The 59159-nt window shown below is 34.2% G+C and overlaps 7 protein-coding genes across 14 annotated transcripts in view; 5 read left to right on the top strand and 2 right to left on the bottom strand.

Moving 5' to 3' along the window:
• The first annotated feature begins 1372 nt into the window (after positions 1-1372).
• Positions 1373-4040, top strand: LOC105117821 (L-ascorbate oxidase-like). The gene is made up of 5 exons (XM_011015593.1): positions 1373-1837; positions 1923-2015; positions 2198-2410; positions 2535-2723; positions 2829-4040. Exons 1-5 carry the CDS (start codon positions 1550-1552, stop codon positions 3783-3785), a joined length of 1740 nt encoding a protein of 579 aa, XP_011013895.1. The 5' UTR covers positions 1373-1549; the 3' UTR covers positions 3786-4040.
• A 440-nt stretch (positions 4041-4480) lies between these two features.
• Positions 4481-17554, top strand: LOC105117829 (protein CHROMATIN REMODELING 4-like). Of its 6 annotated transcripts, none has more exons than XM_011015604.1 (11): positions 4481-4636; positions 5413-6642; positions 10243-13996; positions 14286-14387; positions 14485-14700; positions 15079-15180; positions 15316-15567; positions 15945-16069; positions 16437-16482; positions 16567-16643; positions 16717-17554. In XM_011015604.1, exons 3-11 carry the CDS (start codon positions 13808-13810, stop codon positions 17234-17236), a joined length of 1629 nt encoding a protein of 542 aa, XP_011013906.1. In that variant the 5' UTR covers positions 4481-4636; positions 5413-6642; positions 10243-13807; the 3' UTR covers positions 17237-17554. The 6 variants fall into 6 exon arrangements, with proteins under 6 accessions (XP_011013906.1, XP_011013933.1, XP_011013914.1 ...); XM_011015631.1 differs by having other exon boundaries at positions 15316-15561; XM_011015612.1 differs by having other exon boundaries at positions 13716-13996.
• Positions 17555-19943: 2389 nt separating this feature from the next.
• On the bottom strand, positions 19944-28422 carry LOC105117867 (uncharacterized). Of its 3 annotated transcripts, none has more exons than XM_011015649.1 (13): positions 28201-28422; positions 26511-26714; positions 26121-26171; positions 25239-25372; positions 25019-25135; positions 24736-24855; positions 23656-23759; positions 22629-22798; positions 22250-22303; positions 21195-21304; positions 20672-20785; positions 20441-20566; positions 19944-20355 (listed from the first exon to the last, which is right to left on the bottom strand). In XM_011015649.1, exons 2-13 carry the CDS (start codon positions 26685-26687, stop codon positions 20328-20330), a joined length of 1305 nt encoding a protein of 434 aa, XP_011013951.1. In that variant the 5' UTR covers positions 26688-26714; positions 28201-28422; the 3' UTR covers positions 19944-20327. The 3 variants fall into 3 exon arrangements, with proteins under 3 accessions (XP_011013951.1, XP_011013960.1, XP_011013965.1); XM_011015658.1 differs by having other exon boundaries at positions 28128-28216; XM_011015663.1 differs by lacking the exon at positions 28201-28422 and adding an exon at positions 27054-27901.
• Positions 28423-35127: 6705 nt separating this feature from the next.
• On the top strand, positions 35128-41262 carry LOC105117879 (glyceraldehyde-3-phosphate dehydrogenase GAPCP2, chloroplastic). Its single transcript, XM_011015675.1, has 14 exons — positions 35128-35480; positions 36107-36180; positions 36290-36357; positions 36469-36507; positions 36663-36763; positions 38434-38546; positions 38716-38815; positions 38928-39074; positions 39298-39358; positions 39446-39543; positions 39632-39774; positions 39912-39995; positions 40713-40802; positions 40934-41262. The coding sequence occupies exons 1-14, from the start codon at positions 35385-35387 to the stop codon at positions 40986-40988; spliced, it is 1269 nt and encodes a 422-aa protein (XP_011013977.1). The 5' UTR covers positions 35128-35384; the 3' UTR covers positions 40989-41262.
• Positions 41263-43406: 2144 nt separating this feature from the next.
• On the bottom strand, positions 43407-52938 carry EMB3011 (RNA helicase family protein). The gene is made up of 16 exons (XM_011015686.1): positions 52668-52938; positions 52360-52584; positions 52179-52255; positions 51284-51539; positions 50582-50752; positions 50323-50468; positions 50017-50114; positions 49492-49600; positions 47633-47810; positions 47300-47529; positions 47033-47209; positions 46340-46411; positions 46049-46225; positions 45624-45685; positions 45375-45527; positions 43407-45195 (listed from the first exon to the last, which is right to left on the bottom strand). The coding sequence occupies exons 1-16, from the start codon at positions 52789-52791 to the stop codon at positions 43596-43598; spliced, it is 3855 nt and encodes a 1284-aa protein (XP_011013988.1). The 5' UTR covers positions 52792-52938; the 3' UTR covers positions 43407-43595.
• A 3518-nt stretch (positions 52939-56456) lies between these two features.
• On the top strand, positions 56457-58939 carry LOC105117917 (metal tolerance protein 9). The gene is made up of 6 exons (XM_011015733.1): positions 56457-56912; positions 57008-57120; positions 57374-57619; positions 58049-58129; positions 58214-58444; positions 58559-58939. The coding sequence occupies exons 1-6, from the start codon at positions 56717-56719 to the stop codon at positions 58913-58915; spliced, it is 1224 nt and encodes a 407-aa protein (XP_011014035.1). The 5' UTR covers positions 56457-56716; the 3' UTR covers positions 58916-58939.
• The window catches only part of LOC105117910 (metal tolerance protein 10-like), a 3626-nt gene continuing 3401 nt past the window's right edge, over positions 58935-59159 (top strand). The window contains exon 1 of the mRNA XM_011015720.1: positions 58935-59067. The gene's annotated coding sequence lies outside the window, so the exon portion shown is untranslated. The remainder of the gene's footprint in view (positions 59068-59159) is intronic.

A 59159-nucleotide genomic window follows, 5' to 3' on the forward strand; every position in this document is an offset into this window, starting at 1 on the left:
AAGCTATTTCAAAAGAAAAATCAACTAGAAATTATGAATCATAACATGCTATAAGTTGTACTAAATTAAATCTTTATATTATAACACAATAATATAAAATATCACACTTATTATATTTACAAATCTTCAATCATTTTAAATGCTATTGAGTGAACTATAGAGATTATAATTTTTAATTGTACAATTTACTATTTGAGAATAAATCTTATTGTAAACAAATTATAATTGTAAACATTTGGGAGTTTGGATAAACTCTTGATATTAGTGATGTATTGTCACAAAAACAAATCTTGAAAAAAGAACATCTTTAAATGATGTAATTGCTTGATGTGAATTCATAAGGACATTATATCTTTTACTTGGACTAGTAAAAGAGTACAATACTCATGTATAATTGATACTTGAAGTATGGATGTAGACTTGTCAAACTATATTAAAAATCGAGTTTATAATTTCTCTTTTCTTATTTCTTTACTTTAAATATTTTAATTATACTGTTAATTATTGTGTTATATGTGCTTAATGTGTTTATTTTCATTATTTAACATAATAAATGCAACACATAATTCACCCCTCTCAAGTGTTATTGTTGTCTTAATTATAAAACAACAAATTAATTTAATATTGAAAAAATCTTCAATTTAAAAAAAGATAAAAATACTTGAGTCAACCATGTTAACTAAAAAAACCCACAACTTAAATTATGAAAATAGAATAACTCCATAAAAAGTAAATTAAAATAAATTATAAAATTCAATTTTAAAATTTAATATTAAAGGATAAAATTAAATTAAAATAAAAAATTAAACTAAAAATATATTTAAAAAACAAACAAATCATTGCTTCAATTAACGGGAGAGAACCCCTCCTCTTTTAATTTATGTTAATTAATAATTAATTAATTAATTAATTAATAGTTAATAATTCTGTAGACAAACTTCAATTTTACTTGGCTTGCGAGCATCATGCAACCCCTCCTCTTTTAGTTTATGTTAATTAATAATTAATTAATTAATTAATAGTTAATAATTCTGTAGACAAACTTCAATTTTACTTGGCTTGCGAGCATCATGCAACCCCTCCTCTTTTAATTTATGTTAATTAAGAATTAATTAATTAATAGTTAATAATTCTGTAGACAAACTTCAATTTTACTTGGCTTGCGAGCATCATGCAACCCCTCCTCTTTTAATTTATGTTAATTAATAATTAATTAATTAATAGTTAATAATTCTGTAGACAAACTTCAATTTAACTTGGCTTGCGAGCATCATGCCTCATTTTTGACTTGTGCCTTGCTTGTTCATCGGAAAGTTCACCTCACGACTCAACTAAAAAATGATGACACCATAACAAAAATTATCTCTTTCCCAGACAAATAAAGAGAGATAAATCCAGCAACCGAACCATGTCTTTTTTAGGCGCACTGATTCCTAGAAACTCGAGGTAGATCTATTGATCAGATATTCAATTTAACAAATATTCTAGCACGGTGCATGCTTGGTTGCTGGCTAAGTGAGCGTTCTGTCAGTTTCTGAGCATCTTGAAAATGATTGGGCCTGTAGAAAGCAAAGGCTATTTTGTGAGGTTGCTGGCTTTGTTTCACTTAACTTGTCTGATCAATTTCTCGAGTGTCGAGGCTAGAACTCGTCACCACAAATGGGAGGTCAAGTATGAATACAGGTCCCCAGATTGCTATAAGAAGTTGATTATCACCATAAACGGGAGATCTCCAGGACCAACAATTTTTGCACGGCAAGGTGATACTGTTGTTGTTGAGCTAAAAAATAATTTGTGGACAGAAAATGTTGCTCTGCACTGGCATGGAATCAGACAGGTATCATGAGGTTTTCGTCTTCATATCTTCAATTATCCTACATATGTAAAACCCTTCTGTTGTGCATACTCCTTTATGACCACAGCTCGGAACGCCATGGAGTGATGGAACAGAAGGGGTTACCCAGTGTCCGATTTTACCTGGAGAAACCTTTATTTACAAATTTGTTGTCGACAGGGTAAGTTCTGTAATTCTAATCCAATTCTTTTCTTGTCAATATAATAACACATTCATTCTGTACTCTTATTACCAATGATAACTTTCGAGATATGATTTCAGGTCTCAGGTTATACGGTTTTCAACAGTTTTTTTTGCTATTTTTATAGAGCATAGTATAATTAGCTCAACATCCTTTTGCAGGCTGGGACATACCTGTATCATGGGCATTATGGAATGCAAAGAGCAGCTGGATTATACGGATCCATCATTGTATCGCTTCCTGAAGGAGTTTCTGAACCCTTTTCCTATGATTATGATCACAACATAATCTTAAATGATTGGTACCACGCAAGCACTAATGAACAAGCTGCTGGCCTATCTGCCATACCCTTTGTTTTTGTCGGAGAGCCACAGGTGAATTCTGTTAAACTCGTATCAACTTTAATTTGTCTTGAATTAGTTATCAAGTGTAGCAATGTTCCTTAGGTAGTTGATAGTGATTTTATGGTAACCATATCTCTTCATTTCTGCAATCCAGTCACTTCTTATAAATGGAAGAGGAAAATACAACTGCTCCCCTTCCACTGCTTCAGGCTCCGCAGCTGGAGTTTGCAATACAACAAATCCTGAATGCTCTCCTTATTCGCTGACTGTTGTTCCTGGAAAAACATATCGACTGAGGATTGGTAGTTTAACTTCCCTGTCAGCTCTTAGTTTTGAAATTGAGGTAATTTCACATCATCACTAACTTTCAATTGCTTCAGAAATAATCTGTTTGAATTTGCAATATTCGAGTTCAAAATGTTCGTGATTCTCTCTTATTCCTGTGCAGGGCCATGACATGACTGTTGTAGAAGCGGATGGGAACTATGTAGAACCATTTGCTATAAGAAACCTCTACATCTACTCTGGTGAGACGTACTCTGTGTTAGTAAAAGCTGATCAAGATTCTTCAAGAAACTACTGGGCAACTATTAATGTAGTTGCTCGCAAACCGGCAACACCAACTGGTTTGGCCATTTTCAACTACTATCCAAACCATGCACGGAAGCAGCCTCCAACAGTTCCAACCACAGGGCCTCTGTGGAATGATACAACATCAAGGTTGACTCAAAGTCTTGCATTTAAGGCTCGTCAAGGTTTCATTAACACCCCTCCTGTCACCTCAGATAGAGTGATCGTGCTTCTAAACACACAAAACAAGATTGATGGCCATTTTAAATGGTCCTTAAACAACCTTTCTCTCATACTTCCTCAGACCCCATACCTCATTGCACTTAAAGAAAATTTGACCGATGCATTTGTTCAAGACCCTCCTCCTGATGGATATGACTTCGCAAACTATGACATACGTAGTGTGGCAAAAAATGTTAATGCTGCTTCAAGCAACCGAATATATAGGCTACGGTTCAATTCAACAGTCGATGTCATCCTACAAAATGCTAATTCTATGACCGTGAACAACAGTGAGACGCATCCATGGCATCTTCATGGGCATGATTTTTGGGTCCTGGGGTACGGTACAGGCAAGTATAACTTGTCTTGTGACTGGAGAAAGTACAATGTGGTCAATCCCGTTATGAAGAACACAGCACCTCTGCATCCTTATGGATGGACTGCTCTGAGGTTTAGAGCTAATAATCCAGGTGTTTGGGCCTTTCATTGTCATGTCGAGTCTCATTTCTACATGGGCATGGGTGTGGTGTTCGAAGAAGGGATAGAGAAGGTGGGTGAGTTGCCTTCATCCATTAGGGGATGTGGTGAATCTGAAGGTCACCATCGACCATAGTGTCTTCAACTAAAAATACTACGCATTTTTTTTTCTTACAATACCAGCAGAGGAGGATCATAGCCCCAAGAACATTTGAATTTCATTGCGATATCGATTGGTTTTGATGTCAATTGCGAGTCGAATGTTTGAGGAGCCCAGATAAACTTCATGCAAAACTTTAATGAATGATTTGCATACGTTAGCCAAAGCCAACAACATGATCAAAAAAAGGGAAAAAAAAATTGGAACTTTATTCTTCTGAAAGACTGGGAAAAAAAATGTAACTGTGATTTATTATTATTATTTAATTGAAATTATAATGTTATTATTGAACATCTCTAACACCGAACATTGGCTTTCAAGGTGGGTTATTTATTACTTAATGCATTTATTTATTTTTTCTTTAAATTAAACTTAAAAAATAATTAATAGAATACTACTAATTATTTTCTATTCACCGGAACCTTTTCGGACTTGTTTTCATATCTCGCAATTCAAAATTAACCTAATAATTAATTCATTATAGGAAGTGAATGAATAAATAAGAGTCCCGGTGAGGGAGCGCTCAAACGAAACAACAACACAATCTTATGATTATCATAAAGAAAGGGATCTATGTAGGCTGCAGCCCAACTTATATATAAAGCACAGAGCCCAAAATATTAATTACAAAAAACCCAAACTCGAACGAACTATAAAATTACATTAAGATAAAAAAGCTCAAATAAGTCGGAAGCTTTGTAGTGAGAAAGAAAAGGAAAATAAAAGCCAGAGAGAGAGAGTTGATTTGAGGGCGTTCAGCACAGAATTTCGGGGCTAGCTATTCTTTATCATTAATTAATTTATGAATCAGGCTGTTGTTTTTGTGGGTACGTGATTTTCTATTTTGGTTTCTTCTCTGCTAATTTTTGTTTTTTAATTTTCTCAACAAATAAAGAAACTTTTTTACTACTATTTTTGCTCAACAAAACAGAAAGAAAGAAACAAAAATCAGAATTCCTCATAGTTAATAATGCCTTTTATTAGCATCTACATTCCTATTTAATTTACCGGTATCATTTTTTTTTTTGTATTACAGTCAAGATGACATTTTTTTACTGATTTTTGGAGAAGGTAAATTTGGGAGGCTGAATCTTTGATTTAGTTGCATCATAGAAATTCCGATTAATTACCATAAGATTCTAATTAGTTTTACAGCAGGGGGTTTCTCAAAAAAGTATTACAGATCAATAGGGAATACATGAGAGCAGTTAGGCAAAGTACAAGTGCATGAGTTTAGAAAGTTCCGTGGGAGTTTTGAAAGAAAAGATGTGCGAAATTCGCACTTCAATGTGGTTTCAACTGCACTTTTGTTGTGTAAGAATTACTGTTTTTTTTTTTTACAAGTGGGCACACAAATCTTCCAGCTGGTCTTGTAGTTGCCTGATTTGTTTTCACGTTCTTTCCTGTAAAACCCAACTTGAAAGATCACATGAGATTGGTACTCTGATGTTTCAATACATATTCCTTGCCAACATTTGCATTTCGACTCTTTCTGTAGCTGACGTAAAATATCGCAACCTCCTGGACTGGGAAATTCCATGTTCTGATTTTTTGTTTTATTCTCAATAAGCAGTGCTTAAATTGGAAAGTTATATCTTTGCAGAATACCTATTCTGTACCTTGAGGAAGACATACATGATTCTTCAATTCTTGAAAGACTTCTGCTTTACTCTTCTTGTCTATTCAATGTTGATAGCATTCCTGGTAGATGCTTCGTTAGAAGAGGAGCTTGATTCTCTCCAGATTGGAGTCCAAAGACATGGGCAGGGGAATCAGGAAGCGATACTTGGGGGCTGCACAAGACTTAGCGCAAAGGTGGAAGAAAGATAGGCTTTAACCCTGGAGAATTCGGGAACCATGGATCAACCTGCTCGCCTTCTGGTATGTCTAGGGATGCAATTGATCCAAGGGTCAACTGGGAGCCAGGACTGCCTTACCATCTTCCGGGTATCAGCTGCCTTCAGTTTAGAGGAAGATAGCTATATAAATTCTTCTTCAATGGAGAGAATAAATTATGTGAGTGAAGAATTCCAAATGATATGCAGGGAACAGAAAGTTTATTTGGCACTTTCTTGAATTTATGAAATGAAACTTTCAATGGCTTTATAGCAGAAGAAGTTTGGTAAATGGAGAAGCAAGATACTGTATATGGATGATCTTGACAAAGATACAGCAGATGGAGTAATTAAGATGCATTGAAATTGCTTCAAGGTACTTATAAGGCTAGAGAGACTACCATGTTAGACCCTATTCTTACAGATAGTTCAAGTCACCATTCTATGGGGTCCAACTGACTTTGGGTCAGAGAGAAAGGGTTCAGCACAACCCGCTTCAAATGGCTCGAGCTTCCAGTGATGAGAAAGGTCTGGTTGAATGTGATAACTAGCATGAGGTTGAATCAGACTTATCTTACAAGGAGTTGTGACGAGAAAGCATCACTAGAGAGAATTTTATTGAATGGCTCTGGAATGCTATAATCATCTTCGGACTTTAATGTTATGGAATGATAATAAGTTTGGCTGGGGTTACTGGAAAGGATTAACATGAGAAGCTCCTCAGAAACATTGTTAGATTGATGGAAAATTTTGGTGCAGATGCTCTGCACATTCATGGTTTTGGAGGTTTGAAGATCCTGTCAATGAGTAGCAACAGATGTGGATAGTTTAACAAAAGAGGCAAGAATGTTTGCTTCGGAGCAAGACTTCAAGGAAGATTTACAATGACTCTTAAATCAGGAAGTAATGGTTCTCATGGAATCTCAACCAATCTGGTCTTCGAAATTTTGGAGCTTGTGCTTTATTTTGGCTTTGATTTCTGGGGAAATTAATCATCGGTATGAGATTTCTGCTTCGCATTCAATGCTTTGGTTTAAATTTCTTTCAGTTGTTATTGTTTCTCCTTTTTGTTTTATCACATCATATCATTGTTTTTCTTTTCTTAAAAAAATTGAAATTCTCGATGATTTCCCACCAAAGCTGCATACTGGGTCTTTCTTTTTTTTTCATGTTAATGGGCATTACTACATGTAATGATGTTTCTAGCTGGTGATCATACAACCGTCATCATTTTCTATTATTCGTTTTGACCACTCATCTTTGATGATGAACATGCTATTGGTTCAAATTCTCATTCCTAAATATCTCTCACCCTATGGAAGTATGTAAAAGTAGGTAATATTAAGATCTGACAAATGCATAGGATGAAGCACGTAGACAAAGGTGGTTATGCATGCTTAAGTTCACAGAAGCGATTTTAGAAAGTGAGTTTTGTGGAATATACACAATAATTTCTCTTTCATATAGTAGTTGTTTGGCCTCCAGCCCCAAAGACCCCTTTTTTGGTCCCATAAAGGAAGAATAAGAATGGATAGAAGAAGAAACATCAATGTCAGTTTTAGTGTAGAAATACCTGAACTAGTATTCTGATTTTCTTGCACCGCACCTTCCCCCCACAGGCCATTCCTTTTTTTCCTTCCCTTTTCATCATCATAAAATGGGTATGCATATGGTTTTTGGGACTGATGAATGGGATTTTATCATGTGTGCTTGAGGCTTTGCTAGTGTATTTATAAGAGAAAATAGAGAACTTTTCAAAGGGAACCTGATATAGAAGAAAAGAAACTAAATCCCTACAAATCCGCTCTTTTGTCACAATATCTTTGAAAGCCAACCTAGTAATGAGTAAAAAATCAATTATACCAATAATGGGTATCCAAGTAAAGAATTTTCTTGAAAAGAAAGGATTCTACACCCATAATAAATATGGCAATGTAGGAGTGTTTGTTTTTGTGGTTGAACTTATTTTTTAAAGTGCTTTTCAAACTGTTTTTTCCTCTAAAAAAGCATTAAATTAATTTTTTGATGTGCCGATGTTGAAAATAAAAAAATCTAAAAAAAAATTATTTTGATGCATTTTCAATTAAAAAACACCTTGTTCCACATTACCAAACACACAATTAGTCACATACCTAACAAGGGTCTCATGGGTTACTGAGATGGCATTTACAAAACTTCTTATTTTTCTAACTAATTCTGATTGAAATTCAAATTTATCTAAATTAAATTTAATAAAATTTTGTTATATGTAGATGAAGTAAGTTAAATATGCTGACTTATGCTTTTTCTTTATAGAGAAGTAAATAAATATGTGGACACTACCCTTTTCACTTGTGTTTTTTTTTTAATGATTTATTATTTGTTTTAAGTCAAGTTTTCCTAAAACTAGGACAAATTGTTGTAGTATATTTTTAGTTTTTAGATTAAATATATGTTTAAAATTATGTTACTATTATTTAAAAACTCAATATAGTATTATAATTTATCACATACATTGAAGTAATTTGTTATTAAAAAAAGAAAAGCTAATCAATTTCAATAAAACTTTATTTCAAAATTTAGAGATATAGAAAATTTAATGATATTTTTTTAAAAGGAAATTTCTTCAAGAAAGAAAAAAAAAAGGAAAAAAAATTGAATGGCAAATTTTCATAAAAAATTACAAATTAGAATCACCACTGTTTTTCCTCTAATGGAATGTATGTTTTTGTAAAGTTATAGAATAATACAAGTAGTAATTGGAAGAAATTAGTTTTTATATGTATTATTGTATTTTAAAATTCATATCATGAAATATACACTCATATATTTGAAGTTGCTGAATTTCTTTAAACATTATCATATTTTTAATTATTGTCCACAAAGAAATTATAAAGGTTAAAGAGAATTAAGATTCAAATATTTTAATTGTACCTACTCATTGCACTACATTTGGACCGTATAATTATTGCCTAAAATAGAAACTATTTAAAAATATGAATAAGTAAGAAACAAAAAATATTTGATTAAAAATAAATTCCACAAAGAATTAGAATAAAAAAGATCGATAAAGCTGTTATAATTTTTTTTTTATTTAATGCAAATTTGTCATGCAAATTCATTTATGACATTCTTTGTCTTCGAGTGACAAACAATTTAAAATATATGATAGATTTCAATACTAATTTGGTATTTTAAATAAGAGTTGTTTCTAGGCATTAATTATTTTTTAAGGTTGTGTGGAGAATCGAAAAAACAGTGATTGGTTTTCATTATATTTAGGGAAAGTTGATTCTGAGCAAATAAAAAAAGAAGAAGAAAAAATCAAATCATGAAAAGAAGAAGAAGAAAGAAACGAAATAAAAGTTGTTTCTAGGTCGACATGTGCTAGGTGAAGGTATTATAGCTTGGCAAGCTAGGTTCATGTGCCTTGGTGGCTAAGGTAGTCTTTATTTTATACTCTTAAAGAAGAGGTCGTCTTGACATGTTTGTCCCTTGAATCTGTGCTCTAACGAATCCCTGATCACTAGAAAACCGAGCTCCTCTGTCAGCCATGGCATTCGAATCACTATTTTTGCACTATTTTTACCTCAAAATCATTCCCACAACCTCCACAAACTCATTAATAACTTCATATTCCATTTTAATCAACTTTAAAACCCAAAAATTGAAACCAAAATTTTGAAACTAATTTGTTTTTGGGTTTAAATCTCCGTTTTTCATGGACCAATGAGTTTTTTGGTGGGAATCAATCAACTAAATGACCAAGGGAAATACAATGACTAGGGGAACTAACCAAAAAAGTGGTGGCCAACACCTTCCTTTCGCCTTTTATCTTGTCCATTTGCACTCCTCTCCCAATGAAAAAAACACTGTAGAATCAAAGTGTAAATATAGCAAAAAGACATGGAAATAAAGGAAACAATATACAAAGACTAACTTCTTAAATACCCTGAAAAATGTATAAAACCTCAAAAAAACCCACTCAGTAACAGTTATTGAACAGTTAAAGAGGCCCTCTTTTAGTTTAGTATCTTATAAATATAAATTTGGAGCAACAATGTTGATGTTGGTAATTTAGCAATATTTTGATCCTAGAGTATTGCTGTGCATATTAGCCTTGTATGCTGATGGACATGGCCACCTGCCACATACCCATTGAATGTGGCTGCCATGTCTCCCACCAATATGTGCTTTGTCTGCAATACCTCTGGTTGCATGGTATGTTTTACCTTGGCAGAATAGCTGAATCACTTTATTATTGCAAGTAGCTAATGCAAATACTGTCTAATGAAGAAGAAACATAGTGATGGCTGATGTATAGGAGTTAGTAAGAGAGGGAACCAAATTCTACTCTTCCCCAGCTTGGAAGCTTAACTGACAAAAAAAACTTGATTTTGTTGTTTTTTTCAAGGTGGTTTAATTCCTCAAGAAATCACTTACAGTAGAATAAGATGAAAATGAAAGTCAAATGAATAACTTCCTATACCCCGAGCACCAGCAGGAAAATAAATTTCTGATGCATGGGATATGGGAAATTAACATTCAAATGCGACTGGAATTTGTCTCAAATTCCTATTTTTAGAGATATTCTCGTGCAATTCATCATTCCTGTGCAGCAAGGACCAGGGTTTATGGAAAGTTTGTGGAATTTAACGTTGATATGATTTTTGTAGAACAAGTATCTGCAGTAAGAACAGGGTGACTCCAATGATGACCATAATTCATACTGTGAGGACTCGAAATCTTAACCATGATTTGTTTCTTGTGTGGCTGAATTGGTAGGTAACTTATAAAGTGATTCATGCGAGATTGTGCTTTGGTGACTCTTTCTACTTGTGGTTTGGAATAAACCAATTGATAGAGATAAAGAATGTCTGTGATTTTTTTTCTTACATAAATGTATTCAGTAATACCGATGATATAGTGAACGGTAAGCATCTCTGTTGTACTTTTGCCAGCATAACCAGTAGTACAAAGCTAGTGGTTCCAAGAACTCTCAAGAGTTCATTTGTTTATGAAGTTATATCCTTGAGATATAGGAGATGTAATGGCTAGGAAAAAAGGACCAGCCAGTGGAGTTAATCAACAATTCTCAGCATGTTTTGGTATGTGGTTTTGCTTAGCCAATTGATTCATGAGATTCACACTATCATTGGAGCATTTTAGTTAAACTTTGTGTGGAAATGCATGCATACACATGCAGCCGCTTTGGTTGGAGAAAGGATAGTTAATGTAGGGATTTTCTAGGTGCAGTATGTGGGACTGGTGGTTAGCATGTTGCTCAGGTGAGTTGGAGGGATTCTCTAAGATGAACCGAGAATGTGCAGTATTAGTTTCAGTAAGGCATGTTTTTTTAATCTTCATGGTCATCAATTTTCTCCAATCAATTTCTTGCTGCTGAAGGGCACAAATTTCTAAGACCTGAAGAGCCAAACTCCCTTGGTAGGATAACAATTCGTTGTTTACATTTTTCTTTTTTCTTCTTTTGCAACTGCTTTTGCAAACCCCAGCAAGGTCACCTTGCTCAAAATGAGTGCACAGAGTGATTGAGCAAGAAAGACAATTTAGCTTTCTGGACTAATTTTTCTTATCACCCCGTCAGAAATTTTAGGATTTGTTGGAACTTAGTGAATGACTTGTGGGAGTCTATGAGATGGCCTTCTAAGGCATCACAGCTATGGGGACCTACACTAAGGTCCTGCTCTAGTGTCAATTTGCAATGAGTAATTGATTTTACCAGCGATCTAGGCATTAGTCATTACATGACAAGCAACCCTTGATGATACCTCTACTTAGGCAAAACAAAATTGATGACTTACTGCAATCATGTGGCCTCATATGATATATCATGCAAATCATATATCTTGCTTTTATGGCCATAGAATAGTTTTAGTATTTGCTGCTGTGGAAATATATTTATTTTCCCTGCAAGATGCATTTGTTATATCAAATGGTTTCAAATGGTTTTAGTGGATGTTGTAACTTTATGTGTGCCACCAGGGCAACCCAGTGTCTATTTTCTAATTACCAAATGCTATTTCTGTGTATGTATGTGGGGCTCAAGAAAAGACACTGATAGTAAGCATCTTCATCACACTCTGGGTTTTTTTTTCCCTCTATTTTTTTTTTTAATAAAAAAAATCTAAACCAGCAACTCCGAATTCCACTTATTGACCCAAGCCAAAAATTATCACTGCAGATGTACAAAATAGAAAACTCAAATAAGAAAATCTATTGGGATTATTATTGGATCTGACCGAATCTGCTGCTCTTCTCCAAATTAGGAAACTAAATAGAGAAAAGTGGTTCATATATTTTTCTTAGCCATCTGACTTGGGTAAGAAAGTTATGAGCTGGCTACAATTAATATCTCAAATAGAAATAAATGGTATTTTCTTATACAAATGTGAAAGTAGAATTATTACTAGTACAAACAGCAAGGACAGCTAATTTTGTTAAATGCATGATGCAACGGATGCATGCAGCAATGTAATTATTTTTAGAAGCACTTTATCTAAATTATGTGATTTTTTAATTTATTTTATCGTCTAATGATATTTTAAATGAGGGTTGCCTGCAAAATCTACTCATTCCAGAATTACATGTTACTTCATTTTAGCAAAAGCTAAGTGCCTGATACAGTGGATTAGTTTTGCTTATGCAATTGTTACATCAAGAGAATTATTGATTGAGGCAAGCCCTTTTTTCGATTATTTGATTTTCTTTACTTCTCTTTAAGTTATGGTTTAGTGACTTTGTAATTCCGTTCCTACTATATGCAATTGTTTTTGAAAGCAGAATTGCATGTAACAATGTGCCTGTTTGAGTAAATAATTGACCAAAAAACAATGACAATGAAACCCTTTTGTATTATATATTTATCAAAAAACAATGACAATGAAACCCTTTTGAGTAAATAATTGACCAAAAAACAATGACAATGAAATCCTTTTGTATTATATATTTATCAGCCACATGGTCCTTACATTTAATAATCTGCAATGTGGTTGGTGAGTTTATGGTCAAATCAAATGAGATCGTGTCTATTAACGGTCATCGATAACGAGAAACGAATAACTGAACACAGTTACTCCTCTTCTGCATCAGTTGTGATCCTTGCTCAGTTGTGATCCTTGCTCAGTTGTGAAAGTTTTTCAACATGGAAGATCATGCTAAAATGTACTTTATTTTATACATTCACTTTAAATATCTTTAATGTTATTCTGTCATTATAAAGTGTATGTCGACCAATAATTTGTATTGTGATTACTCCCTTTATAATCTCTATTTTTTTTAATGTTTTTCCCCATTACAAAATCAAGCCTGAAACTCTTTCTTTCCACCTCTTCCTCGAAAATAAACAAGTAAAACTCTTTCTCACCCTTCTGTTTGGCTCTCTTTTGTTAATGAAAGCAAAAATGGAGAGAATGAGCAAACAAGGAAAGAAGAGGGAGATAACTCAGGAAGAAATAAAATTCCTGAGCCAACGCCATGTGTCACTCTTCATTCAATTGCATGCTTCTCACTGTCACTTCTACAGCTCACCAATACCTTCCAAACTCTACAAATGCCCACACTCTCCCCTTATAAACTCTCCTTTTGTATACCTATTTTCTCACCCACTCATTTCTGCACTCCTTGGAATTCTATTACCAGGCTTCTTTAGTTTTAGGCAAATAAGTGCACAATTCATTTATGTATGCAACTTTTCCCAATATTTATATGCTATTGTTTTTTTGATTATGCTAAAAATTGCATCGTTGTCATGTTTTAATCCTTTGCTGCCAATGTTTTTAAGTAGAATGTTGAGGCAATAAATAGTTTGCTCAAAAAGAAAAGAAAAGAAAAAGATTTTGTAGTGCTTGAGTTATGACTGTGCTCGCTTTTAGTAGCAATTTCTTTTAAAGAGCATATGCTACAGGTGGAAGCCAATTTCTAGTCCATGGGATTAAAAATGTTTGAGTTCTTAAATGCAAACCTAACAGCTAGATCTGCACTTTCAAACATAATTGTTACTTTACCAGTATCAATACTGATTAGGAGGTATTGATGTTTGAATTCTGTTTTCTTATGTTTGATGTGATTGTAGTCAGTTAATGTATGGGAATAATGCAGAACTTCCTTGGAGCTCTGCTCTGATTTAGTTGCTCTGCCAAGCCTTGTAAGAAGACATATTCAAGGATGTCTCCAACAGCTGGAAAAGGTAAGATGATTGACAGTTTTTGGGGCTTGAACCGCAAAAGGAAAAGTCGTCCATGTGGAAGAAGCGAATCAAACACTTACGGTGTTGTTTCTTTAGCTTCATGTTCATGGGATGCAAATGAGAGCACCACTTCCATTTTGCCACCACGCCCAATAGGAGATGATGGGGTGATTTTTCTTGTTCTTTGGTTTGTTATGAGAAATTTCTTGAGACTCCAATTCTAGTTTGTCTTCTTCTTTTCTTTAAATTAGTTTTGATGTTGGGTATGTTACATAAAAGCCAACGTAGCATAGAGTATATGAGCTAATGTTATCATTTTATTTTTTTCCTGAGCCATGAATTGTATTTGTTTGGTTAGGGTCTCTTCCTGTTAACAATTGGCATTCTTCTCATACTTTTCCTTTTCTTTATCGCACACAATAATGCCCACTGCTCTGGTCTGCCTTTTGTTTTCAGAATTACTATGAGTGTGTGATCTGCGATAATGGTGGTGAATTGCTTTGCTGTGACTTCTGTCCATGCACTTATCACCTCCAGTGCCTTAATCCACCGCTTGAAGTATACACATTTTATGTCTCATTTTTCCCTTTTCCTTTGATCAATGTTCTAATTTTCACAAATACTGATATATGTTATAACTTGTTTATGCTCAAAGTGTACCCCCCCTGGAAGTTGGCAATGTCCAAACTGCTGTAACAAGGCTGATCCTGCGACTCAATTGCTATGTATTGAAAGTTCCAAAGAAAATGTCTCATCTAACAATGCAAAGCTGGCCTTCTCTCATAATTTGTTATCTTCAGACATAACGAAGAAACTAGAGTTGTCAACAGATCTGCCTGCACCTGTAAAGTCAGGATCTCTTGCCCGTGAGGTATCCTTTGCCTTTGATGTTTTTTCAAGCATAATGCAGGTTTTTGTCTGGATTGGCTTCTATGATCAAGGAATTCATCTCACCTCATACTAAGGATAGTTAAAGATTGTCATTGTAATGCCTAGATGTTTTGCAATAAAAGGCTTGGGCATTAAGGGGAGAACAGGGAAGGGGTGACACTATGATGTAAATTTCTCATTATTTACTCTCATTTTTCATTTTGTAGGAGGTACCTAAGTATTTGATGCTATAAGTTATGTATGTATTCAACAATTAACAACATGCTAGAATGATGTTATTCTTCCTAACTTTTCCTTTTATAAGTAGCTGCTGTTTCTTCTACTTCATTTTTTTCTAAGTACGAATCTTGTGTTGCAGAATCTTCCTGCTGGTTCATTGCAATCATTATATGATTTAGCTGAGGCTGGGGATCTAATGGAAAGAACATCCAAGAAATATGCTACTACTAAAGAACAGCTGGTGAATATTTTTGCGGATTGCTATTTCTAGATCTGTTATTTCTTTATTTGTTTATAGGTATTATGCAAGAAGATGAGCTATCTTAGATCGTGTGTTTTTCATTTCTTTGCTCCTTTCTTCCATTTTCTGTTCTAGAATGCTCTCAATCATGATGGTGATGAAAAAGGAACAGAAACTTGTACTAGAGCAAATGAAATAAGAGGAGGAGCGGATACTGATCCAAGTAAATCAACATGGGTTTGTGATTCTCTTGAAATGGTGAAAGGAAATCGTGCAGATAAACCAGTTATCAATACTTCAAGTTTGCTTGATGGCTCAGGCATTCAAGTTTGGTCAGGTGAAAAGGCTGACAGGCTTTCTGAAATTGAAGATCTTAATGCAGTAAGTGTACGTATATTGCATCAATCATTCCCAGGCAACTCAGTGTTAACATCAACTATTTGAGACAAAATCGTTGGAATTCAGAACTTGTTTTATTTTAATGGGAGTGGTTGCATAACCATGTAGGTGAAAATTTGTGACAGTATGAAATCCAAACACCCACTAATTGATATTTGAACCCCACAAAATCAAACCCAAATACATGCTGTTGATTTGTTTAGCATTGTTGAAACAATGAAAGGTTCTCACTAGGCTGCATAGATGCTTATCTGCCGACACAGATGCATATTATTCTGTATTGTGGTGTCATTATATCTTTGTTTTGTCAATACGCTGTCTTATTTGTTTGGTTGTTTATGAGTGAAATGTTTGTCCTTTATCAGCCCTGCAGCAAAATACCAATAGAAGAGAAAGGGGAAATGATGGCATGCCTAGGCCAAGCAACAAATGATAATATTTATCCAGCAAGTGATAATGTGAATGGGTGTGACAAGCTTTTGGTTCTGAGGTAATGAATAATTCATTCCTTCAGATAATCTGCTTTTCTGCTAATTCACAACTTAGAAAGATTTCCACCTCTATAACCAAAACCAAGACCAATCTCTCTCTTCTCATAAAGAGTGCCTTCTTTGAACCCAAGTTTTTAGTTAGAATCAAAATAGGGAAGTAAAAGAATTGATGCTTCGAGTATTTGGTATTGGACATATACTTTGGAACCAAATGAAAAAGGACAGGACATGCTTTGTGTGATAGGGAGTGCTAACAAAAGAAAGTCATGACAGCAACTAAAAAAAGAGGAGGTGCGTAGGTTTGTATTAGATAGCTAGATCAATGGATTCACTAATAGGATGATGTCTTTGGAAATTTTTTGCCAGGGATGTCATGCTGGAAACAACAACGGGTCATTACAAGTCCAAGCGGGTATGTGAAAAACTCATCCTGCAGGCCATTTCTAATTTGTTGAAGAGTATTTATTGACTCTTACTTGACATGATGTCAACGTAGAATATTGGAGGGAGGGAGTTACAGCAGGCATGGCTGCCTGAATATACAGAAGCTGGAAAAGCTCTGAAAGAAAAGGAGTAAGTCTAAACTTCAAATGAGCACAGCTGTGATTAATATATATATATTTTAACAACCTTTTCCTTTAAATAGTGCCAAGTTTCGTGCCAGACAGAAACAGGAGCTTGCTCTGAGGAACAATATTACCATTCTCAGTCCAGCAACCTTTGAACAAGTTGCAGATGCTTGGTCGGACATGGAGCTTGATTCCCTTTGGGTGGGAGTCCGAAGACATGGGCAGGGAAACTGGGAAGCAATGCTCAGGGATCCGTCACTTTTTTTCAAGGGTAAAACTGTAGAACATTTAACACAAAGGTGGATGAAAGAAAGACTTCAAATCTTCAACCTTGAAGAATATGGAAATCCACAGGTCGACAGGCATCAGGTTGCTGGAACTACCTCACTATCATCCAAGGATCAACACTCTTCAGGGGAGGTGAAGATAGATGAACCAACGCTTCTTCTGGGGGGGATTAGTTCGGATGCCATTGCAATCAAGGACTTGAATCAAATTCAGCCGAAGTATTCAACCACAAACAAACAGACAAAGATACCTTCAACTGAAAAACAAATTGTCGAGTCAATTTCCCTTTCCATCGCAAATAATGTTTGATGGTTGGAAGTCAGGAATCAGGACATAGAAATTGGGTTGCTGGGACAAAAAAAAAGCATCATATGCCCAGTTTTTATCTTTTTATTTTTGGTAAATATCAGACAGACAGTTGGCTGAAAGTTGCATCTGAAGAAAGAGTAGTCAATAGGATGTTACCTGGGGAAGGTATTCGGGATTTTCGTCAGGGTTAGCTGCTGCTTTGGTTGTTTTTTCTTGGGCTGATTGGTTTCTTTTATTTTTTTTAACCTGTATAGAGCTAGAAAAACAGAAAGGAAAGAAACAAAAACTTATTTCAATAAACGAATTTCTGTGAACGTAGTATGATTGCTCCTTCCTAGTATGATTTAATACAGATTTTACCTTTCTTTGTCCACCTGTTCTAAATTACCGCTTTCTTGCTCCGGGTCCTTCACCATCTAGGCTCGCTGGCACACTCAAGCAATTTCCTTATTAGTATTATTACTTTCGTCTCATACCAGGCATAGCAGTATATTTTGTTAGTCACTATGTAAAAACTTTCGAGTACGAAACTTTGTTAATATTAATCCAGCATTCCTAGGCAGAATATTCGACAGGCTGCATCATCCTCCTACCCCTCCTCATCTTTCCACCATTGGATCAATGATGTGTTCTTGAGCTTCTGAGGTGAGGACACGCAAGAACTTTACTAGGTCACTGTTACTTTGCTTTAGAAGGTGCCGGAATCAACACATTCAGAGACGATAATGAACTCTGAACTACGAAGAGGAGAAGAAATCTCATCCGAACTGATACATGCAATCCAAAAGTCTAGAATTTCAATCATCGTATTCTCAAGACACTATGCGGCTTCAAGATGGTGTCTTGATAGACTAGTGAAAATCATGTAATGTCGGAGAAGCTCTTGACAATTGGTTTTGCCTATATTCTATGATGTTGATCCATCAGATGTACGGGGCCAGAAGGGCAGTTTTGAAGAGGCGTTTACTAAACATGAGCTACGTTACAGTGTTGGATACAAACAGGGTGGAAAAATGGGAAGCGGCATTGACAGAAGCAGCCAGTGTGGCGGGCTGGGATTTGAGGAGCGTTGCAGATGGGTAAGTCAAGCCAGATCCTTTGGGTGGAAGTGTATGATAATGCTGACATTGTTTAGCCTCAACAATTTAGCTCAATTCTTAGTTGTTGTATGTGCAATATGATATCAGAACTATTATATTACCCCTATTCTTATTATTAACTAAAACTAAGTATGGTTTCACTATAACTTCGTCCTTACTTATCATGAACGAATTTTTTGCCTTGAAATGCTTCGATTTACTACAAATTTTAAACATTTTTTTGTTTGCAAATCTTGTATACTTAGATCATTAAAGCTATAAGTTTGTGAAAATATTTTGAAACATAATCTGTGTTACAACAAGGTCCTCAATATTAAGTGGAGGAGATTTCGGTTTTTAATTTTTTTTTTTTAAAGGGTCGAAGGCTCGACTTGTCCAGCCTAGGAGCACGGCCTGGTTACCATCAGGCCCATATGTGCAGGTCTAGCAGCATTCGATTAAATTTCTACTTTATTTTTATTTTTTTAATTTTCTCAATATCAATATTTTTCAAATAATTAATGATTTTTTCCCTAAATTTCCACAATAAAAATTAATTAATTTTATATACATAATTTTATATTTTTTTAATTATATAACATCGAAACAGAGTTGATACAACACTGATTTTCTTGTATATAATAATTGAGGCTTAGTGAGTGATAATTGATTAGTCTAAGATACAAATTTAAGAATACTTATTGAAAATAACACTTAATACAAAACCAATTGTTTTCCTTAAAAAAAATATATCAGTACTAATTATGGAAAGATTGCCTGATTTGTCAAGCTGTTATGAATTTCTGTTATTAATGGTCTGTAACTGCCACAACCTAAATGAGTCCCAAAAAATGGATTTATTCAACAACCTACTCTGCAACTGTCCATATAATAAGTAAAAAAACTGAAAAAAAAAATTGTTAAAAAAAAATTAGTTTTGTTAATTTTTTTATAAAAACCGAATCTAACAAAAAAAAAATAATAATAACCCCCTGTATCAGAGTTCAAAGGCATCACACCACAGATTCTCTCTCTCCCTGCACGCACACAAATACACAGCAAATATAAATACGGATGCATATGTTTCTAATACGCTAAAATGTCATTCGCAGGTACAGGAACGGATAATGAAGGGTGTAGGTGGTTTTTTTCCTTATGGGAATGAGATTCCGAACAACTTCATGCATTAAGAATGAGGGTCCTTCAGTACATTTTGATGCATCTCAACTTGATGGTGATGATTTGTTGGGCGTTCTGCTTACTCCTCCTAACGTGATGACTGATGATTATCTTGAAGATTTTAGTGTCAGATTCGTTGAATATTCTAGATATTAGGAGGGATAATTCTAGTTATTCCAGTGGTGCAGGGAGATAACATTTGGAAGGGATCACTGTTCAACGAGTACATCAACCTGGGCAGTGAGGATAAGGTGAAGAATGAAATAGACTTTCATGATCATGTCACTGAATAAGACGGGGGTCTCTCTAGCATTCGCAAAAGATATGTATGCCAATGACTACACAGTCGATGATGAGTCAATAGAAGAAGAGACAGGGCTTGAGTAGAAGAGAGGTCTTAGTATAAAAGAAATGAGCCCTGATGATGGGGCATAGCTGGATAGAGATAATTGGAATTTGAAGCATAATATGCAAGTTAAAATATAAATAATCATCTTTAATCATATGCAGTTTGCTTAGACAGTTACTATGGGTAAATGATGTTGGAGGGGGGCTCGAGCTTTGGCTCCTAATGCCCTGTTATTGGAATTGTAAGATGGAGCGGAACATAATATAAGATTGTTCGTTACTCAATCCAGTGTATCGGAAACCAGAAAAAGGACAGGAGCTACAGCTAGCCTTTCTTCTCCCTAATGCTTGGATCTGCCCTCGTATTTTCTAATGTAAATGAGTGAAGAAAATAAACTTTTCACTCATTTCATTGCTCTTCTATAACAGCAGTAATATCCATCACTCGGCACAATTTGAACGATGGCGTCACTTCACTGGTCAGCTTACAGGATGGTGCAATTTCCAGGATCCCTATGAAGGCAAAGATGAACTCAATCAGTAATATAGAAAAAATGAGATTCCTCCACTTGCAGATGCGCAAATGAGCAGGAAGTACCTCTTCAAGTCTTCATAATTGCTCAAAGCTTGCTCGAATTTAAGCCAAAGGGGACCGGTCTCTTGATGGTTCACGTTCTTGGGCCCAGAAAGATAAGCTGGAACGACAAACTGTGGAGTTCTTTCCCTGTTTAACAAGTTACAACAATTAGTGGATGGGACACAATCTATCACGAAGGATTACTCAATACGAGACCAGCTAAAATTCAGATTTCATGGTTATCGAACTCACCTCCCTTCATATTCCGATAACCAGGCCAAATAGGCTGCACCAAAGTACATAGACACAAATGGCTTGGTCAGATCACCAGCGGAATCTAATCTATAAGCCCTGTAACCCAATTCCCTGCGTGCAAAGAGAAATAACAAGCACATTTTAGCGATGGTCTTAAGGAAAAAATAGAAAACCAGACACCAATGAAAAGGTCTATCTCAAAAATACATTGTATATATTTGGCGCTGGGAGCCTTAAATAGTTCTACACTCAAAATACATACGTATTTTGTTAAAACTCGATCGCAATAGGTATTGTTTGAATAAAAAGATTCCACTTTCATAAGAACCAAATTGTTTAGGAAAAATGAGAGCAGGCTCCATGGAACAGCCTCGGCAATCAATCAAAAAGCAGCATCCAATCTTGTTTAATTTGTTTTTATCAAAAAGTCAAATGCATGTGTAAATTTTTATAAAAAAAAGGGCATATGTTACCACCTTATAACCTAGAATTTCAAAAATTTATTCCAGTATTTGCGTACATGTATAGCCAGAAAGCTGTAGAGTAGTCGATTCCCATTAATCCGATTCGCGGTCCAACCCCATTCACAAAACGCATGCTCACCATCTCAGCAAGAGCACAAATGACTGACTGCAGAAAATAGGTATCAAAGAAGAAGAGCAGGGGACAAGTTCACGAAAAATGGAAATTTAGGCAAGGATAGAATGTTCAAGAACTGAAACAAACCATAATAGAAATGAGAATATTTAATAACCTTGTAAACCACTCAAATCACACGAGAATTTTCAAATCTGGTTAGGAAAGCAAGATTTGCTACCTTAGCAGATCAGTTTTATCTAATACTATATCCCCAAGGAATAAAATCTCAGGCAAAACCACTGCTGTTAGGTCAAACCTAAGCAAAAATCACATTTTGAGCACAAGCTTGTAACTTTATCCATTGTTTCCAAGAAACTGAAGCAAAAGAGAAGACAGACGTGTGATTTAAGATCATATATCCACTCCCGCCATCTTATTGGTCAGGAAAAAAAATAGTTTACTCCATTTCTCTTCTTTAAAGACCCTTATAGAGCAATACTGGACAAAGTATTTGCTGTTAATCTGAAAATGAGTTCAAACATTTTTAGTGGAGCTTATATGCTGTAAAGTAGCACATGACATAAGAGTCAACCTAGTCGTAAGATGCCAGTTCTCCAATAGATATCAGCCTTGCCATCTATCTGAACTGGATTTTCTTAATTATTTTGCGACTTTGGATGCGTCAAATCTACATGACACAAATGCCTCAGCAGGAGGGACAGATTGCATGTACCGTCATTTAGGTTTCGCTAGAGCCTCCAACAGAAAAGGAGTCATTTCCTAACACAAACTCGTATCACAATAACTAGCAAATGAATGTGGGATCATCCTCTCTGCCAGGTGGCAGAAGTGAATAACTACTGGTAAATGCCTCTAAGAATTGGAAATAAAAGAGAAGAACAGAAACACAGAAAAGAAAAGGAAATATGAATTGGCCACATGGTAGCATATTTTTACATAAAAAAGGAACTTTTACTAGCTAGGATATATACTCACAGGTTTAACTCCCCTTGTACTAAAGTATTTTGAAAGAATTATGTCTGCAACTGCCTGCATGAAGTCAGTATTGGTGACAGATCATAAATGGCGTATTTCATGTTCATAAAAGGTTATTTTAAGTTAATATGTAAGAGAAGCTTTCATCAATGATATGATATGATACTTTTAATATCACAACCATACAGATGGTATGTAACATGAAAGCTCCGTGCTCTATCAGGTTATCTGCGAATTTTTGGTTTTAGGCCCCTGCTGTGCTAGAGGCCAATATGCTAAAGTGATTAGCATTCCATACAAGAATAATGGAAGTTACTTGAAGGTAAGATTATTATCTTATAGCAATAATTTATAGGAATTTTCACGTCTTTATTCATACCTTCATTTCTACCCGAGATAGATATGGTTTCATGTCCTTGTCATGTGAAAAGCGCACCTTTCCTCTTTTTTCTCCAGATTTCGTCCACTCTTTTGCAACTTCAGAACGACTCCACATCTCTTGCATTTCTTCTGGGGAAGCTTTAGAGTCCCAATATATATAATCAACACCTGTTTCCTCCAAGCAGCAACAGGTAAATTAGCATCTAAATGAAACCAAAATATCTTTTAAGAAATAACTTGGAAAAGAGGAGAGCTTGGCCCCATTCAGGGTAGTCGATTGATAGTGTCTATAATTAAGAGAATAAGTTTTATAGCATATTGGCGTGATCTCTACTCAAGATGTATCTTTCCATGTGACTTCATAACAACAAAAATACCATCTTATGTTCAATTACACCATCATGTCAACTAAAACGATATTGACCAAGTCAACTGCAATAGTAATTGTTCTGAGCTTGTCAAGTTCATATGCTCCACTAGAGAAATACGTTCTTGTTATTGAGTAATTATATGCTCTAAAAAATATCACAAACTTGTGAGGTAAATCAAATTCAAAAGAGAAAAGTGACAACCATGCATATGAAGACTGGAAAATATCACAAGACCTTTAATACATTTGGTAAGTGAATGTTTACACTTATTTTCTTTTCCTGAGTAATTGTATATTCTGTAAGCAAAAATCTATACAAAAAATACTTTCTCTGAGGCATAATCACCCATGAAGGTTCTGAATGGGCAATTTCTTTAGTAGCCTAAAGATTAATATAAGGATCACAAGGCTACTAAATTACATGCTTCTGTAGGAAAAATTGTTAGGATTTTGAATACCCCTAGTACAATCACCTAAAAAGTTTAGCTTGAATTGCGTTTGACCTTGTTTTGTTATTCAAACAAGATTCTGGCACATTGGCAGTAGATTCATAGTCATTCAATTAGATGAGAACTGAGAAGTTGTTGAGCCTAATCCAAGCTTTATGAAGACACTGAATGCAATTGCAAGTAATCTTAAGTGGTGAAAGTACAACCTGTTTTTTCTGAAGAAGGTGCATTTGTATTTTGTGCAGTAGGTGCAGCTTGAGCAGTTGAAGAATGAGCATTGTTTACTGAAGGACCTTCATCGACAAATCTTCTGCATAACAACAATACAGTTCACACAAAATCAGATATAATGTATCTATTCTTTTAAAATGTTACATTGGATCCTGCTTTTTAAAATTAGTAACAGTCATGGTATTGCAACCTTTTTCACAAGTCAGGGTTGATTCAGTGATTTGTAACCACAAGCCTCGGGAGCAGCAAACTAGGATCTACAAGGAATGACTATAAATAGTGTTGGGCTACAAGTTACGAACAGAAAATGCAGGTACTGCTGTTCCTGAGTGTAGGTGGCGGAGGACTCGTGTCATATTAAATGGACTACGGTGGTGATAGAAGTCAAATAACGAAGGCCAAAATCGCCACATGCATTTGTGTGAAAGTGTTACATAAAACTGCCAAGGCACGGGCGTGGAACAACCTTTTGAGCAAAAAACCTGTAAGGTTATTTCAAATAATGCATCTAGGCCAAACATCAAATTTATCTTGCTAATGCAATTGCAAAATTTATCTTGTTACTGTTTTATTTAGTTAGCGTGAAGTATGAGTTACAATAAAAAAATGTAAAACAGAGGAAGCTAAAGTTTTTTCATAATCCTGCAACTACTTTGAGATTGCATTATTTGCAGAACCATTCAATACAGTTGCACAGTTCCCGATATGTTTCAAGGATCTTCACAATTTAGATAAATAGAATTGACAAAACAAACAGAAATTCATATAGAAAATTGTGGGGAAAACACAAATTTGCCAAATATCAAAAAGGAAAAGGAGATCTTCAGACAACTCCAAGCAAGGACTTTGTAGCAAGTTCAGAAAAAACAAAGAGTTCTCAAGCAGATGAGTGTGTTTGGATTTCCAATTCACCTTTTGAAATTGTTTGAAAAACAATTTTGGAACTACTAGGACAGAGTCAAGTGAGAAGAAATAAAAGATAATAAATAAAGGGGTGGAAAAGAAAAGGAGAAATGCAGGGCTTATATCATCAAGCAGTACGCAAAAAAAAGTACCTGGATGGGAGACTTTCTTTGACTGAAAGGTACTGTTTCCAATATCGCAAAGTTGATTTGTGAGTTGCTTTTGTAGTACCACCATTATACGCCCTAACTACGAACTCTTCGCTTCTTTCTCTGCAAAAGACCTTGAAAGTTAAATTTCTAAATTAATTAAACTCAAAATAGAAGCTTTGTCAATCACAATACAACGTTTGCTTCAATACAAATAAATATGGATAGAGCCAAAAAAAGCAGGAATAATCAATTGAACCAATGGTGTCTCTGATCGATAACTTACACTTCTTCGAAGTTCGATAACCATTTAATATAAGCAGCACCAAAATAGACGCTAACAAAAGGTCGATATAGAATGTCTGGATTCCCTTCTACTTCATATGCCTGATAACCTAAGTCCCTGCAGCACGATGCAGTTATAACTTCAGCAAGCCAAAATAAAACCAGAAGAAAAGGAGATGGTTATTAAGGAGCTCAAAAAAATCAGAACATGTATTTGGTACCTGACCAGCCACTCTGCTGTTTTTGGTAAAATCTGCATGATGCCCAGGGCTGTCTCCTTAGTTTTCTTATCATACCACCGTGTAGAGAGGGGCTGTCTATCACTTGCAAGTTCAGCTACAGCACATATCATGTCCTGCAGATACGGGGAATGGATGCAAAATAGAACCGAGCAGTTAGCTTCTTAAAGCTTAATTACTCGTTAACATTGCTAAAGTGTAGTTACGAGGTCACACAATTCTTCCCGGAACCAAAAGTTTGTTCAAGAACAATTCAGAAAGCAGTAGGCGGATAACTAAGGTGTTGGTTTCTGCTTTTCTATCCCAGGAAAAGCGACAAGAAGAAACAAAAGGTTAACTGAATTTGCAGCAATTGAAACAGAAGATATGATTCACTCAACATTTGGTCCATTGACATCATATTTTAAGGATGATTGGAATAGAATAGAACAGAAAATAGATATCAATGATGGCTTTTTCAGTTGAACCAACCAATCTTAACACCCAGGATGATATATGACCAAGCCATGTCCATGTGTCAGTAGCTTTGTGTGGAAGCTATTTACTTTCTTTATCATGCTACAAGCTATAAAAGTGATGCAGGCATAGCGTAAAAAGGGTGTGAAGGTCAGGACACTTCTCTTCGGTTACTATTTACATGAATTTGAGTTATGAGGCCAGTCCATTTGCATAATGTAATTCAGGATAGCTGGCTTCTCTGTGTCTCAGACCAACGAGCTGGGTCCCAAGTTGATGGTTTTCATGAAGACTTTTGCCAATTAGCGGATTTATAAGTTGTTTCGGTCAGTATATTGGTAACCATTTCCCGCCTTTAACCTCTTTCTGAGCAATTAGAGTTAAAAAAAGTAGTTGATGAGGGCATACCGGCTGTATCTGTGAATCAAAATGTCTTCGGACAATGATATCAGCTACAGCCTGAAGGAATACAAAAAAATGCAAGGTCCGATTAGATGACAAGATAAGGAGCATATGGCTTGCATCTAAGAACCCATCAAATCCAAACTTGTCTGCTTCAAATTCTTGAGAAGTAAAAGACAAGAAAGGCAGCAGGTAAGATTTGCAGCGCAGAGGAATAGGCAACTTTGTTTCAAGCCCCCCAAGATTTATAAAGATGAAAGGAAATTGTCATTATGGTACTACTTGAATTGATTACTTCGTTAGCAAGTGGATTGCATAATTTTATACGTGTCAATTTGATGAATACATTACAAAGCAGCTACAGTTGTCTTTGAAGCAGATGAAGGATTGTTTTACCTTCATCTCAGTCTGCGTCAAATAAGGCTCTCCATCGGGATCCCGTGAAAGGTGAACTTTATTTCCTTTAGTCTCTCCAGCATCTAACCATTCAGTGCTAACTTCAGGTTCCTGCCACATTGCTTCCATGTCCTGGACATCAACGCAGTCATTCCAATAATCAAAGCTGGTGGCCATCCTGGAGCCCTTGTGCTAAGATGGCATCTATCAACAAAGAGAGTTTCAAGGTGCAATTATTACATCAAAAGAAAATGTGTTGATGAATTTGAAAAATTCTCTGTGTAAAAGGCAGTAGCTGCTGTGCTGGAGCTCGAGCTTCCGAAAAGGAAGGAACATATGTAAATAACAAGAAAAAGTTCGTAATTCTGTCGTTGTTAGATTATTTCTGGCAACCTTGATTTCCAAACTTGCAGGAAATACAAGTATAACGTCGTAGCATGACCTCAAAACAAAGCTCCACTTAACAGAAAAAGATCTAAGAAGCAGGTTGCAGCTTAGTTTTTAAGGTATCTAGAAATGCCAAAAACATTAGAAACACCTCACCCCAGAAATGGAGAAACGAAAATTGATTGGAGAACTTGACATGCGATAAGGCTTGTAGAATTCCGATTCCAGTGGCATAAAAATAACTAATACGCATCAGTGAAGGCAATATCAATAACATGTAAGTCTAGCATTTAGTTCATCAATCTATTCTTTTGAATATAACCAGACGTTTATCTGGCATTTGAAAGCTAATTCAACAAAGAAAAATAGATGAAGTTCCGGTACAGTGAAATGTGTGAACAGAAAATGCTGGGGAAAGAAATAGCCATCCAGTGCCCCAACATTATGATACGCTTTACAGCAAGTAGAGTCATATGTGTATTTAGCATTGTTTTCACATTCTAAATAGGCAAGAAATGTGGACAAGCCAAGGAATTTTTTTTAAGAAAAAAAAAAAAGTCTCCTTGGGCAATTCCCAAACCAAATTGGCAAAAAAATAGTGCTTTTTCACTAGATATATCAACTATTCAAAGACCTAACGACCACAATGTCGCCAAACGAAATTTCAAATAGAATATTTAAGGCCTAACGGCACACGAGGAGAAGAAACAACGAATCCTCATCTTTGAAATCAGACATAAACTAACAACAAAGACAATGTTGCATTGCCTGTGATGAAAAGAATTGAGGTGCATTAATTGGAAGTGCATTTCCATTTATTTGGAATTGTTCCATTTCCCTTTCTTTCTTTTTTTCTAATGTAATTCAAAACAAAACGGTCCCCTTACATTTCCTGCAACTATCTAACAAGTCGTTGCAATTAGCCAATAAAGTTATAGCCATTTACATTTATAATAGATTAAAACAGCACCTCAATGCAAATTATGTATTCTTAAATTTCATACAACTTTCAAAATTCCACATAATGTGAATAAAAAATAGCAAAATCTCCGATCCATATATATATATATATATATATATGACAGGCGAAGAGAGAAGGGAAAAAAATTCAAGATTACGAAATGAGAATAACAGAAAGAAAAGAACCCAGAAAATGAAACACGCCCTTATATCCATCATTCACGATGAGATCACAATGGAGGGAGAGAGACAAATATTAATTATACGTACAAGCTGGCTCAAAGTCAGAGGCCCTCTTTCTCTTGTGTTCAGGAAGAACAAAGAGAATGGAAAAGAAATCTACCTGGAGATGTTAATTTCTTCTCCCTTTGTTTTTGTTTTGGAACGGAAAGTAAAAGGGAACGGCGAAAAAAAAGAAAAGAAGAGAGAAGAGAAGATCAAAAGAGGGTATGTAAAGACTAGGGGAGGACCAATGTCGACGGGAACTTATCCATCCCTAAATATATATATAGCCTTCTCTGTCACCCTCTCGTTTTTGTGTCTCTGTGTGTGTTGGACGTTTTTTTTTTTTGTCCTTTTGGCTGGCCAGATAATTGCAGTTGTGTTTCGTAGCCTGCAGAGGAGGTGATTCTTGAGAGAAGGACACTTGGCAATAGCCACCTTGTTTTCTCTCTCTTTCTGCGTGTGTTGACACTTGGCAATTAAATGTGTGGGGTTCACATAAATTATCCATAGTACTCTCCTTGTTGAAAAAAAAAATAATTATTACTTGCGTGATATTAATTTCTTTTACAGTTTTAAAGAGTATCTCCGACGTGGCATGTTTATTATAATTTATTAATTTCAATAATTAAATTCAAGAAAACATGCATTATTTTGCAACAAAAAAAAAAATTGGCCATCATGCGCTGGTTCATGTAAAATGAAACCCGGTAGAAGCCATGAACAAATAAACACGTGTAAAGTTTTGATTTGAAGGAGAATTAAGAGAAGAAGAATGAAAAAGCGTTACCATTCTTTACAGTCTATCAAATGAAAATACTCTTTTTCTTATGAAGATAAATATTTTACAATAACAACATAGATTATTATTGTTGTTATTAAATTAATTATTAATATTAGCTTGAAGGGTATGGCAACATCATGCTCATAAGGTATTATTTATTAAAATAATTTTTTTATTATTTTTATTAATCTATATTTTTAAATTTATTATTTAATATTATATTATTAATAAGAATACTTTGATTTTTTTTATTATATTACATAAATGTCTCTTGAATTTATTTTTTTCAGTTTTAATTTTTAGTATTAAATTTATTGGAAGTGAGAATTTGTATTTTTTATATAAATTTACTTTGATCTTATAACCTAAATTACAAGTTTAATAGATTAATTTAGTTTTTTCATAATTTTTTTTAATTTTATCATTTATTATTGAATTGATTGAAAATTAAAATATATAAAAAAATAAATTTTTTTTATAGAATTATCCTGGTATCATAATAATACGGATCATAATTTTGATAGATTAACACTTTTTAATGTAATATTTTTTTAATTAGTATTTTTTAAAATTTTTTTATATAGAGTTATTTTAATCTTATGACTTGAATAATAAATTTGGTAAGTTAACTGATTTGACTTAGTTTATTTTTTTATTAATTTGTTTTAATTTCACCCCAACAACACTATCTTCTTCTTTTTCTTTTTTATTCAATTTTTATTTTTAATTTTAAAATTCAATGTTAGATTGTTTGGAATTTGAGTTTTGTGATTTTTTTCAACTTATTTTTTTAAGTTATCTTTATCTCATTAATTTAACTTTTTTTTTAATTTCAAACTTTAATATTGAATTTGCTAAAAATAAAATTTTATATTTTTATATTTTTTATAAAATTATCTTGTTTTTATAACCTAAATTGTTGGTTTGATAAATTAATCTAAATTAATAAAAAAAAACTTTCATTTTAAAAAAATAATCCATCAAACAACACAGCACATCTCGATAATCTAGTGAATCCTATAGCAGTTAAAGGGCATGAGATTTTCATAAAGTGTTGAGGTTCAAATCCCGAAAGAAGCAGAACGGGGGTTTAGAACCTGTGAAGGTGTATCTTACCATGGAGGCTAATTCCCATTAGATCTTCCATCGAACCAAAAAATTTAGCAAGTCTTTAGTAATCACAGCCTCGAATGGAATACCCTTTTTTTCCCTGGGCTTGTTTCTCCTTCTCCTTCTTTCTTTTTTTTGTAAGAAATCAGGTATAATATTTCGTATAGAAATTTCTCTGGTGCTAAGGGAATATCCATCACTCCATATTCCATCTTAAATTTGATGTGTTTATATTTTTAGTTTAAGAAAAACAATACAAAGAAATCAAAATAGAATTCAAATTAATTTTAATATATTATTATCAATCAATACATATAAATTTAAATAAATAAAATTAAAATTGATCAGTATTCTTGAAATACTAGAGATATTTCTTATTTTTTTATAATCCACAAGTTATCGTATTCCATCTTAAATTTAATGTTTGATATTTTTAGGTAAACAAAAACAATATACAGGAATTAAACTAAAATTCATGTTAATTTTAACATATAATTATCAATGAACATACACAAACTTAAATAAATAAAACATAAAATAATAGATATTCATGAAATACCGGAGATGTTCCTCATTTCCTCCTGTAATGCAAACGATGACAATCAAGATAAGGCGGAGGCGACACAGTCTGGGCTTTTTTATTGGGCCATAACCCTGAAAACCTCTGAGCTTCAGTACGAGGAACACCAACAGGCTTTTTTATCTTTCTTTTTTTTCTTTTAACATCGACAAGAAGCATCAGGGATCCCGATTGGCTGCTACAACTTCCACGTTCACAATTCACAAAATTAAGAGACAGTTAATTTTATAAATACATAAAATATACAGATGAGAAACACGTTATATTCCAGAGTAACGAAGCCAGTGCCAGGGTAGGTGGTTCAGCCGTCGAAGTAGGAGGGTAGGTGGATCTCCGGTGTGTTTTTTTTCTGGACGACCACGTGTTGAAAGGAATAGGATTTGCTCCCAGCTACCCACGTACAGACAGACGGACCCACTCTCCCATGGAAATGGAAAGAGGGACACCGACACCTCATGCCTTGGCTTTACGCGACCCTCTTCGTGGATCCTATTCCGGTCTATTCCGTCCCCACTTCGAATCAAACGGCCACGTCGTGCGGTGCATTCTGCCATGTTCTTAAATAGTCATCCGTAAATTTCACAGAGAATTTTTTGTCCCAATACAAAACATTTTATATAAATTATATTTTCATTATAAGATTAAAACATTTGGTTTGTAGATTTTGAGTTTATTCCTCCATTGGCATTTGTGTGCCCTCGGCATAAATTTTAGAAAAACCCAGCATATTCAGCACATGACGCCCTGCCATTGTTGTCTAGTGGCAAGGCGACAAAAAGTCCTTGCACTTTAGCATGAATAAACTTATTCATAAATTAGTAGATATAGAATGTTAAATACAGCCGTGGCTGTGCAATTTTAGACCGGTGATCAGGTGCATGTAGACATGAATTGTCCAAATCAACGCAATCATTATTGCACCTTAGAAGGAGTCAAATTGGATTTGATTTGCCAAATGTGTCAACTTTTATATGGTGTATTTTTTTTTTAAAATTATTTTTATTTATAAATATATTTAATTTTTAACATCAATATATAAAAAAATTAATTTTAAATAAAAAAAAACCTTAAAATATAAGTTTCACCACGATCCCGAACAGCCTCTCAAAGTATTTATAAGTGAATGGATGTGGTAACAGGTAATAACAGTATATGCTGGGAGTAATTTTTACCGTGCCTTCCAGTCAGTTTAAAGTCGTTTAACCGGATGTTTGCAGTCCCGTTCACCAAGGAGCGAACACGGGTTACTCTCTCCCGCCACGCACCGGCGGCCGGATCCTAGAAGAGATAGAGAGGTCAGCAGCCCAGAGTTTTTACGTAACTTCACATTTTGATCTTTATACCTTTAAACGTTACGGTGTAATTTCTAATGTTAAGAAATTTCATGTAATTAAATCCTTTTATTTAAACAACACGACCCTACACTGGTCCGTCCTTGATTTTTAAGAATGAGTTTTATGTTTATTCTATGGTTAAATTCCCAGAATCACTCAACAAATCAATATATAAGATGGAAGAGAACAAAGGTTTGAAATCGTTCTTGCTATGAATTTTTAATGTGCTGACATATTTTTCTGACTTTTTTATAAAAAAATCTATATTGTTCGTATAGTATACGAATGGTTTTATAATGAAAAACTCATATTATAAATAAATTGCATCAATGAACAATACTATATTACTCTTCCTTTCTTCTTCCCCAGGGCTTTACGCAGAATCCATCCTTCCCTCCTCTGGGTTCAAAAAACCTTTAAATTTAGCGAGTCCATAAAGAGATTGTTTATTTTTATTCTTATTCTTATTTGATTGAAACCAACCCCTTCAAGATTTATATGTCGCATTAGTTTTTAAGAAACATCTCACACCGTGCAACGTATCATTGTTAACACATTATTTGAGAACACGATGCAAAAATTGTATTTTTAAAAAATTAATTTTTTTTTATTTTTTATTAAAATTTAATATATTTTGAATTATTTTAATATGCTGATATCAAAAATAATTTTTAAAAAATAACTATAATTATACTATTAAATATGCTCTAAAATGTGAAGTGAACTGATTAGATGCTTATAATGTTTTTTCGCTGTAAAGTGGTTACGAAAATTTTTTAGTTCAACTGTTGTTTTTCAGCAACTTTTCAACTTTTTTTCTGCGACATGAACTCATGTTCTTCCATGAATAAGGAATGTTTTCTCGTATAAATATTGCTATATATTTTCAGTCCAATTATCAATTCAGGACTAATGTAGAAAAATTTAGTTTCTTATAAACAACTTCGAACTGACCACTTCGACTATGCAATTATTTTTTTCATCTCAACATGTATCCTCTTCCTCCCCATAATGTCCTCGTTAAATTCCTAACCAATTTAATACAACCTTTTCTATAGCAAATTGCTACGTATATAGATAAAAACATTTCACACCGTTTTCTTACATATTTACGGCTAGTTTTTCCATGCAATAGCATCACTTCCAATTCAATATTCTGTTTGAGACAGCCGGTTGACCAAGATCCTGTTTAAATTTAATTTTTTAATTGTTTTGGTGTAAAAAATATTTTTTTAATATATTTATAAATAAAAAACAATTTAACAAACAATTGTTACTATCCATCTAACCACGCTAAATTAAAAGTACGGTAGATTGGAAGGAGTGGATGGTGATTATCATTCATTAGGGGCTTGAGCTAAAAAAAAATAGAAGAAAAGGAAGAAGAATATTTACAAAGATAAAATGTGCTAGGTCCCGAGTTAGTCAAGGCACGAGTGATGCCTGTCTCTGAATTGTTTAATTCATATGGTTTTTTTAAAGAAAATTGGAGATACAAAATATGCTAGATTTCATCCGAATCAAGGTTAGTATTTGTCAACGATACACATATTCACTTGAAAATCATGTGTGTTTTAGGATCATTTAATGTCGTGTGTAATTTAAATTCGTATATAAAACTTTTTTTTAAATACCATGTATATTTCATAAATTAAACAACATTACTTTAAAATTAAAACACTTTACCTTATTTATAACTTGCAAAGTTGAAATTCGAAGTGTATTTATCTTTATGATACCTAGTGATACAGTAATACTTTAAAAACTTGTTTATTTTTATATTTTAAAAGTTTTTTTAATAAAGTTATTTTTATATTTTAAAAGTATTTTTAATAAAATATTTTTTTTATTGTTTTGATATATTAATATAAAAAATATTTTTTAAAAAATAAAAAAAATATTTTAAAAAATTTATTTAAATAATTAATTTTTGAAAAACAATTATTATCAAAATTAGTAGCATTTTAAAATATCGTGTACATTTGATATTGATCACGAGACATGTAAATAGAACATCTCTCAATGGCGATACAATCCTTTGGAGGGTTGCCACGTTGGGGTCTACTGAGTTGAAATATCATCAAGAGGTAAGTGTTTTTGGCCTCCTTCTACATCCTGCCGACAACTTTATTCTTTTTTATTTTTTTCAACGAGAAAATGTTCTCCCCCTTCATGAATACCAATATTGAATTATTAAAGGGGCGAAAGTAAATTAAAGTCGCTCAGCATCCTCTTTCAAATAATAGCTGATATTTACCTAATTATCCCAGTTCAATGAAAGAAATATATACAATACTGAGATATAGAATTTCAATTAATCAAATAGGAAATGATTTAAGTATTTTAACACAATTTCAAAATTATTTAAAAAAAACTATTGCTCCTTCCCTCTTTGTGTTTATATTTATCTACTGTGCTTTGTTATTATACTCTATTGTGTTTTTTTTTTTATAATATTTTTATGTTTTAATATGTATTAAAAAAATTAGATTTTAAAACAGGAAAAGAAACAGAAAGGAAAAAAACTGGCCCAGACTGGCTGACGTGGCTTTCGAGGACCTGGCCAGGGTTTCTCAGCTCCGAAAGTACACGACAAACTCGCCCCCGTGTTTCACACAGTTGCAATCCCCTAATGATAGTTGTTCAAGCTCTGTCTCCGTACAAACATTTTCACGGAATTTGGGTCGAGCTCTGTTTTTTCTAGTTTTACATGTCTATTGTAAAGAATACCAAAACCATGACTTAAAATAAATTTATGCTCTTCGAAAATCTTATTTAAAAAAAAAATGAATAAATAAACACTCTCCATACTCATCTTCATGCTCTTTAATTTTTTTAGTGTATATTTAAATTATATTTTTATTTAAAAATATATTATAATAATAATTTTTTATTTTTTAAAATTTATTTTTGACACCAATAAATAAAAATAATAAAATTATTATCAATTTTTTTTTGAAATAAATTCTTTTAAAAAATCTCAAAAATACATTTTAAATAAGTTTCACTAAAAAACCTTTGACCCACTTTTTTTTTTCATTTAACCAACCGAAAATAAAATCAGGAGAACAAGAGAGCTCACACCAGAAACCATGTGCCTGCTCGTACATTAACACAACTCACCCGCTGATAGTTTTCAGGAGAACAAGAGAGCTCACACCAGAAGCCATGTGCCTGCTCGTACATTAACAAAACTCACCCGCTGATAGTTTGCTTTTTTGGGGGGGGAGAGAGAGAGCGAGATACACATAAAAATAAAAAAGTGAGCTTAGGACGTCCCTCATAAGAAACTCCGCTTAAAGTTTCCTTCTCTTTCTGTTAAATACACTTTCGATTTTGCTTTTAAAATACGATCAAACGCCACCAACAACTACCGTTTCTTTTTGTTGGTTCTTTCATTTTCCTCGCCTTCTGCTCCCTCTCAAAAGCCGCAAACCAAGCCTTGGTTTAGTAGTAGGGTTCCTGAGAGAAAGAGCTTGGTGTTGCACTCAGTACAAATGGCTTTCTCTTGTCTTCTCAGATCTACGCCCGCCGCTCCTCTTGTTGAAGCTTCCCGCTCCGACTTCTCTCCTTCACCGTCCGATCGATTCAAGGTATCTGCTCCCTTTTCTCCTATCAACTCTTTCTTTTTGAACGTCCGTTACTCGCACTTTGTTTGAGCTTGATTTTGGTTTTTGGTTGTTGAGAGAAAAAAAATTAGAGTTAAAACTAAATATTGAAATTGTTATTCATGAAAAAATAAAATAAATATGGAAATTCCCTGACTTGGAAGTTAAATCTGCAAATAACGAGAGATATGAAAGATATAAGATAGATAGTAGTGCACACAGGATTATTTATTTATTTATTTGATTTCAGTTATACTGGTTTTGAGTTACTTATATCTGTTTGGTTGGCGAGAAAACTGAGGAAAATGAAACAGAAGCTTGTTTTAAAAAAAAATAGGTGATATCAGATCGGTATTATCATCAATTATTATTAAACCCTGTGCTTCTTTAGCTTATAGCTCTTATATTTTGAGTTTATTTAGTTTAAATAATTTATAATCGTTATAAAGAATGCATTAATGTTTAATGTTCAATGTTCATATATAGACTAAGCTTTTGACAATGTGTCTGTCTATAGCTGATGAGTGGTGTGAAGTGCCAATTACTATTTAGAGATGTAACTTTGGCCATTTTTGTAGTTTTAATCTTTCCTTTTCTCCTTGTAACCTCAGGTGTCTAGCGTTAGTTTTAACTCTTTGAAGAGCATTTTTGGCACTTCAATTCCAACAGGTTCATCTTCCTTACAGTTGAGTACTGAAGAATTTGATAGTAAAATCCCCACATATATATATAGGTACATGTGCACCAGCATGCCTTTTCTTTAAACTAATTCTGAAACATTTTGAACTACTCAGGACATGCAGTGGAAGGAGCATCCAACCCATCAAGGCTACAGCTATCGAAATGCCTCCCACAGTTTTAAGTGAGAAGCCACTGTTTTGTATTCAGTGTTCTCTTATTTTTGAATGGGCAGGACGGACTAGGGAGGTGTATTTACTGATATGCTGGTTTCATGTGTTTTTATTTTAAATAGAATCACGGGCTGATGGAAAGACGAAGATTGGAATCAATGGTATGTTTTCTCATGATTAAATTTCATTTTTGCTCCGTTTTTCTTATCTATTGTTGGATGCTACATGGATTACAATATATCTTGAAGTGTAACAGGCATTCTTTGGAACATAAACAAAAATTCTCAAATACTAATAGAAGTCTACAATGGTACAGGTTTTGGTCGTATTGGTAGATTGGTTTTGCGAGTGGCAACTTTCAGGGATGATATTGATGTGGTGGCAGTGAACGATCCTTTCATTGATGCTAACTACATGGTAAAGGATTCATGATTAGACTTCTTTATTGTAAGTCAAGTTTTGAAGATATGGTTGGATGGACAGCATTTACTACTCAGCTTCTTTTGTGTGATTCATTTTTATGGCTGCTTTTGTTTTACATGTTAGCCTCTTTTGTTATGTCATAAGAGCGGGCCTGGGTGAACCCCACCATGAACCCTTTTATTGGCCATCCCTGGTATTTATCCCAAAAATTGTTTGGTATCTCTGGACTATTGCACTGCACATGTTTAGGGGTTAGTCAGGTACTCAGAGAGCCTTGAGATCCTGGCACCTTGTTAGCAAAGGAAAAATGAAGACCAAAGAAGCCTTAATTCTTACCTGGATTGTTTTTACTTTCATCAGCATGTGTATGATGGCTTAGTGTGTCGTTGAACTATGTTATTAGACCAGTGCTGTTATTGGAAACAGAGTGATTTTCTTGAAATCACTTGCTTGATTTTCTCCACTGTGTTTAGAATGTTGTGTAAAAATATATGCTTTCACAATTACTGCATCGATATCCATTGAATTATAGTATTAGACCGGTGCTGTTATTGGAAACAGAGTAATTTTCTTGAAACCACTTAAGTGGGGCTTTGCTTGATTTTTTTCCTCTATGTTTAGAATGTGGTGTAAAAATATATCCTTTCACCTGTTCTAAACCAATATCCATTCACAAGTATGGTACTAACATCCAATCACAAGTATTGTTGTCTTTCAGTTGTTTAATGAAAATCAATGATATTATTACTGCAAATTTGTTTGAATTTGTCAAATTATGTCCAGTAGTTCATTTCCCTGAAAGAAAAACTGGGGGGAAGTCTTATAGTTTGTGGAATGCTTATGGAGTTGGTACATGATGTTGCAAGTCATCTTGGGAATAGAATGTGGTGTTTGATTTGTAATTCCTTTTATGTTTTTCAAGCAGCATGGATCAAGATCTGATATTTTTTGGTGATCTTCACATAGATGCATGGAATCAGGAGCTAGCATATTGCTCATGCAAATGTTTTTCTGGTGCCTTTTATTTCCATTTTCATTCACAAAATACAAATTCTCTCAACACCTCATGCATTTTTAGATGCATGAGTTCCTTTTCATGATCCTAAAGTCAATCTAATTGGCTTTGCAGCATGGTTTAAAAGCCACCAACACCATATAGATAACTTCACAAGATCTCTTTTCTCATGCTCTGATGATATTTCATTCATTATATCAACATCTATGAGCTCATACTGTTGTTCCATTTCAGCAGGCTTTTTTTGCATGGCAATTGGTTATGTAGAGGGCTATGGCGTGTTGGCTTTTGTAACTTGGATGCTTTGGCATTGTCCTGGTCTTGTGGTTCCCAAGTCTTAGAATTAGCTGCCAGATCATTAAAACTGAATAGAAATTTATGATATAATTGATCATATAGATGTATAGGATCTAGTGTATCCTTGTATTGCATGAATACTTGAAGAATTTGAAGATGAATTAAAAGAGGCAAGGCTTTTGCTGTATATTAATTTAGCTATAGCTGTAGCTATTTGATAATGTGGAAAATGGTGTGTTTTGGGAAAAAGGGGGCGGGGGTGCAGGGGAAAATCTTTTTTACTTGAAGCTTCCTTAATTTGCCAAAAAAATTGTTTATAATTAACTTGTTTTTTTCCCCTTCACATATCCAGGCTTACATGTTTAAATATGATTCTACTCATGGCGTTTTCAGTGGAACCATCAAGGTCTTAGATGATTCCAACTTGGAAATCAATGGGAAGCAAATCAAAATTACAAGCAAAAGGTACTGCTTCTGGGGATTTATTTTTGCGCTCATATCTGTACAGGACCTGAAATATGTGTTGGCTTACTGTAACTTCTTAGCATCTTGAATCAATTGTCAACATGATTCTCGATAGAGTTTTTATTGCAATATTAGCACTTTGATCTAACATTTAAACTCTTATATCCAGGGATCCTGCAGAGATCCCTTGGGGTGATTTTGGGGCCGAGTATGTGGTTGAATCATCTGGTATTTTCACTACAGTTGAGAAGGCTGCAGCTCACATGAAGGTTGGTATTAACTGTTATTGCCCTTAATTTCTCCTAGTCTCTGCTCTGTCTGCCTCTCTGATATCAAGATCCATGCACTACAAATTGAGCTCTTTGTGACATTGCTCTGCAGGGGGGTGCGAAGAAAGTGGTTATATCAGCTCCCTCAGCTGATGCTCCGATGTTTGTAGTTGGAGTAAATGAGAAGACATACAAGCCAAACATGGACATTGTTTCCAATGCAAGTTGCACTACCAATTGCCTTGCTCCTCTTGCTAAGGTCTGATCTCACTTTGAAGTTTCAAGGTTTATTGCTCCTTTTCTGTTCTACCGGTCGCTTGTTGGGAAAACCTCACTTGCAGTTTTTCCCCCGTATTTCTATACACAATACTCTTGCAGATCCTATCAGTTTGTGCAATTTTTTTTTCTTTTTGCTTGTAAATATATAAGCAACTCCTTTACCTCTTTAACATCCCTTGATTTCTTGTAAATTCATTTCTCAGGTTGTTCATGAGGAGTTTGGTATCATTGAAGGTTTAATGACAACTGTCCATGCAACCACAGGTCTGTCTCCCATGCATATTCCTGCATTCATGGGTTTTTTGTTCAGCTCATTGTCTTGCATAGGTGTGTAACGAATTTTTTGTTCAGCAACTCAAAAGACTGTAGATGGTCCATCAAGGAAGGATTGGCGTGGTGGCCGAGGAGCAGCACAAAATATCATTCCTAGTTCCACTGGCGCTGCAAAGGTATAGAATTGAATATACAAACTAGAGATTTTGTCCAACTTAAGTTGTTTGGAAAAAAGGCATATAAACACGTTTTTTGGTATTGTAGGCTGTTGGAAAAGTTCTTCCTGAACTCAACGGAAAACTTACTGGAATGGCCTTCCGTGTCCCAACACCTAATGTTTCTGTCGTGGACTTAACTTGTCGACTTGAGAAGAGTGCATCATATGAAGATGTCAAGGCAGCTATTAAGTAAATCTGCTAGTTTTTATCTTCACATATTTTTCTGAATTTTGGTTTGGGGTTGGGCCAGAATGGAGGGCTTTGATAGTTTGCTGTTTATAGTTTAGTGGCAACAACTGAGTTAAAATTGTGATTTTCAAATCAAGGTACGCATCAGAGGGCCCACTTAAGGGCATTCTTGGGTATACTGACGATGATGTTGTCTCCAGTGATTTTCTTGGTGACTCAAGGTAAATCTCCCTTCCTTTAGTTGTCCCTCTGCGTGTGTGCGTGCCTGCTGGGTTGCTTCATTTTGAACAACTATTAATATCATTAATAGGTAAGGTTTCTTTTTTTCTGATCCTAGCTGTGTCAAGTTCCTGTGGCCAACTCATTTCTGTTTGAAAATATCGTTGCTGTTTTAATCATTTGTTAAGAATGCTTGGTTTATGATTTCTATTGATTGCACTTTCCAACAAATTTTATAATGCCATGCTCAAGTATCCTGGAAAACTTGAGAGATCATGTTAATTGACACTCCACTGTGCTGCTACTTTTTGGCCTATAATTGCCTACTCCGGCTTTCCACGACCTGTGCCTTTTCTATCTTTTATCTAGAAACTAGACTTGCTTGTGAAAATATGAAAGGATCTTTTATTTGATCTTCCAGTGGCGCTGATCTGATTTAAGGAAAGATGAAATCAAATCAAATAAATAGGACATAGTATTAGATGAGATTGAAACTGGAATACAATTGAACGAATATTGGAGGGTCTGAAGAAAAACCTCTTCAACTACCTCATACAGTCTTAGTCCTTCAAATATTAGAAGTTTCATGCTAGTCACATGTCTGATTTAAAAACTAAAAACATAACTGCTGAATGTGAACTATAATGAGCCGAGACAAAAACTTCTTAGCTAATTAACTAAATTTCCTTCTGTGTTTTAACGCATTGGTTTCATTCCAGGTCAAGCATATTTGATGCCAAAGCTGGTATAGGATTGAGTCCTTCCTTCATGAAGCTTGTTTCTTGGTACGACAACGAGTGGGGTTACAGGTATAGCATCTTTCTTATAGGGGGAGGCCTGTGTAAACGCAGACATGCTGGCTCCATGTATTTACTGGAGGTAAATTGTGTTTGGTTTTACAGTAATGATGAATGACAACCTGAATTGCTCTTTTTTACAGCAACCGAGTGCTGGACCTTATCGAGCACATGGCGTTGGTGGCAGCATATAATTAAAGAAATACTGTGAGAGGTTTCCTGCATTAGCTGACGCTACAATCCTAGCGAATGCTTCAAGCTTCTATGAAAGTGTAGTTCTAGTGATTTGGTATTTGTTTTGCATTTTTGGCTTTTCTTATCATGTGAAATTTGGGCATGCAAGGGTGCAGCTCTGAAATAATGTTACACTCAACATGTATGTGGTCAATCTAGAAATATACCTCTGGACTGCGTAATGATAGGATAAAAATGAGGATCATGTTCCTTTCATCGGTCCTCTGTTTTGTGCTGGCATGTATGGGTTAAAAGCATTTGAATCTGGTACAAATGTCGCTTTGGGCTTTCTCTATGGGCTACTTGCCTCCCTCTCAAGCGACAGAAGGTGATTATAATTATAGTTTTGGACAATCTACATGTAGTATATCCTTGGACATTCGAAATTTGATAAAATGGAACCCTCTCGGAATAGTTTGATGAGATTAAATCTTTTACTCTAATTAAAAGGTTCAAATGGTACCATGTACACCATTTATAGTTCAAAATAAAAATAAAACTAAATTAGAACTTTTATTTTTTTAACGTTTTTTTATTGAGAAAAAAAGATATAAAATAATTTAAAATTAGAAAAAAGAAGATTAAAGTAGACAGACCAAAACAATTAAAACCTTTAAACTGAAAAATCCTAATTTTCAAAGGAAAAAAACCTTTAAACTTTTGTGTTGCTTTAAGAGTATAATCATCAACTAGCAAGACAACAATTTATTTAATAAAATCAAATAATGTTAACAGTCGGACATTGTGAGTGCTTTACTCGTTAAAAAAACAACGGTAACTTTTGTTGCTGCTCTGCCCTCCCCTCCCCTCCCTTCTCCTCGCTTTCTCTGTTTGTCTCTGCTTGCACCTTCCTCGGCCAACCACTGGGCTCCACTGCAGTGGCGTATTACATGCCCTCCGTTTGCCTTGACTTGCTTGTTCCGTGACTTCATGTATTTATACATGCATTTCTTTGAATTTGTTTTTTTAAATATTGTATTGTTGGTGTAAAAATCAGAGTTATTATTGGCTAGTTACGAGTTGGCCGTTGTGTTATGTAAAGTTTATTGTATTTTATACGCTACTAGTTAAAATATTGGTGATGTACAGTTTTTATAATACAATATAATATCTACTTTGCATAGAAAAATCATGTGTACATGGGGGGAAAAATTTGGTATATGAAAATATTTGTGTGCACGGCTATTGAAAACCTAAAAAATACCATACTCCATAGATTTTAATAAAGATCAACATGACCAGCGAGGTGGTCTGCTATATTAAAAATAAAATAAGAATAATAAAATAAAATAACAATTTAAAGTAGTTAGTTATCTCTGGTATCGGGAAAAGGGCAAAAAAATACCACGGGAAATAAATTGTACTATACAAATGTTACGCTGGAATTTCAATAAAAAAAAGTAGCAAAAATATTTAAGTTATATAAAATTATTTAATATTGATAATAACAATATATATATATAAAATTATTTAATATTGATAATAAATATATCGATGAATTAATTTTTTATTTAACTTGAATTTAAAATTAAACTATATAAAAATTATTTTAATATGATTTGATTAACATGAAAGGTTTGAAAATAAATCTATCAATAAAAATATCAAAAATAAAATTAAAAAAATAATAAAAATAACATAATTTTATGACTGAACTTTTTACTTATTATAAAATTAAAAAAATAATAAAAATAACAAATAATTTTACGACTGAACTTTTTACTTATTTCAAATTTAAAATTAAATTATATAAAATTTATATTGATTTAAAATCAAAATGTATAGAAATAGTCTTAATATAATTTAATTAATTTGACAACACAAAAATAAACTGATTAACCCTTAAAAAAAATTCCAAATATACAAGTAAAAAAGATAACATTTTGAGAGGGAAAAAGAATAAAAAAAATTTTAAAAAGGAGAAAGGGAAGAAAAAATGAAGGCGGCCGAAATAAAAATAAAAATAAATATTCATTTGTCATAGTGGAGCATCATTAATTTCCCGAATTAATTCCAAATATACAAGTAAAAAAGATAAAATTTTGAGAGGCAAAAAGAATAAAAATTTTTTTAAAAAGAAGAAATTGAAGAAAAAATGAAGGCGGCCAAAATAAAAATAAAAATAAAAATTCACTTGTCAAGCATCATTAATTTCCCGAACTTTTTAGTATTATAGGAGGTTAATTCGGAAGGAGACCCCGGCACTTGGAAAGTATTCAGTCCAAGATAAATGAAGGCACGCCTTCGCTCGGCCCATCACAGGCTCGCAACACGATTTTTCTGCTACCCAGCAGACATTTCCATGTAGCTAATACCCATCGACCAACCTGCATAACCATGACAGAAACATGATATGATTCGTTACAATTTTAAGACAACATAGCATGAAATGATTCAAATGCTGTCAGTAAACCTTGACATCAATTACCAAGTACTCGTATACTCTTACAATCAGCAACTCTAATTTCGTTGCTTTTTTACAACTGAGGGGGGCAAAATTCTCTCGTATAACGTTCCTATTTTCTGCCAGGAGTTGGTAACAGTTGACCAGAAATACAAAATAATTTACATTTACAAACCTAGCTTCTTCGGTCTTAAGTATGTGGAAGAGCCTTTCTTCAACCCAGGCATTGAGACTTGTTGCTGCCGCTTTGCCCTCTTCTCCCTATCCTTCTCCTTGCTTTCTCTGTCCGTCTCGGCTTGCACCTTCCTCAAATTCTCCATTTCCTCTTCCATTGCTGTTTTCTCCTCTTTCTGCTTTCGCTTGTGCTCCAGCATTGACGTGTCTGAATCTTTCACAGAGAAAAACATTGGTCCCAGCTCAGCCAACCACTGCGGCTCCACTGCAGTGGCGCATTGCATGTACTCCTTTGTTGTCAAGATCAATTCATGATAAACTACATAATCTGGAGTGTAGCCTAAACCGTAAAGAGCACTGCTTGGGTGTAAATGACAAGGCATTCCATTCCGACAATTAACATACTCCCCGACACCCTTTAATCTTGCTGAATTGTGGAAATATGCAGAGCAGATGGCTTTCCGTACAACGTCCCAATCATACCCACAGGATGTTAGCGGGATTTTTAATGTCTTGAGAATGTCTAGCAGCTGGGATCTAACCTCTCTAGCCTTTCGTAATCCTTTGACATGCAAAAAATGATCATTACACCAATCTCCCCGATACTGGTGCTCTTTCCACTGCAAGTAAACATTAAGAAGAGTCAAGTGGTCGGACTCTGGCACAAAGAACTTTTCTCTTGCAGCATCACTCTCCTCCACTCTATCCTTGGGCCGGAAAAACACTGATGGCACTGAAAGCATCGACACAATTGTCAAAACCTCATTTATACACCCTAACCGTTCACCTATCAAGAGCATCTTAGCTAGAGGGGGATCCAATGGGAACTCCACCATTTTCCAGCCAAGATCAGTAAGGGCACCAACATTGTTTAGAGCACCCAAGACCCACAACTGGTACATAGAATTAAGGATGTTGTCCTGTGGTGGTGGGTCCATGAAATCGAAGTCCAGCAAATTTTCAATTTTAAGCGACTTGAGCAACAAAACCACGTTGCCAAGGTTTGTCCGCTGGATCTCTGGAACTGGACTGGGAAGCATTTCATTTAGGTAAGCACTCTCTGTATAAAGCCTATAACATGTGCCTGGACCAGTTCTACCAGCACGCCCAGCACGCTGATCTGCAGCAGCACGACTAACAGGAAAAACTTGGAGAGCATCCATACCCATCTTTGGGTTGTAAACTTTCATTTTTCCATAACCCGTGTCAATGACATAAAAAATTCCATCTACAGTCAAAGAAGTCTCAGCAATGTTGGTGGCAACAATGCATTTGCGGGCCCCATCTTCAGCGTTTTGGAATATCTTTGCTTGTAAATCAGCTGGAAGTTGGGAGTATATGGGTAGTATTAAGAGTTTAGGCACTGCTTTCTTGCTGGAGGATGTAAGCTGTTCCATGCGCTCTGCAAGAGCATGACAGGCCGCCTCAATCTCGTCCTGACCAGTCATGAAAATGAGAATGTCGCCGGGAGGACTGGTGATGTGGATAGTCATGGCCTGCTTCACCGCACCTTCAACATAATCTTCACAGGGACTTTTACTGTACAAGATATTTACTGGGAATGTTCTCCCAGGGATGTGGAAAATAGGTACACTGCAACAGATTCAGAAATTACTTATGTTGGTCAATGGAGATTATTTTTTCTGTAATTAAAAGAGTTTTAGAATTGAGAAGCTTCTAGTCATGCATAATGTTCTCAAACAACACATGGAAAAAGAAAAACAACCTTGATACAACTAACATTTTGTTAGGAAAAGCCATTCTTAAGTTACCTCCCAAAGAAATTTGAAAATTTCTGAGCATTTAGAGTTGCAGATGTCACAATGAGTTTGAAGTCACGACGCCGGGCAACCACCTTTTTCAAAATCCCAAACAACACATCTGTGCTTAATGATCTCTCATGTGCTTCATCCATGACAATGACACTGCAACAATCAGCCAACCATTTCAGTCTTGTTTTCATAAAACTGATTCTTTCTCGTGAAATTATCTAGTTACTCGGAATCTAGAAATTCTCATACCGATACTTATCAAGGTCAGAATCTTTCAGTGTCTCACGCAAGAGTACTCCATCAGTCATGTACTGCAAAATGTAGAGCAAAAATTTTAAGTGTTATAAATCTTGTACAAATTATAGTTCAGGCAAGCGCATATATCAGACATTTAATAGTTTTTTGACACTTCAATTTCTCAGGAAACTCTTCTCTTCATTGCCAGACACTGAATTCTATCATTTTCAGGGTTTTCTTCTACTTCCTTTTCTTTACAAAATAACACTTGGTGCTTCTAAGGTACTTTCCATGAACATCCATTATTCCTCCTTTCTTTTGTAATTCATAACCCAGTATTCATTATTTTTCAGCAACAACAAAAAAAATCATCACAGGTGGCATTTTCAGAAACCATTATTAAAAATGTTTACTACAACAACTAACCTGGTACTCACCTTAATTATTGTATTTGGCCCAGTCACATCCTCAAAACGAATGGCATAACCTATTTTATCCCCCAATTCAGAGTCCATCTCTTCGCTAACTCTTTTTGCAACACTCATGGCTGCAACACGCCTTGGTTGGGTGCAACCAACTATCCCATTTGTTGTATACCCATCTTCATGGAGATACTATAAAAAAAAAATAAACAAGTCAGATTCCAGTTACTGAGGTGCATAGATATACATTCTTATAAACTATAAAAAACTCTGTATGACAAAAGAAGGAAAATATAAACGAGGAACCTGTGTCAGTTGAGTCGTCTTTCCTGAACCAGTCTCTCCAACAACAACTATCACTTGATTTTCACGAATGACCTGCCCAATGCAGGTTCAAAATAAATGAGATAAAAAGGGCCAGATGGAATTTTTAACCAAGTACTTTGTGCAGTGCACACCAACCGTATGAAAGGGAAACCATACAGTGAATTATGGTATATTAAAATGCAGAAAAAATAAATCAGTGAAGATGATCAATTGCATCATTTTTTTTTCTTCTTTTACAAGTAGCTTCAAAATCCAAACCCATTAGGAGATTGGCAGGATAGCACAGGAATTCAGCTACAACTCATGGGCATAAAGCACAACAATGATGCCATGGTGAAAAAGGTTCCCAGCACCATGTTGTACAAAACCACAATAACAAAAATAAGAAAGGAAATGGGAAGTATTTCAGCAGAAACATTCCATGTTCTTCCCCTGATAGGTGTGATCAGATCATTAAATTACATTATCTGCTCCTCCAAGTGGATCAACCTGTCCCTCACCCCTCCGCAAAAGAAGCCATCCCCTCTTTCCATAAAATAAAAGGGCAAATGGGAATATGGCCAAAACAAGCAGTATATACATTCTTTTCAATGCTTGAGTGATGAGGAATCAAAGTGGTTGCCCAATTATTGTCTGTAAAAAATAAGCTAAGCTTATGTAGAAATGTCAAACCTGCAACAACTCATCTCGCACTGAATATATAGGTAGATATTGCCGCTGCTCGGATAGAGTTTTTGACTTTGCAAAATCACTTACAGCTTCCCCCTTTTTCATATGCTGTGCAAATTTTGCATCTTCCTTAAAATCAATTTCACCTTCCTCACCAACAGCTGCAGTGTCAGCATCAATCTGTGATTGAAACAAACAGTAAATTACCACCTATTTTCAGAATAAGAAAGTTTTTTAAATCATATCATCATTATGATATGAAATTATCACCTGTTCAGCAGTTTTCTCTACACCGAGAATATCACCGAGTTTTGAGCCGGCAAGCTCCCAAAACCGTTGACGTGATTTATTCATGCTTTGCTTCTCATGAGTTTCTCTGACCAAAGCAGATCCTTTCCTTGAAATAATGGCCATATCTGAGGTGGGATCTTTTAGGGGCATTATTGGCTCCGCTTGTTTGGTAAAAACAACTCTTCCATCCAGGAAAGGAGGCTTTGTGTCTATAGCAACACAGGATGACCAAAATTTTAGCGAGGAAATAACAATCATGTATATTATTTCTGGTATTAATTAAGCATGACAGTTAGCATAACATTTACTTACCATGTACAAGAAGAATAACCTTGTGCTCTTCCTCATCATCAAACTCAGTCTGCACTTCAGTACCTCTAACTGTCCCAGATCTCATAAGTTGCCGATCCTCCCATTGGGCATTATCAGCACTAAGCTGAGATAACTTTTTGCTTTGAGCAAGTGACATTTTAGTTCCATCTCTTCGAACCTGTTTAATGATGCCACAGTTAGGAAGCAGTGTGAATAACTAAAAAATCATTCATAATACTGAAAAAAACAGAAGCAATGGATTAAGCGACTGTATTTAACAAAAACAGCTGCAACATATATCAGTTGTCAAGTCTTGATTGACTCAATTACGTCATGATAGAATGCTATATACCTACTTATCAAGAGCACAACCTGTGCAGTAAAGTAACTATTCAGATTTCTACAATAACTGAAAACAGCATAGTGTGGTGCCACATTTCTTTTCTAGGTCTTGCTCCAGGGATGAAATTATGGTAAATAAGACTATTAAGGATTGAAAACAACAAAAGCATGTCTAATCAATAGTATCTGTCAAGTAACAGTATAGTCTACTGTTGCACTGTTTGAAATTAAAATTACTGTCAGACATAACTTAAATTATATTAAATTGCTTAAAATATGAATTCTCTCTTTGGAAAACATAAAGATATAACAAATAACATAACAAAAAAGAAGAGGCAGAACATTACATAGTTTTTTTATGAGTAAATAAAGCTACAAAATAATTTAATTAATAAACTTCATGGTAGAGTTTATATATGTTAGGGCAAACTGCAATATAGATGTTTTTGTAATTTTAAAATATTTATGACGATTTTTGGATTTTAAATAAAATAAGCAGCCTTCCATCTCAAGAAGCATCACTTCCCGTGCTTTTTAAAGTAGAAGTTAATATACCTTTAACTTGCTCTTATAAAAATCACCTTCCAGCCTCACAAGTTAAGCATCTGATTTATAAGATCCTTACCAAACACTATTTTAGTATTTTAATTGCTTTGCTTTAAAACAAAGCAACAAAAGTTAGAAAATTAAGGGACCATAGAAGCACTAAAAGGCTGCACAGGCGATATTATGTGTATTGTAATGTTTCATACTTTCAAAATATTTCGGCATATGAATAAATCATTAAAAATGTTATATGTGATTTCATGTATAAGAGTTTGAAAAGAAAAGATGAGGAGGTGCTAGCTTCCTCCTTTAGCTATATCTCCAAGGACTACACTGAAGCTTGTTGAAACAAAAGGTTAATATAGATCAATTTTGAAGATAGTAATTGCAATGAAATATCATCACATCTATCAAGGCTATTTTTTAATTTGTTAATGCATTCTTTTGGTTTTTAATTTTTTTAGATATCATATGTGGATAGAAGTTTGAAAGGAAACATTACAAATATCTTAAAAAGTGAGAGAAGTTGGAAAAAGTGAAAATTCCATTAGCTTTTGTGAAAACTATACGGGTGACTTTGAAAGATTTGTGCATGCTACAAGCGCCAGAGTGACACATTTCTAAATTTAAAGGGATCAAAAATAATTTGGCATCTCTTAACCAATCACTTTGTGACACATGACAAAACTACTTCACTATTGACAGAACTGTAGCAGCTCCTGCAGTTTTAATATTTTTGTAAATTTCCCGAATCCCAATTGTCTACATGAAAAGAATATGGTGAATTTGAGCCTTACAATGGGCATGTAAAATAAATTAAAAGTTAATAAACATTTTGCATCCATCACATACATTATATATGATATGATCAACAGCCTCAAACAACTGACATTCTTGCTTTGAGAAGAAAAAAAAATTGCCACACAAAGAGAGGGGAAAATAGAAAAGGTATTAAGGCCTTTCAAGCATACCAGTCTTTTGGCCAACTCTGCCTCCTTTTTCTGGAACGTGGCATCATCCCCGAGGAAGAATGATGAGCTATCAGCATCAAACATTGTATTGCCTTCTTCTCTATCGTACCTATATTGGAACTCCATTTAGAAGAAAACAATTGTGAGGAAAATACTATGATTTCAAATTCTTGAAGAAATAATTGAGAAAAGAAGGATCAGCAATCAAAACAACATTCCTTAGCAGAGCTATCGCATAGGAATTAAGGTCAAATAGTTGAACTTTGCTAACAAAATTTAAAAAGTCCGTGTAACATGTAAAGCCAAGGAGGATTAAGAAATTAAGCAGATAAAGAAGGGTAACTAAGCATAACCAATGAAACAAAATGACATTTTCAGATCTGTGCAGTTGAATCTTCTTCCAAGAGTTCAATATGACTCAGTCATCCTCATAAGCTTATATAAAAACCCACAAATTTCAATCCCACCAATGATGAATAACTAGCAGTGTTTGCAATCTCATATGAATACCAGAAAACAAATTACCAGGCTCGGTCAGAATTGTATTCCATCTCTTGACGCATACTTTCAGTAATCTCATGATTGTGCTCCTCGGATGAATAAGTTTTATCTCCTTCACCATCCTGCAGAAATGAAGTTAAATATAATAATGACTTCAATAAGTTAAATCACACAAGCGACCATATGAGGCAGAGCATGGATCATAACCTACTTCAATGTGAGAGAGATAAAATAGTGTCTTTACAGTAGAATCAGCTAGATGTGACTGCTTTTTACATAAAATATTGAAGGGAAAAAAAGAAGGTGTATGGTGTCACTAATTAATAATACCTCCAATGATGGCGCACTTGTGGTGGAAAAAGAAAGTTGATGGGACCTTCCACCATATTTAGAAGTGGAAGACCTAAATGATGATCCAGAAGCACGTATTGGAACTGGCGAGGGAGAAATGTGATCCCAAGGAGAAGCAGCAGAACCTGTGTATTACAACAGGAAATGTGCCCGAAGTCAACAAGAGAAAGAAAATAGAACCTCTAGCACCATCTAAAACAAGCCAAATTCTAAAAGAGATTACACTCCCTTAACATACCACTACTGCGAGGTGTTTGGCCACCCATCCATGGGGAAACTAATCGTGCATCAGGTGAGGCACCAACAAACATTGGCGATGGGGAAGGATGGTGGCGTCGGCTAGTATTATAACTATCCTGCCGAGGTGTTTCCTCCCATTCCCATCTCCCATCATCCCAATCAGACCTGCCTGCAGGATCAACATTTTTGTATTAGAATGAACAAATTCCCAATGGCAGTCTTCTTGAAGTATCTACAAAGAAAGAAAGAAACAAGGAAAGAAAAGAAAAGGATCCTAAGACAGTTTCACAAGAATATCTGCAGTTCTAAACTACAGAATCATGCCTGTACTGGGTTTTCACCTTAGTCTTCTATGTGGGGAGGAATATGGAGTAGGGGGTAAGGAGATGGATCAACAATGGAACATTGTTATTCTTTGAAATAAATGGTTAAAGTTCGCATAACTAAAACATGACAGATGACAATCCCATTAACTGGTATATGGAAATTCTTAAACATGTCAAAATGTTGATCTTGAAAACAGAGTTCCAAGAGATCCTTATTGTTTTTATGTAAGGCAGGGAAACATTTGATGAAATAGAGGGTTGGAGAGTCTTGGATAGTTTGTACCATGTATCATTTTGTTTAATCTCATTATCTTTTATTGTGTTTTTGTAAAGTGGAAAGGCATTGGATAAAAGCAAAAACAAGAACTGCATACCTGGTGTCCTCCTTGAACCTTCATACCGACTTCGTTTTCTTCCATAGTCGCCATCATACTCCTGTTCATACCGTCCACGTGCTTCCCTTCCACGATACCGTTCTTCACGATCACTGCTGTGCCTATCTCTCCCCCTCCTGCTTTCATCCCTAGCATCATCTTTATGGCCTTTTCTATCCCTACCTCGGTCATCTCTGTCACTCCCAGGACTCCTAGACTTAACACTCCGGGAACTCCCAGTATAAGTAGCACAATCCTTCAATTAAGAGAAATGGAAAAATTAGACATCATATACAGTATGTACTCTTACAAACCACAAAATCTCTTAAAAATAATTGCTAAATACCAAAGAAGTGTTTAGTGAAAAAGGCACAATAATTCAAGGCATCAAGGTATAATCCCCTTCCACCCTAGTCCCCGGATTTCTACTGAACTATGTTTGTGGGAAAACATTGATTGCAGAGAGCCAGTAAGCACATGGAAGTGAAAATGACAGCAGTAATTCTGTTATGGCAGAAATTTATCCCTTCAAATTCTTATAGTAGAACCGCTTAATCAAAACACCTAAAACAGACCAAGGAGTCAAAAGTTGCATGTTATGGAATCAAGGAGCTAATAGCTTCTTAGTAGGTTTGTTCAACATATCCAGTTCTACATAGAGATGTTAGCATGGTGAACCTCAGAAGTTACATTTTGTCTCAATAGAATTCAAGGGCAGTTTCATTGTTAAAATTCTATAAGGATCAACAAAATATCACACTATTAATATATTAAAGCTTGTGTCCTATTTCTCATTGCTGTTCTGTACTTTTACTAACCAAAGCTGAAGTAAAAAGATCACTTTCTTGGAAATGCATTAGTGAGTACCGAAATATCAACAACAAGATTAACTTACATCTGATGATAGATTTTCTCTAGAACGAGAAGTTCCATGTGTGTTACTATGCGATCCCTCCCGTGTCACAGCACTTTCTGGTATGCATAATTCAAAAACAATTAGAAGAGAAAAATTACAGGAAATTTCAGTAAATAAGCAAATAAAAAATAGAACATCTTGAAGATAAGTGAAGTCATACTCTCGCTAGAGGAGGCTTCCCGATATCGCCTGTTTACATTTCTGCGTACACCACTCTCACTTCCACCATCGTTTTCTACTTCATCTAATCCAGAAGATTCACTAGCCTCTTCCTCTTCATCAATCGACGCCATAAAAGAAGTTGTAGCTCTTTCCTTCGGAGCCTTAAATCCTCCTCCATTTGCATCAGATCCTCCTCGTTTCGCAATCGCAAGTACATCTAAACCTAATTTTATCAACACGAATTTTTAATTTTCTATTTATAATATAGATAAATATATAGATGGATGGATAGATAAAAAATAATACCTAAAAGTGATTTCCTTTCAGGAGGCCGAAATTCGAGTTTCTCCTTTTTAGGAACAAATAAGCCTCCGGCACTACCATTGCTCTGCTCTGCTTCCATTGTAACGACTGACTTGTCTATATCCATGACTACACTTTTACTGCTAAATCAAAAATTGACAAGGAAGACGCGTACCTGGGGGTTTGGATCGAGTAGTTGATTGAAACCCTGGACAAATAAGCTGGGAGAGAAAACCAGGTTGGGATTTCACCCACTTTTGAAGGGTCAGAGAAAATTCGGCTGTCATTCGAGAATTAATTAAGAATCTGGCCCAGACTAAATTGGGCTACAATGCCCACTGAACCAGTGCAGTGACTTTGTTTGTGACTAGGTTCAAAGTCGGCGGTCCAGGCCCATGTTTTTAATGGAAACTTTTTTCAGTTGATAAATAGTTAGATATATATATATATATATATATATATATATATATATATATATATATATATATATATATATATATATATATATATATAGCCGCAATGTTTCATTATACACATAGGTCCAAAATACTTTATATTACTACAGCGGAATGATGTTTTGGGTGGAATGACTATGGTTTAATGATGTTTTTGCCATTTATTCATTAAATTATTGAAATTGTTATTTGGTGTAGTATAGTTTTTTTTTTTTATTTCTGTGCCTATTAATTATTGTTAGATTGATTAGAGACAGAATTGTTTTTTCAATTTTTTAAAGTACAGTAATGATTAAATCACTTTTAAAAATAAAATTTATTTAACAAGTATTTATGGTTTTTTTATTTGAATTTTCACTTTTTCAAGCAAAATAAATTGACTAGATTACCCTCGTATGTAATTTCTTATATGCATATAAATTGGTAGATAGAGACTTTTTTGTATTAACATCTTGGTTTTTTAATTATAGTCAAATTGATTGAGGGGATATTTGGTATTTTAATGAATATAGATTTTATTAAAAAAAATAATTAATACATGCAACAAACAAACGTGTCGTCGTATATAAATCTTTTAATGTATAAGAACAGCCCGTGAGGTGTATTACATTAGCTAAACAATGCCAATCTCAAAAGACATTAGATTCATTTTGGTTGCCTCTCTCCCCCTCAAATGACGGGTTTAACTTGTTGGTCTTTAGTTTGGCGATAACGATTTGTTTCCTTGCATTTTTTTTTTATCTTTTCAATTTAATATCCTAATTTGTTTTTTATATTTTATCATTTTTCTTTTAATTATCACATGTTTTATTTAAAATTATTTATAAAATTATTTTTTTAATAATTTCAATTCTCAAAATTAGTGCCTTCTTGCTCGAGTCCCCATTCTCCCCCAAGTCCTTAAATAATTTTTTATCTTTAAGTTTAAAACTTTTAATCTAATCCTTTTATCTATACTTGTTGGTAGATTTGGCATGGTTTTGCGACCTGCTTTGGAAATAAAAGCTGTTTTGTAGGCATTCTTTCATGAATATTTAAGGTCTCAATTGACATTTAAAATTGTATTTGGATGAAATTAAAATTTGAATATAATTACAGGGTTCAGTTGGAGTACCATTTTCTTTTTCAGCTCCCGGAGCTGTAGAGCCCTTGGATAGCTTCTGAAAAAAACGAAAAGAAAAGAAGAGCCCATGGATAGCTAAGGTTTTTGGACAGGGGAAAAATGGGAATCTGTTGTGGAATTAATTATTATAATATCACTAATATGCCCCTGGGTAGAATAAAAGTTGTGGCAGAAAGAAAAACTTTTGAAAGACATCTGATAATGACATTTGATTTTAATTTTTACTTTATCTTTACAAACAATTTTAGACAAAAATGAGTTAAGCCCGTTTGGTTGCTGATTTTTTTTTAAAATTTTTTTCTTGAAAAGTAATTTAATTTTTTATATTTGATAATATTATAAAAAGAAAATTTTGAAAATAATTTTCAGTATTTGACTGTATTATAAAAAATAATTTATTATTTATTATTTTTTTAATTTATTAACAAAATGAGAACTATGTTTGATAAATAAAAAAAATAAAAAAAATTATTTTTATAAATTATTTAAAATAAAATAAATATAAATTAAATGAATAAAAATCAAATCTAACAATAAAAAAGTTGAAAGGGAATGAATTTTTTTAAAAAATTATTTTTATACATTATTTTAAATAAAATAAATAATAAAAAAATAGGAACAAAACTTGATTGATAAAAAAAAATTAATTAAGAAAAATAAAGAGAAAACTAAATGACAATTAAAAAAATCAGTACCCAAGTTCATATAAAAATTAAATTAAATTAAATTTTAAAGGAAAATACATATGTATATATATATATAACAATCAAGTGATTAATGATCAAATTTAATATAATTAATAATAAACAAAATATTTTTTAATTTTATCAACTTCTCAAAAGTGTTTTTCGTTTATAATAAAATAAATATTTTTATAAAAATCAAGACATAATTTTTTTTATAAAAAAATATTTTTTAATTGGCTAATTTTTCTAATGACAAACAAACATTAAAAAAATATTGGCTAATTTTTCTAATGACAAACAAATATTAAAAAATTTTTAAAAATAAATTATTTTTCACGAAATAAACAAGATATGAGTCCATTTAATAGAGCCTATGAATTATGAATTTTAAATTTAAATTTAAGTGATAATTCAAAATTCATAGCCTATGAATTATGAATTTTAAATTTAAGTGATAATTCAAATTCATTTTTTTTATAAATTATATGAAGGAAATAATTTTAAATTTAAAACATATTAAATGAAAAAAATTAAAAATGATTTTGTTTTAAAGAATGCAGTGCAAGTTAAAATCTGTATGTTGAAAGCTAAAGATTTTTTTTTTACTACAATAAAGTTTTGATTCAATTCTGTATCAAACTTTTGATTGAAGTCTACAGCTATTTGTACCAAATATGCTTAAATAAAAATTTTGCTTTGATAGGAAATTAACATTTGCATAAGCGATACCAAATATAATCTGTTATGTGTTCAAATAATTAAATTTTACAAATTAATTTAATTTATTTTAAGTTTGTCTGGCTATAAATAATTTTTTCTTTAAATAAAAAGCTTACAATAAAACCGAGATTGAAATTTGAAAATTTTAGCTCATGAACTATAACCTACACTACATTTAAATTATATTACTAAACATATTCATTTTAATTTAGTGTTGTTATGAATTATTTTTCATAAATAATTTCTAAATTACAAATCAAAATAAAAAAATTATTTTTAAAACATATTTTTTGAAAACCTGTATCTATACATAATATATAGGATTGTTTTTGTTTTTGTGTTTTAAAAATATATTTTTTTTTAAATTTAATTTTTTAAATTTTTTATTTTAAATTATTTTTTTAGATCATTTTGATATATTAATATTAAAAATAATTTTTAAAAATTAAAAAATATTATTTTAATATATATTTAAATAAAAAATATTTTAAAAAACAACTACAACCAAACACTCATCCACAACTAAATAACCTTAAGACCTCTGGCTGTCTAGCTATACTGGCTTTCATGATGAGTGCAATATTCCATCATCTAGCTATACTGGCTTTCATGATGAGTGTGAATATTGTTGCGAATCTTTTAATCAGCTAGTCTTAGAAAAAGGATGCTGAAAAGCCACTTAACCAAGCAAGAATGGAATTCTGTTTATGATATGAACAAAAGGATCATATTCGTTGTTTGAGATTCCTTTCATGCTTGATGGATAATGATGAATCAAATACAATTGTCAGCTCCAGCGTCCAATGAAGGCTCGAGATGGCGCTACTTTGAAAATGTCTCCAATTCTAGCTAGTGTTATGAAAACCATGTTCTCCATGCTTTCCCTTTACAAAATCTGTGGACACCCTCTTGACAGTTATATAAAAAGGAGTGGTTATAGTTCTTGCTTCATTTCAAAGCAGATTCTTCGAACTTGTTGCTGTTTATAAAGAGAGCCTAGTCTGATTGGAACACTTGCAACTTTTTAAAAGCCCTGAACAACTTCAAGGCAAATTCCTGGGCTAAATAATGGTGAGCAAACAGAGCAGTTCTCGAGCAGATTCGTTAGACCATCGTACGGATCTTCTATCGCCTGCTGTGGCAGGAGAGACTGTGAACATGATGATCATGGAGCCGTCTTGGCAACTTAGTATTGATAAGTTCCGGTTGCCAGAGAGACGGATGGATTCTCATTCTGGCTTTGGATATTTTCTTAAGACACCGAGTGAGCTTTCCATTGATTTTTAATGTCATCAATTACATGCTTAAAACACTAGCTGCTTACGCATTTAAGGATTTCTTTTTCCTCCTCTCTGGCAGGGAGACACAAGAAAATTTCAGAGTACTACAGATGGCAGGAAAAGCTTCTCGAGGGATTCAATGAAGTGGAATCATTCGTTGAATTGGGCATTTCGCCTGGAAGCTTAACGGAGGTTTATTGTTCTTGTCCTTTCCCTTTCCTTTCCTTCTCTCTTTTCCTCTTTGATTTTCGATCCCTCAAATCAACTACGAGTGCTTATAGGAGCGGAACCACAATTTGTCTCAAGTCATAACTATTTTGAGACCACAATCTTATAGTAACTTGGTTCTGTTTCACTCATTTTAATTTGTTCCCAATTGACTCTCATGATTTCTCTCTATCATGTTATCTTTTTTATGCTTAAAACATTTTTTTTTTTTGTTCAGGATGAAATGAAACAACTTGCAAGGAATGAGAGAGTGGCAATATATGCATCAAATGCAGCCAACTTGGTGCTTTTCTTTGCTAAAGTGTATGCTTCTTTTGAGAGCAGATCATTGGCAGTGATAGCTTCAACTTTGGACTCCCTTTTGGATCTATTATCAGGATTTATTCTGTGGTTTACTGCTGACGCTATGAAAAAACCAAATCAATATCGATATCCTATTGGCAAGCAAAGAATGCAACCTGTGGTAGGGCTTATTCCCTCAGCTGATCTTGAAATAAAAGCTGTCTGTGCCCTTCTTGTTCATTGTTTTTCAGTGCCTTGAAAGTGGGTGATTCGAAATCAGGCATTCGAATCCTCAAAACCTCAACTTTAAGTCTTCGTTACTAGATCAACGTCCCGGAACAATTGTCCATAAAACACTCCAGCATTGGTGCATCGTTTAGCAGAAACACTAAAAATTATGCAATGCTTCATTTGCTGCCCTTTGCCTCGAGTGTCTTTAATGAAATATGAGCTTTAGGTCGTTGAAGAAGGAACAAGTGTGGTACACAATGGTAACCATGTCCAATGAGAGTGTATCAATCACAATTGCGTATTTAAGGTTATCAATTGCTTAAGCCTTCTTATATATATATTGTGCTTTTTCACCGATCCAAGGTTCTTTTTTTTTCAGGGAATAGTTATTTTTGCATCAGTAATGGCAACTCTTGGATTACAGATATTGTTCGAGTCAGGAAGAGAACTTGTTACAGGGGTAGATGCAACATTCATTAATCTACACTACAACTGCTATATTACTAGAAAACATTTAAAGTCATCTTTAATTAGCTTTATGCAGGCTCAACCAGAAAGAGATCCTAACAAAGAAAAATGGATGATTGGCATTATCGTCTCTGTCACAGTGGTAAAATTTGTGCTCTTGTTATATTGCCGCAGATTCAGCAATGAAATTGTCAGGACATATGCTCAAGATCACTTTTTCGATGTCATTACTAATTCAATCGGTCTAGGGTCAGCAGTGTTAGCTATCAAGTTTTACTGGTGGATTGATCCTATTGGAGGCATCCTTGTAAGTTGACGGTGTTGGCTAATGATTCAGAATTATTCGGTAATATTGGTATATGCTCCCCCTTTTCACATTATTATAGTATAGGAACAACTGATATATGAAACTGAATTGTAGATAGCTTTATATACAATGAGCAACTGGGGAAAGACAGTGGTGGATAATGTTCGGTCATTGATAGGGAGGACAGCTCCACCAGAGTATTTAGCTAAGCTGACGTATCTAATCTGGAACCATCACAAGGAGATTAAGCACATCGAAACCGTTAGAGCATACACATTTGGTTGTCAGTACTTTGTGGAGGTTCATATAGTCTTGCCACAGGACATGTCTCTTGATCAAGCGCATGATATTGGAGAGACACTTGAAGAGAAGCTAGAACAACTTCCTGGAGTTGAGAGAGCTTTTGTCCACGTGGATATTGATACCACTCATCATCTGGAGCACAAGTCCAAACGTCCAGGAATATTCTGAAAGAAAATCCCTTAATGGAGACTACCTTGTTATGGTTCAAGGCATAACGAACACCTTCCGGGATCTTCCTGAGGACATCTTCAATTAACGATGGAATTAAGAAATCAAATCTTACTGAAGGAATAATATGAAACAAGCTGATCGTATGATAAGTGAGTATCTATAAACTTGAAGAGGAGTAGAAACTTGGTAGCTTGGATTAATATTTATCTCTGTGTGTGTGTGGGGGGGGGGGGGGGGGTTG

This window comes from Populus euphratica, unplaced genomic scaffold, assembly GCF_000495115.2.
Source record: "Populus euphratica unplaced genomic scaffold, PopEup_1.0 scaffold5.1, whole genome shotgun sequence".
Taxonomy (NCBI): domain Eukaryota; kingdom Viridiplantae; phylum Streptophyta; class Magnoliopsida; order Malpighiales; family Salicaceae; genus Populus; species Populus euphratica.

Bases quoted from the DNA above. Each gene is read 5' to 3' on its own strand.
- LOC105117917 (XM_011015733.1), top strand. From the start codon at position 56,717: ATGGTGAGCAAACAGAGCAGTTCTCGAGCAGATTCGTTAGACCATCGT. The intron at 57,620-58,048 runs GTAGGGCTTATT...TTTTTTTTTCAG, and splicing joins AGCAAAGAATGCAACCTGTG to GGAATAGTTATTTTTGCATC. The intron at 58,130-58,213 runs GTAGATGCAACA...AGCTTTATGCAG, and splicing joins GAAGAGAACTTGTTACAGGG to GCTCAACCAGAAAGAGATCC.
- LOC105117867 (XM_011015649.1), bottom strand. From the start codon at position 26,687: ATGGCCACCAGCTTTGATTATTGGAATGACTGCGTTGATGTCCAGGAC. The intron at 25,373-26,120 runs GTATGCCCTCAT...CCGTATCTGCAG, and splicing joins TTGATTCACAGATACAGCCG to GACATGATATGTGCTGTAGC. The intron at 20,356-20,440 runs GTACTTCCTGCT...TTGCCTTCATAG, and splicing joins AATTATGAAGACTTGAAGAG to GGATCCTGGAAATTGCACCA.
- EMB3011 (XM_011015686.1), bottom strand. From the start codon at position 52,791: ATGGATATAGACAAGTCAGTCGTTACAATGGAAGCAGAGCAGAGCAAT. The intron at 51,540-52,178 runs GTAAGTTAATCT...TCTTAATTGAAG, and splicing joins GAGAAAATCTATCATCAGAT to GATTGTGCTACTTATACTGG. The intron at 50,469-50,581 runs GTATGTTAAGGG...TGTAATACACAG, and splicing joins CCAAACACCTCGCAGTAGTG to GTTCTGCTGCTTCTCCTTGG.
- LOC105117829 (XM_011015604.1), top strand. From the start codon at position 13,808: ATGTCTCCAACAGCTGGAAAAGGTAAGATGATTGACAGTTTTTGGGGC. The intron at 15,568-15,944 runs GTACGTATATTG...GTCCTTTATCAG, and splicing joins AAGATCTTAATGCAGTAAGT to CCCTGCAGCAAAATACCAAT. The intron at 16,483-16,566 runs GTATGTGAAAAA...ATGTCAACGTAG, and splicing joins GTCATTACAAGTCCAAGCGG to AATATTGGAGGGAGGGAGTT.
- LOC105117879 (XM_011015675.1), top strand. From the start codon at position 35,385: ATGGCTTTCTCTTGTCTTCTCAGATCTACGCCCGCCGCTCCTCTTGTT. The intron at 39,359-39,445 runs GTCTGTCTCCCA...TTTTTTGTTCAG, and splicing joins AACTGTCCATGCAACCACAG to CAACTCAAAAGACTGTAGAT. The intron at 39,996-40,712 runs GTAAATCTCCCT...GTTTCATTCCAG, and splicing joins GATTTTCTTGGTGACTCAAG to GTCAAGCATATTTGATGCCA.
- LOC105117821 (XM_011015593.1), top strand. From the start codon at position 1,550: ATGATTGGGCCTGTAGAAAGCAAAGGCTATTTTGTGAGGTTGCTGGCT. The intron at 1,838-1,922 runs GTATCATGAGGT...TTATGACCACAG, and splicing joins ACTGGCATGGAATCAGACAG to CTCGGAACGCCATGGAGTGA. The intron at 2,724-2,828 runs GTAATTTCACAT...ATTCCTGTGCAG, and splicing joins CTCTTAGTTTTGAAATTGAG to GGCCATGACATGACTGTTGT.